This window comes from Lacerta agilis, chromosome 8 (genome assembly GCF_009819535.1).
Source record: "Lacerta agilis isolate rLacAgi1 chromosome 8, rLacAgi1.pri, whole genome shotgun sequence".
Lineage (NCBI taxonomy): Eukaryota > Metazoa > Chordata > Lepidosauria > Squamata > Lacertidae > Lacerta > Lacerta agilis.
Window position 1 is genome coordinate 61,586,223 of NC_046319.1, and position 70,785 is coordinate 61,657,007.

The 70,785-nt window shown below is 44.2% G+C and overlaps 4 protein-coding genes and 1 long non-coding RNA gene across 5 annotated transcripts; all 5 read right to left on the reverse strand.

Moving 5' to 3' along the window:
* Positions 1-22,930: 22,930 nt before the first annotated feature.
* On the reverse strand, positions 22,931-30,058 carry GPN2 (GPN-loop GTPase 2). Its single transcript, XM_033157855.1, has 5 exons — positions 29,603-30,058; positions 27,708-27,864; positions 26,383-26,543; positions 24,841-24,971; positions 22,931-23,396 (listed from the first exon to the last, which is right to left on the reverse strand). The coding sequence occupies exons 1-5, from the start codon at positions 30,017-30,019 to the stop codon at positions 23,324-23,326; spliced, it is 939 nt and encodes a 312-aa protein (XP_033013746.1). The 5' UTR covers positions 30,020-30,058; the 3' UTR covers positions 22,931-23,323.
* A 1,195-nt stretch (positions 30,059-31,253) lies between these two features.
* LOC117052301 lies at positions 31,254-31,861 on the reverse strand. The gene is made up of 2 exons (XR_004427243.1): positions 31,785-31,861; positions 31,254-31,304 (listed from the first exon to the last, which is right to left on the reverse strand). It is a non-coding gene; the product is annotated as an uncharacterized LOC117052301 (long non-coding RNA).
* Positions 31,862-33,914: 2,053 nt separating this feature from the next.
* On the reverse strand, positions 33,915-42,312 carry GPATCH3 (G-patch domain containing 3). The gene is made up of 7 exons (XM_033157856.1): positions 41,936-42,312; positions 41,081-41,508; positions 39,778-39,958; positions 38,776-38,835; positions 36,794-36,915; positions 36,391-36,518; positions 33,915-34,243 (listed from the first exon to the last, which is right to left on the reverse strand). The coding sequence occupies exons 1-7, from the start codon at positions 42,303-42,305 to the stop codon at positions 34,030-34,032; spliced, it is 1,503 nt and encodes a 500-aa protein (XP_033013747.1). The 5' UTR covers positions 42,306-42,312; the 3' UTR covers positions 33,915-34,029.
* A 3,152-nt stretch (positions 42,313-45,464) lies between these two features.
* NR0B2 (nuclear receptor subfamily 0 group B member 2) lies at positions 45,465-51,190 on the reverse strand. The gene is made up of 2 exons (XM_033157857.1): positions 49,972-51,190; positions 45,465-46,776 (listed from the first exon to the last, which is right to left on the reverse strand). Exons 1-2 carry the CDS (start codon positions 50,492-50,494, stop codon positions 46,517-46,519), a joined length of 783 nt encoding a protein of 260 aa, XP_033013748.1. The 5' UTR covers positions 50,495-51,190; the 3' UTR covers positions 45,465-46,516.
* Positions 51,191-52,290: 1,100 nt separating this feature from the next.
* NUDC (nuclear distribution C, dynein complex regulator) lies at positions 52,291-65,825 on the reverse strand. Its single transcript, XM_033157858.1, has 9 exons — positions 65,639-65,825; positions 62,865-62,942; positions 60,100-60,303; positions 59,586-59,672; positions 59,111-59,224; positions 58,557-58,751; positions 57,611-57,694; positions 56,740-56,858; positions 52,291-53,727 (listed from the first exon to the last, which is right to left on the reverse strand). The coding sequence occupies exons 1-9, from the start codon at positions 65,732-65,734 to the stop codon at positions 53,676-53,678; spliced, it is 1,029 nt and encodes a 342-aa protein (XP_033013749.1). The 5' UTR covers positions 65,735-65,825; the 3' UTR covers positions 52,291-53,675.
* Positions 65,826-70,785: the final 4,960 nt, after the last annotated feature.

A 70,785-nucleotide genomic window follows, 5' to 3' on the forward strand; every position in this document is an offset into this window, starting at 1 on the left:
ATGGAGTCAACAATATCTAGAGGGCTACCAAGTTCCCTACTCTTGGTGCAGACAATGCAAAACTAGATGGAGTAATGGCCTGATTCAGTATAAGGCAGGTTTTTATGTTCTCCTGGCATAGCCTGGAGTTTCTCAGTGCAGGAAGGAGTGGTTTTACAGAAGCTCACACACCACCGAGATGAGTAGCAGGCCATGGTATCCCTTTACAGACCAGTTCAGTGTTCCCATTTTTCCTATGTTCTAAAGACTCCAAATTCCACTCCTGCCTTCACCAACACTCCTGAAGGACATGGACTGGAATTGAATTTTGGATGCAGAACACTTGGTGTGCATTTACTGAATTTTCCAGAGTTTGTAAATATGAAAATTATGTTTAGCAAAGAACACCAGCACATTTCTCATACACAGAGAGAACCTGCCAATCCTGAATTTACAAGCTATGCACCCCCCTCCACACACACACATTTTCAGGCTTTCTTTGGCACATGACGCACACAATTCACTAAGAAGATCAGTTGTGCAAGCCTCACTGAAGTGAATGGGAGCTGACTGAGAGCGCTGCTCTGCACCTGCTCGTTTCATAGCACCTCCCATTCATTTCAGTGATGCTTACATAGAAAAACATGCCTGTCTCTTGTGCTCCATTTAATGCAAGAGGGCTCTCAACTCATGGGGAAGGAACATAGAAAGCTGCCTTATAGAAAGCTGGACTATTGGCTAATCTAGCTCAGTATTGTCCCAGTACACTGGCTGGCAATGGCTCTCCAGGCTTTCAGGTGGGAGCCTTCCCCAACCCTGGAGATGACAAGGACTGAGCCTGGGACCTCCTTCTCCAATGCAGGCCATGCAACTTACATAGGAAGCTACCTTATATCATTTAGCTCAGTATCATCCACACTGACTGACATCAACCCTCCGGGGTTTCAGAAAGGGGACATTCCCAGCCATGTTTGGAGATGCAGGGGATTGATCTAGGGACCTTCTGCACACAAAGCAGATGTTCTACCACTGAGCTACAGCCTTTCCCCTTAGAGGCCAGTGTGTTCCAGGCACAACTTACAAGCTTCCTTTCCCTCCTTGCATTAGTTCTCTCACCCCCAAGGTACTGGGACAAGGGAGCAACTTGCAGGAATGTGGGAAACATCCTTTTAGCATGGGAGGGCATCAGTCACCTACAAGACATCTGGGATGAAAGCCAGCAGGGTTCTCCACCCTACTCACCCACATTCAGCTGTTGATGGATTGTGAGCTCTACCCAAAGGATTACACTAACTTCAAACAAGCAGCGCAATCCTATAAATGTCTACTCAGAATGAAGTCCCACTGGCTTCAGTGGGGCTTATTCCCAGGTAAGTGTGCACAGAATAGGGTTGTGGCCTAAGAACAGCACTTGTATGTATTGCCCCTCCTGATGCACAAACTCAAAAACATGTAGGCATGTACCCTCCTCACTGCCCCACACAAACTGTTTCCCCCCACATTTTACATTTGGAGGATAAGGCTATCAGGGCCCACAATGGTTGCTGGGAATCACAAGTGTGTAGAATGCTGTAGCACTCAGGCCCTGCTGGCAGGCTTCCCACAGGCACCTGGTTGGCCACCGTGAGAAACAGGATGGTGGACTAGATGGGCCACTGCCCTGATCCAGCAGGGCTATTCTTGCGTATTCACTGCCTTGCCTACCTTACAGGGTTGTGATAATCACTGGGCCAATTCCCTGAGCTTACATATATACACATTCTGCACTTAGACCAAGCAAAGAACAACAAAAATAAATGGAATGAACACCCATGTTATATCAATGCTACTGTTTCAGCATGGGGACATTATATTCAGTAGAGAATTCTTCCATCCTTCCATTTACTGTGAAGCCAAAGCTTCCTGTGCCTCCGTTAATTATCCACTGTCCATATCATGTTCTCCAAATCACTGCTCGCCCCCCCCCCCCCGGCCAGTCTGGATTTCCAGGGATACTTTGAAAAGGAGAGGGTATGATAAATCCAGATTGAGGGAATGGAAAATTGTGGGAAGGCTGTGATTTGGAGAAGAACATCATATGGACAATGGATAATTATTGGGCAAACATCCAAGGGTCATATATGCCAGTGGATGTGACCTGAGGCAGAAGTCAGCAGAACAAAGAGTACTAATTTGACCTTTCTCTATATGTAGGCTAGTTTCTGTGCGCACTTACACACCCCTCTCCATCCAGGCAAGCGAGAGGTGTTATCAGAGCCCAAGGACACCTTCCAGCCAGGTAAACACACACAAGGGAGGTGCAAAGCAGGTCTGGCGAGAGTGAGTGTGGCTTGGGAAGGGTGTGAGACATGGGAAGAGTCCCAAGAGTCAGGTTGACAGGCTTGGAGGGCTGTATTTGGCCCCTGGGCCTCAGGTTCCCCACCCCTGCTTTAAACTACACATAAAAGCATCTCTGCATTTTCCTCTGGGTGACTTTCTTATTCTCACTAAGTGTTGTAGCCAACTAAGTTTTAATCAGAATAGACCCATTGAAATCAATGGACCCAAGTTAGCCCTGTTCATGAACTGCAACGGGTCGGGGCTGAGTACGACTTGTATTGGATACAGCCCCTTCCCTTCGATCATTTAGCACTGGGAAGCAGGGTGCCTCATAATGATGCAATTCATTGGGAAGTTCTCTTGCACAAGCCCTCTTCAAACGAATCAGAGCTGGGGTACAGTATGCCTAGGGCTGCCATACGTCCAGATTTGCCCTGGCATTACCGGGATTTAACAGGCGGAGTTGACGTCTGGGGGAATTTCCGAGAGGTGGCACTTTGTCCTGGATCTTAGGCAAGTCAATCAATGACTTTCGGGATGTCCTGGTTTTTGCTTTTTGAAATATGGCAATCCTAAGCATGCCCAGGTAAGAGAACCTTCTGAAGGAGGTCTATAGCTCAGACCTCATGCTGCGGCATACTTAATGGTGCCCAATAAGATCCAGCCCCTGAGGCTTTTGCCTCTGAATTTCTGACGTTCACCAGAATATACGTGCTAACATGTCAGCTTCTAGAAACTGCAAGTGTCAAACGTTAGACCAGAACCACTCCCACAGCCTCGTTGGAGGAGGAGGAGGAGCCAGAGTAGCTGATGCAACGTTCCCCCAATCTTCGGGGCTGATTCAAGCGGTGAATGCCCTTGCTCATCAAACACACTTAATTGCCCAGGGAAAATGAGCAGGGAACATTTCACAAGGCTATAGTTGCTGACTCAGTGCATTAATAGAGATGGTACTTAATTTGGCATTAATCGTGGGCCCACAGTTACCAGGTAGGAAGGGTCACGTTTCAGTATAGTTAGCACAAGGTGTGGGATATAGTGTCTTTACCCAAGCAAAATCATTGACCATGCACTTTGAACTGGTAGGAATCATACTGGGGCTGAAGGAAGGATCTCAAAGCAGCTGATGCACAGTTTTGATCTTCACAGCACTCCACAAACCATTTACTCATTCATTTAAATATTGTCTCAAGGCACTGGACGGATCCATAGTAACCCTCCAACCTCACTTAGCCTCCCCTCAGCCCAATGAGGGGCACGGGGGGGGGGATCCTCTATTTCTATCCTTCATGTGTTACAGCTAGGGAAACTAAGGCTGAGAAAAAGCAGCTACTGCTCAGCAAAGATGGGATCTCTGAACTCAAATTTCCCAACCACATTAAAGTGCTAGAGCTTTTTGCTAGCTCTGCCCCTGTCCTGTTGACAGCCCACATGGCGTACAGGAAGTAGAAGCAGATTTTCTCAATGCAGATCCCCATGCCAGGAAAAAGTCTCTTAGCTGCTAAACTGTATTATATGTTCATTTCATTTCATGTTCCCAGGAGCCTTAAAAAAAAAAACTACAGTTCCCAGGATTTTAGGGAGGGAAATGTGCTTTAAATGTATTGTGTGTACACAGCCTAAAAATGAAAAAAGGGTTGCCATAAAGAGAGGGCCAGCCCCAGCATTTAACAAAATGGACTGCCTTAGGCAATTGATGCTGGGGATGAGGGCCAAAACAGCAACCCGCCCGCCCCGCTGTTCTTTCTGAGGCCTCCAGCCATTTCCCTATGTTGTCACATGGCCTTTCCTGAACCCCCTAAGCTGGTCTCCTGCCTGAGCGCCAGTAGTGGCTGCTATCCTGTCACCACTGTTGAAATAAAATTGGATTATTGTTCCAGGTGGCTTCTGCTTGGGGAATGGGGATGGGGGTGCCATCTTGTCCTTCCCTCAGGTATCAACATGTCTTGGGCTGATCCTGGAGTCTGGGGGTGGGGGGTTTGAGAGACACAATATTTGAGAAATAGCGGGCTGCTGTTTGAAAACAATATTTCTCCCTGAGCATGGGGAACTAGAAGCATGAGTTTTTTTGGGATCCCAGTCAATTGCTGGTATCCATCTGTCTCAAAAGACAATGGAGTGCACCTCGAGGGGCAAAGTCAAGCCACTGGAGAACCACAGTGCCTGCTGTGGCTGCAGAGACTGGTGACTTGTAACTGCTGCCTACCAAGTTGTTTTCCCTGCATTAGCAGCACTGAAGTGACCTCTCCGAGGCGTAAGCCTGGGCAGTGTGTATGGAGGCTCTGGGCTGCCTAGATGACAACACCCCCTCTCAACCTCACTGATGTGGTCCAAATGAAAGCAGAGAAATACACTTGGCACCAGCTTGACTGCAGGAGTTGCCGTAAGGTGGTGTACAGGATGCCACCCAACCATCTTACGAACACCCGATTCGTGTAGGGTTTACTCCTTAGCCTTTTATTCTCCCAAAGATGTTCCGCAAAACAGTGGGCATAGATTTTTCCTCAGAGTTCACTCCCAAAGCCTTTCTCACAGATGAGTATAGCTTCAAGGCAGCAGAAGTTTAGGGTCAGAGTTTTCCTTCTCCTAGATGGGCTACATTCCCAGGGTGACCAGCCTCATCTGCCCCTCATTTCCCTCTACAGCACATGCAGAAACCACATTCTTGACCGTTGGACCCACTATTGGTCTTGTCCGCTCAATCTGCTTGAGCATGTTTTGGCATGCAGGCGAAGACCCTAACTCACCAAGAGTTTGAGGCCCATTGGCTACACTCACCTAGTTTAGTCGGCCAGTCAATGCCGTTTCCCTGGGTGTGGCTGCTGTCACAAGCTGACAGCTTCTAGGAGCCACAAGTAAGAGCCGAGTGCAGGGTGGAAGCAAAGGTGGAAAAAATACCCCAGAAGGAGCATGACATGTCCCCCACAAGAGGTATTACCCCTCCCTTAACACCCCAAACATCCCAGTCGATATACAAGTGCAAAATGTGTCAGTTCAGCTCCACCTCTGGAATAGTTTGTGAAACTGCTGCAGGTTATTTGCTCTAGGGCAAATTGGGAGGAGGGCAGGGAGGAAAGAACAGGTCTATAATGCTTTCCGCAAGAAACCAATAGATCCCCAAAAAGCTCCAGCTTGAGTGTCTGGTTATCAGCTTACTCCTCCCTCCTGCTGCTGCACCTTTACCAGCTGCATGCCATGAAGAAATTGAGGAGGCAAAGCTTCCTAACCCACCCTAATCACTTTACCTGGCATATCAGGAGAGGGGGCCCATGTACCCTGTGTCCAGTCCTCTGTTTGAAGGGTTGTCTGGACCAAGTCTTGTTGAAAGATAAGGAACCCTAAGAAGGGAAGGGGGAGAGGAGGGGGAGCTTTCAGGTTGTCCATCAGTTCTGAGCAGCACCTGGACAGGCACATCTGGCCACAATCTTCCCCACTATGGGGAGATGCAGTGGTGGCCCAATACATTTTATCACCAGAGGTAAACCACAAAATGGCGCCATGGAAGAAGGGCCGAGTGAAGGTCTACATCAGGCACAAGCAGTTGCCTCACTTTGCCTCATAGGCGGGCTGGCTCTGGTGAGATGGATCCCATTTCTCTTTTATTTGTATTAAATATTTCTAAATCTGCACCTATACGTGTAAATGAGTATGTGCATATTTTACGCAAACACCCCCCCCACCTACAAACACATTGTACATCACTCAAAATTATTTAGGTTTTTCAAACTCCTTTGGCTTGCCAGCACTTATGCCTTGAATAGCTGCCTAATATGATTAGAAATTCAACAGGCGAAGCCTTCTCCATCGTGGAGCTGTGGTGAGCTAGAAAGCTGAACCTAACCTGGCAGAAATGTTGTGGCGAGGTGCCCCAGGGAATAATTACTTAACACCTGGAGGACAAATAGCAGGTAAACCTAAAACGGCTAAAATACCGGTACTTTAATTGTATCATTTCTTACTAGGCAATTGGTTAGAATGCAACTTGCATACTTAGATTGCCACACCTAAATGGAGTAGATGCGTTTCTTAAAATAAAGTTAAACATTCAGGAACAGAGCCTGAAATAACCCTGAGGTAGTTAAGCCCTCATAATCCTTGTCTCTACCCCAGGCTACACAGCACTGTGCCAGAGGACTTATTTCCAGCCATGCAACTGTTTTGAAGCACAAGCACCTCTGTCGGGAAAGGAGTTGGCAACCCTTTTAACACACCCTACTCTGGTGGACTTGGAAGATACATCATGAAAGCAGTGAGCCGGAGAGCACTGGGTGGGTTGATGCAAAGAGCTGCACCCTTGCTTGGCTCAAGCAAGAAGCAGCTTGGATCAAAGAACTTAGCACATTCCAAAACGCTTCCACACCCACCTCCTCCATTCCTCTGGGAATCGGGGAAGCTACGCAGCTCCTGAACTGGCCCCTGTCCCATTTAATTTCTCCTGGGTGGAGCTCGGCAAGCTCAGCTGTGCTGGGGTTTCTCACTAGTTTCAACTTGAGTGATTAATTGTAGCCAAATCCAGTCATGCCACCTTAGGGCTATGAACTCGTCTAAGCCAGCAGAACAGAGCCTGGGTGCTCCACAACATGGAGGGGAGGCCCAGGCAGCAGCTGCAGCGAAACTGGGTGGGTGACCAGGCCAGTGTTACTCCTCTCTGCAGTATGCTTCCGGCAAATACCAGTTGCTGGAAACCGCAGAAGGGGAGAGTGCTGTTTCATTCATGTCCTGCTTTCGGGCTTCCTACTGCAGCACCTGGTTGTGAGAACAGGATGCTGGACTAGATGGGATATTGGCCTGATCCAGTAGTGCTCCTCTGATGTCCTTGTGGGCTTTCTGTCCAGCTGTTTGTTTCTTCTCTGTCTGTTGGTACTTGGACTCTGATAATGCCTCCTGCTTGCATGTATGGAAGCTAGAGAGCAGTGTGCATAAAAAATAGCCTACTGTACAAAGGTAATTTTTACATTTGTTGCTCTGTTCACTTTTGCCTCTGACCCTACCAACCCTGCTCATGTGGCCAGCCTCTGGCTGGAAAAGGTTCCCCGCTTCTTGTGTTTGCACAACAAGCAGAAATTAAGCAGCAGTGTTAGGGGAAACGTCAACTGCTGAATTTCTGCTTTGCACTGAGGGGTCTGCACAGCTGCTGGCCCACCAAGCTGATCACAGCTGTGTATTTGCACCTGCCAATTGCAGATTTAGAAATATGCTGCTGTTTTTGCAATCCTAGGCAGGGAGCAAAAAATGCAGGTGGTTTGTTAAGCACCCAGAAGGCTACTATTATGATTGCCAGTTAACCAGAGGGGGTGGGGAAGCTGGCTTGTCCTGTTTCTCTGCCTCTAAGAGAAGTTTGGGCCCAGAAATCACCACGAGGAGCTTCCAGTGGCCAGCAGCAAAACATTCAGTTGCTGCAAGCTATGCTGCCATTCAAGAAACAGCAACACGGGCTTGTTCAAAAGTTGGCAGCCCTAGCTACCAAACGTAGCTGCTGGGTTTCATTTGGCCTCATGGGCCACAAATTGTGCAGGTTGTTAGTGATAGATAGATAATACAACTCTACCATGCCTACCCACCCTTAACCGGTCCAGTTCTTGGCATGAAAACAAAGGGATGGGTCAAGTTTTAATTCGAGGATGGGGAGCTGGTGGCCCTCTAGCCCTTGTTGGCCAGAGTGGATGGGAGCTGGAGTCCAACCACATCTGGGGAGCCACAAATCCCCCAGCCCTGATTTCTGTGTGTCATGCTGCTTGAATGCACAGGAGAGCCAGTAAAAGGAAGGGGGGGCATTTACCGGTAGTACTCCTTCCTAGTCAGATATGATGCTTCTGGTCTAATCATTTAGCTGGTGGTGATTCAGTAGCGGAAGACAGAGGCGCAAGCAAGCAAGCATCACTCTGAGGTTTCTAATGGAAAGGGGATCGGAAATTGCTGGTGTTCACTTATTTGAACCATATCCAGAAAGGAAATCAATCCAGTGAATACGATCAGTACTGGCTGATGTGTAGTTGATTACACCCCTCCTCCCTTCATGTTTGCTTTTCATTAAAATGAATGGGGTGGAATAACGCAATGACAATGCCATGCAATGACAACATAATTTAGGTAATTTATGTAATTAATTAATTATGTAAATTTGTCAATTATGTAATTTCACCATAGTGAGCAGTGAGGTAAATAATGCTATTTTTGGTGGAGGGTGAACTGCAGTGAAACAGAAACAGTGCTGTGTTCAATGAATACAGGGCAGAACAACAGAAAAGAATGTGTTCTTGTATTCCTAACAGTGGGATCTTATCAGAAGTGTGTCTGCACAATGGGTGTGCCATTAAGGTCTCCCAGCAAACCTTGCCTACCCTTGGGTGTGTGCTCAGCTATGAGCTTGGCTGCTGTGCCACACCCCAACTGGTACTCTGCTTTGTCAATCTTCACCTTTCTTTCAAAGTGTTTGTGGCTTCAAAGTGTGTGTGTACTCAGAGGCATCTATTGCCAATCTCCTGGTGCAAAGCTGCCTTGTTTGTGCCTTGCTGGAACGGATGATCCCAGCACATTCCATGATCATCATAGCCGGCTATGCCATCCATATTCCAGGTGCATTTGTCTGGAAGGAGCCCAGCCAGGCGGGTGTGGCTGCGAGCAGACTCAGCGTTAAATTTTGAGCTGGGCAGTTGCTGTGTAGGCAGAATGGATGAATGAATGCTAAGCTTAATGAGGCTCTCCTGAGGTCCCCATGTCCCTGCAAGGCCATTATCCCTAGTTAGGGCTGCTGTTGGACCACTTATTTCTTTGTTTTATGGTGTTCATAAGAGCCTGCTGGATCAGCCCAGTGGCCCATCTAGTTCAGCATCCTGTTCTCACAGTGGCCAACCAGATGCTTCAATGGGAAGCCTGAAAGCAGGACTTGAGGCACAACAGTACTTTCAGAATCATTCAGTTGACAGGGATCTCAAAGGTAATCTCATCCAGTGGTCTTCAACTGGTCAGAACTTGAGGTCCACCTGTGACCTCCAGCCTGCAACATGAGCCCCACTTTCACATCTTCACTTGTTTGATACGCAGGAGCACTGATAAGGCACAGAATTAACCAGGCTTTTGGCTGATTACATTCTATGGCTTTTCAAATGTGTTTGTGGAAGGTGAGTTATTGGCTTGTTTTTGTTTTATTACATATTTTGTGTTCTCATTTTGTATTTTTATGTTGTGAACCTCCCTGTTATCATTGGATGAAGCAGTAGTAGTAGTAGTAGTAGTAGTAGTAGTAGTAGTAGTAAAGAAATAATCATAGAATCATAGAGTTGGAAGAGACCACAAGGGCCATCCAGTCCAACCCCCTGCCAAGCAGGATGTAGGGGATTTGCTTCAAAGAAAGCCTGTAATTGGGTTAGAGAATAGTGGAGCTGATGTGATGCAGGTATTCAAAGGGCCCTGGCATCCAATGAATCACCGTGAGTCCCATTGTTCCTTTTGGGCGGGAGTGGCACAGATTAAATGGGTTTGAGCACAGGGTGGGGCAGGTGTGCTTGTGTCAGAGGGTTTCCATGCAGTGTCCCAAATACTTCTGCTAGGAAATCTTTCTGAACACCCTCATGTCCCATGCTGGATTCCAGTGCATGCCTATGACTCAGCAATACCTGGCTGGGATTTCCAAAGGCTATGATGGCTAGACAATGGAGCCCTAGTCAGCAAAATAGTGAAAGGGACGCCTCCAATAAGTATATTCCTGCCTCTACGCCCACTTTGTGGGGGGAATGGGGTCAAGAACTGTGTCACACTGCGAGGGGGAAAGCATTGGAAGAGACGTTGGAATGAGGCCAGGCCAGTGTGGATCAGCACTATGTTTGCATGGAGAATATTTCTATTACATTTATATTCTGCATTTTGTCCAAAGAGCTACCCTAACCATATTTTATCCTCACAATAACCCTGCAAGACAAATTAGGCTGAGAGATGGTTATGGGGGGCTTATCCTCACTTCCACTTGTCCTGTGGCTAGAAAGCAGGGGTCTAAGCGCTGATCTGCTCGTTCAGTGCTTTCTTGACACAGGTCCAAGAGGTTTCCCCTTTGCCTCACCACTCTAACCTAGACACATGGAACCTTTTCAGTCTGAGGGCCACATTCCCTTGTGATCAACCTTCCAGGGGCCATTTGCCAATGGTGGGCAAGGCTAGAGGCAAAGTGGCCAAGGAAATTAATGTGGCACTTTGAAAAGTAGGTCACACACACACCAAGCATGCAAAAAGCCAGGTGCTTCCATCTACTCTCATGCACCTCTTCTTCCAGGCAAGCAAGAGGCATCATCATGCTTCAAGGACATATTTCAGCCAGGCAAAAGCACCCAGGAAGAGGGCAGAGCCAGTGAGGGATGTAGATGGGGAGGGTGGGTGTCCTAAGGAAGGACATTGCTTGGGAAGGGTCCCAAGAGCTAGTTAGAGAAGCCTGGAGTGCCACATTTGGCCCCCATACCTGAAGTTCCCCACCCCTGTTCTACACTCACACATCCTTCTCTATCCTCCATGCGGACAAGCAAGAGGCATTATCAGAGTTCAATGACACATTCCAGCCAGGCTAAAACAATCATGGAAGGTTCAAAGCAGAGCCAGTGTGAGCCATGGCCTAGGGAGGAGCAGGCATGGCCAGGGAGAACTAGAGAGAATCTTGAGGGCCAGATAGAGAGGTCTGGAGGCCTGAGGTTCTCCACCTGTGTGCTAATTACTACACCATACTGGCTTTCTCAAAATAAGGGCCCAGAATATCTAACCTCTCCAGTTCAGAAGGATCTTGGCTAGCAGAACTAGAAAGGCTTCTGCCTCAGACCATGAAAAGCCAGTAAGACAAGAACTGGCTACATAAACCAATAGTATGGCTCTGCATAATGTGGTTATATGAACACTGAGCAGTGGTGCGCTTAGGTACCTGGTAATTTTAGGACACATCCATGCTACACAGTTAAAGCACTATAATGCTACTCTTAACAGTCATGCCTTTCCCCAAAGAATCCTGGGAACTGTGGTTTGTTAGGGGTGCCGAGACAGGTTAAGAGACCCCTATTCTGCTCACAGACGGTACCTTTCTCAAAGTGCCCTGCAAAGAGGGATTGACTGTTAAACCACTATGGGAACTGTAGTGCTGTGAGGCGGACAGGGGTTTTCTAACAAGTCTCGGCACCCTAAACAGACTACAATTTGCATAATTCTTAGGGGGAAGCCCATGGCAGTTTAAAGTAGTGTGGTAGTGCTTTATATGCATGATGATGCAGTTATGGCCTTTGGATTAATATGGGGGGGGGGGTGCTGCTGCTGCTGCTGCTGCTGCATGCATGCATGCACACACGTACGTACAGGTAAGAGAGAGGGAGAGAGAGAGAGAGATCACTCTTTAGATGGTAATGTGTGTAATTTCTGTTCAAAATGTAAGCCAGCCCTGTGTATTTGGGAGCCCTCCTGCTCATGGTTTGGACTGGGGGCTGGACTTTTTATTCAAATCCCTGCTCATTGTTAGCTCCTGCCTGTCTACTGGAGCCATCTGTGAACTGGGCACAAGAACTCTGTTCCTTTCTCCCTTGTTCATGAAGCCTTTATGTGTGACTCTTGTGGGGCCTGAGCAACTTCAAAGGGCCGTTCTGGACATAAATGAGGTACGAAAAAGCACAGTTTGTACACCAGAAAGTACGATTCAGGCAATAAACTCAGAAGCTGCAAATTACCTCAGGGATGACAAATTTCAAAAAACAGTTGTGTTGTGGTACTCTTATTGTTTCTGTAAGTGTGAATAAGTAGTTCCAGCCTGAAGTGCAAAGTGAATTGAATGTCTCACCCATCCCTAGTTATGTTTGACAGCTTGGCCTGTTTCTTGACTCGGGGTGGGGTGGGGTGCGGAGGCCTTTTTATGGCAAAATTTTGGACTCCTCTTGCCCCAATTTGTTCAGCCAAGCAGCATCTTGGTGCTCTTTGCTGCAGCATCACAGGAGGTGCTCGCGATTGGATGATTTGTTCCTTCATTTACTGGCGGTCCTACAGTCAGCCACACCCACATTGGAGGAGTGACCTAAATGCCTCGCTCCAGATTGCTGAGCTGTCTTTTCAGTGATGTAACCGGAGATTCTTTTGGCATTTCATTACAACTTACTTTCATGGGAGCACCTGTCTCTTAAGTCTTTCGTCTGATGTAATGTCGTGGGAGGCAGCTCTGTGTAAACCTGGACCTGTTTGCCCTGTTTGCAACACCCAGGGCACAGCTCAGCCTAGTCCCCTCCCTGGAGTTGTCACTGGAACATTGGAGTCACACTTTAACCCTTGCAATGCTCTAATTTCCTCCCAGTTTAGAAGTCACTATCACAAGTGCTTTTTCACCATCTCCACCTGGCAAGAAAAGTACGATCCTCTCCATGTGCACCCCCTCCCCCCACTCTTCATCACAGTTATCCAGAGTGACCTATGTATGATCTAGGCCAGACAGCTATGACACCAGCTCAGCCAAGGCTGTCTTTTTAGAGAACGGGACGCTCTGAGTTTGTTAAAATTTGTTGGCATCTTTCCTGAGAGCCAGTGAGTCATGGGGAATTAGGGCTGCAGCATTTCCTTAATTAATTAATTAATTAATTAAACACATTTTCATCAGATTAAAAATGTGCCACTTGCATAGCAATTACTGTACTACTCAATGGTAAACAGCTCAAAATCTCACACTGGACACCTGTTACCACTCACTCTGGAATATAGAGAAAATCATGCATAATTTGAGATTTAGACAAGGACTAGAACCTCCAGACATGTTTTATATGATTTGGCATTCCATCATTTTTCAAGACAACCCTTGTTGCAATCCTGGGAAATCTGAAACTATAAAGTTGTGATAAAGTTGATAGTCTTCTGATAAAGTTGATAGTGTTCTGATAAAGTTGATAGTCTTTACTTTGTTATTTACCGTAACTCATGTGCAACTAGTCATTCTATGTGTCTGCTTTATAGTTTTGTACGTCTTAATTTCTGTCTGTTATAATTGTTACCTTTGTTTTATATACATTATAAAATGAAACAATAATAAAACACTTTACAAAAAAAAGTCTCTGATTGGGCAGCAAATCCTTTTAAAGAAGAAGAGTAAGTTATATTTAAACAAGTAATTACAAAACTCCAGATGGCAAACAGCATCTTCAAAGAACCATTCTGTGTTGTCTTTCACACAGGATGGAAAGCCTGCTTATTCTCCCCCCTTGAGCCATTTTGGGACCATTTGGATCCACACTGAAAGAATGAGTCTGCTATTTGCACAGAGAAAGAAAATGAAATAAGGTCAGTCACACCATACCTCTTTTACCCTGGCCATTAAATGCAGAAGTTTTTTACACAAGTATGGCTAAGCTTTGGCCTGCCACATAGTAGTTGTTGGACTCCAGCTCCCATTAAACCTAGCCATCATGGCCAATAGTCAGGGATGATGGAAGTTGTAGTCCAGAGACCTTTACAGTAGTTTCATAACATGTATTTAATTATTATTTATAAAAGCATCCCTATACCTCCCTCTCATAAAATATCAGAGGGGTGTACAGCAATATAAAAACATTTTAAAATATTAAAACCTGTACAAAAAATAATTAAAATGACTGGCTACTTGAGAGAGTACCAGGGGACTAGTGACACTTGATTAACTTTCATTATACAGGTGCTCCACAGTAGCAGAAGAAGAACACCCTTCAGATACGGAAGCTTGCTTTTTGAACTTGGTGCTGGAGTTTAGTCAAAAGCATGCCACTTTTATTCTGAGGAGAAAGCAGCCATGCAAGTTCCCAATCTGGATCATACTCCCAGTCGGAACTAGGCCTCAAGCCTGTTTCCCACTGAAGAGCCATTCATCTATGCTGGCATTTGATTGATTGAGTTTACTTATTTGGTGCTTTTCCACAGTGAGCTGTGCCCAAAGCAGCTCACAGCAAAAATTCAAAAACATCAAAACATTGAAAATACAAATATGCAAAATACATGTTAGTAAATTCAAATGACAAAAATCAACAATTCAACAAACGCAGGATAAATATTACAAAACAACAACAACACCAAATCAATGTTTAAGTACATAAATACAAAGTAAACTAAGAGTTAAGCAACAATAACTTGTAGTCAACAGCAGCTTTGGGAACAAGTATCAGCCATTCACTGGAAAATGGTTCAGGGCTCTGATTTAGTTTGACTCCCTCCCTCTCTCTCTCTCTCTCTCTCTCTCTCTCTCTCTCTCTCTCTCTCACACACACACACACACACACACACACACACGATCTGCTTTTCCTTCAAAACAGAAGTGGTGCTGTGGTAGTGGCCCAAAGGGCCATAATGAATATGATAATGTGAACCTCTATAAATCCTAGAATATGCTTTTAATAGAGAAGTTATGGTAACCTGTTGCTTTATGAAACTGATGATTTGGCAAGTCGCCATCCCCCACTGGGACAGAAGGACAGCTAATACACAAATCACGAAGATACAGCTCATAAGCTATAACATAAATTGATACATGGTGCAAATGGCTACACAACACAGGTTCCCAACATGCATACTAACACAATGTAACAGATCACGGTGAGAATCAAAGTTTAGTTAGCAATGCTTATTGCACATGTGTATTAAACATGAAATGAGGTAATGATGTACATGATTGGTGAAAATTGAAATCCTTTGTTTCAAATGTTATAAATATCCCTGCCCGGACCCTTGGACAGGGTTGCAGTTTTGCGAAAAGATTCGACTGTAACCTATTGCTTTGCAATAAACAACAATGGACTCCTAACCCCTCTTGTCTCTGAGTTTTATTGGCGTAACTCAGAAGATAAGCCATTTTCGGCTTACAACAGTGCAGCTTAAATATGTGTTGTTTAAAGTCTAAATTAACATGCAGTTTGGCCCTACATTGATCTTAAACATTGTGATGGATGAGAGATGAGGTGCACATGTATGTAACATATCTGTATACTGTGTAATATATGGGTGCGTAAAAAGATTTACAAATTTAGAAGGATTGGATGTAAGAAAATGATTGGAAGCCAAAGTTTATAACTCTATTTCTATTGGAATGTTTCTGCCTCATCATCACCACTCAGATCCATCAACTGTCTGCTGCTAAATCCCATGCTGTGGAGGCCACACAGCAATTTTTATGTTAATTATATTAAATTAGGAGTGGTCTTATTTAATTAACCTATGTATAATTGGCCTTGTAAATACACCCACAAAAGTTACTAGATCTGCATAACATTTTACTTGCTGGTTGAGAGACTAGTAGCCCACATTTCCATTCCAGCCATGGAGGAAGGGAAGCCATATATTTTAAGCACATCGAACATACGTTTAATGCACATGGCTTCCCACAAAGATTCCTAGGAACTGTAGTTTCTGCCACAAATAGCTACAATTCCCAGTATGTACCCTTAACAAACTGGTTCCCAGGGCTTTGGGGGGGAAAGTAGTGTGCTTTAAATGTGCATTGGATATGCTTTAAATGTATGCTGTGGAACATCTGCCCTCTCTTCCACAGCCAGCACACAGAATTACAGGCTATGACCTCTTAGCAAGCTGGGTTTTGTTTTTGTTTTTTAAAAAGGTCTTATACAAGGTGACTGGTGGAGCAGGGACAGCGTGTTCTATCCACTATCTCCACCAGGCTGTTGAACATGTCCACTGGTCATGCATTTGGATGTTATTTTTATTAATGCAGTCAAACCTCGGTTGTTGAACGTAATCCGTTCTGGAAGACCGTTCAACTTCCAAAACGTTCGACAAAGGATGTGCAGCTTCCGATTGGTTGCAAGAGCTTCTTGCACTCAAGAGAAAGCTGTGTCAGACATTGAGGTTCCAAAAAACGTTTGAAAACCAGAGCATTTACTTCCGTATTTTCGGCGTTCGGGAGCTGAAACGTGCGAAAATTGAGCCGTTCAAGACCCGAGGTTTGACTGTATATGCATTTGTAGGCACACTTTCCCATAGTATATGCATTTTTGTACACATTCCTTGGCTGGAGAACTGTACTGCAAAAATTGGATAAAGTGTGGTGTGTTTTTTTAAGGATGGCTGTGTTTTAGTTTGTGTGCTGTTTCAGAAAGTGCCAATTACTTTTAAATCTGAACTGAATTATCCTCCATTCCTACAGAGGAGGGACAGCACAATCTCACTTTGAGCAATCCGAGAGTAGCAACAACCCACTCACTCCCCTGAAAATAATTCCGGGTCACCTACCCTGAACCAGGCACTGCTCAGCTCCTGTCAACCTTTCCCCAGCAATCTGTTTAAAAACTACTCTGCCACATTTTTTAAGAACCAGCAATTTTGTTCCATTCTGGTTCAAGTGGACCCTGTCTCTTTTGTACAGGACCAGCTTGTCCCCTTCACAGAGCTGCCAATTCCCAGCATCCTTAACAAACTCTAGTTCTCAGGATTCTTTGGGGCAGGAGGTATATGCTTTCAATGTGTAGTGTGCACACAGACTGAATATTTAAATCAAAATGAGGCCTGCTGCCTTCAGGAGCCTTCCTGATTCTTCTGCTGAGTTGGGCACTGGACCTCTGCCCCCAAATTCTGCCTCTATGGCGCCAATGAGACAAAGGTACAATGCAGCACATAGCCTTTATTTTCACATAATGCAGCGATATCCTTTGAAGCTGTTGTTAAAATGATTACACACCTCAAATATATCTTTAACTATAAACAAGGGAGGTGGTTGGGCTTATTGCTATATGAGAATTGGGGTGTGCGTGCATACAAGCATGGTTCTACTTTCTGTGAAATTAAATGTTGGGAAGGGCCATAGCTCAGCGATAGAGCATCTGCTTTGCATGCAAAAATTCCCATGCTCAAATCCCAGCATCTACAGGTAGGACTGGGAGAGGAGCCCGTCTGAAATCCTAGACTGACTCAGGGTAAGACAGTTTCCTAATCTTTGGGATGGTACATTTAATGCCCACTTACACTACAAAGAACTCATAACCCACCTACCGGTACTTTCAGCATCCAGAAACATCATAACCACACACTGGAGCATAGCTGTCAACCTTTTCCCTTTTTTTGCAGGAAATTCCCTTATTATAGCATTGGGAAACAGCAGGGAGGGTTGACAGCTATGTGACCTGTCAGAAGTAAGCATGGACCAATGGTACCAAATAGTATGGGAAACAGCCTTACTAGAAAAATTAACCAATGAGCTGAAACTGACATGGGAACAAATAGAAGACGCCTTCACCCCGATATGGCTCCCCTTGATCACACACACAGCCTAACAAGACAATGACAAAAATCCACCAACAGCATACAAATCAATATGGCTAACCTGATCCAAAACACCTACCCACCCCACTCACACATGAAAACAAAGACCACTACAGCCAACCACAAATGAACAACCACACCCTAGGTCAACCCCAACCTCTCTCACCACCAAAGGAACACAAGCGAACAGCAGAGAACCTGCACAAGCAACGCTGACATCAAACCCTACATATATTAAGTAAAATAGAAACATTGTCACCCAACTCCACCCATCTTTCCCCCTCTCCACCTCTTTTTCCGCTTTTAATTCGCAATGTCTCAACAAATGAAACTGATTTGTAAAAATGTTACATGGGGGAAAATATGAGAGACATTGCACATTCTTTTGTAAATCAAGAAAATCTTTAATAACAATACATTAAAAAAGCTATGATGCTGAGAGCCTTCAATGAGTTAACAGGGAACAGCTGGAGCAGAGTTGCCCAATTGCAAGATAGACTGTAGCAAGCCAAGGAAACGCTAGAATTGCCATGGGCACCCAGAACCTCAAAGCCGGTCTAACGGCTTCTCTCGAGAGGCCCACAGGGGGATTGGGCTTGCTGAAAAAGCCGTTACTAAGCAGTTTGTGTAGGGTGGAGGAGCGGGGCATCTCATCACACTGGCTACCAAACAGCTGCCGCTTTGCAAACAAAGGTGTTTGCTCCAAGAGTGCCGCTTGGGTGGTAGATATGGCGGAGGAGGAACAGAAGGGTGAACGCTGGGGAACTGAAGCCAAGAGCAGGTGGAAATCAACTGCAAAGCTCCACCTTGGTCTTGATTTAGAGGCTCTTTTCTTTTTACATTGTGATGGCTTTGAAGCATCCTGTCAAGCCTTTTTGGTTTCAAACACTTATCCAGGAGCCTTTAATTACACTATAACAACCCGTGGATAGGCACTAGCATTTCACAGTTAGTTGAACAGCACTAAAGTGCATTGAAGCACATTAGCTACGTATAACTTTAATACATTGGCAAACAAGTGGCAGCATAAGGAACTGCAATATAATGACAACACAGCTAAAAGTGAAGGGAGGTGGAAATAGGAGTCTATCACAGCTCATTAATTCATTTCAGTAATATATTTGTCACTTTTCAGGACCAAGCCCACAAAGCAATCTACAAAGGCAGATTATATACATACATACATATATATATATATATATATATATATATATATATATATATATATATATATATATATATATATATATATAACACCTTAGGCAGAGTATGAAGCACTGTGTGGATAGAGACATACAGACAGCTGATACTGAATTAGATTTCCAGATTCTCCTAAAGACAAGCAACAGCAAAAAGAACAGATGGGCCCAAATGAATGTTAACTCGAAGAGAGTTATAGAGTTGTGGGGACACCACCAAGAAAGGCCCTTTCTCATGTGCTTCCCAGCCTGCTACTGAATTAATATGTTACTGGAATGTTGAACCTTGGAAGCCAATTTCAGGGCTGGGAAGGGCCATAGCTCAGTCCCTCGAACCTCCAGGTAGGGCTGGGAGAGAATCCTGCCTGAAATCCTGGAGAGCCGCTGCCAGTCAGTATAGAATAATACTGAGCTGGATGGATCAATGGTCTGACTCAGTAGAAGGCAGCTTCCTGCCTTTCATGTCTCCCACTCTTTGAGCTCTTTCAGTTTTTATAAGGGGCAGGCCTTGACTTTGCCAGCTACTGTTACTTTACTGCCCACATCATCAGGGGTGGTGTGTCCTGTTGCTGCCACTTGTGCTGCCCACCTCTGCCAACTCTAGAGAAGCAGCACTGGCATCGGTGCCGATTTTGAGCAAGATCTCATCGATTTTGGACAAGATCTTACACACACCGCAATATATGTTGCACAGTATTGGTGTGGTCTTGGCCGAAATTGGCACTGGCACTGGCAGCGGAGGTGAAGGGGCAGGCAGGGTGCTTATACTGTCTGAGGCAGGAGCCTCACCCCACCTAATGGCTGTGCCGGCCCTGCCAGCACATACCCTGCATAGCTCACTAGGAGGCTCAAAGGCTCAGAGCTGCCGAGGCCCAGCCCTGCCCCATCACACCTGTGAACCTGCCGCTGAGGCTGGCAGAGGGAAGAGCCCTGGCCTTCTTGCAGAGATAAAAGGCTCTTGGGGAGTAAATCTAAAGCACCATCTGAAGCAAGGGCTGTGCCTATAGAACAATGTGCAAATCCCATAAATGGGAAATTTGCAGAGGAGGCGTGGCAGCAAATGATGCAAACGCCTTTGGGAGCCTTGGCTGGGAAGAGCTGGAGGGCTGGTCTCTGATGCTCACCCACACCCCATAAGGCTCCCAAGCCAAGAGGTTTCCACGTGCTGTTACACCTGGGCATGGACATGCAACGTAAGGTGGCATGCCACCTGAAGCCTCATAATCATGCGCAGCATTTTCGTGGTGATGATACAGGCTGCCTCTCAGAAAGAGTTGCCACTGGTGTGGAAAGGAAACACCGTGTGTGATACTGGGGAGGCCCAACAAAAGCGGCACAAGATGGTTGCAGTCAGTTTAGAACAGGAACACAATATGGAGTTGCCTCCAACCAAGTCAGACTACTTACTGGTCTGTCCAACCCAGTTATTGTTTACAGCAGGGATAGGAAACCTGGCTCCAGATGTTTCTTTGGACTGAACTCCCATCATCCCTGACAACCGGCCATGCTCGCTGGGCCTAAAGGGAGTTGGAGCTTAAAATCATTTGGACAGCCTTAGGTTTCCCATTCTGTGTCTCTGGACTGGCTGTGGCCTTTTTTTAAAAAAATTAAATTTCTAATTTTTTATTTTATTTGTTAGATTTATATACCACCCTTCGTCATAAGACCTCAGAGCGGTTTACAGACTTTGGCTTGCTATGTCTCCTGACAGGGCCTCCTTCAGCACCCCTCCCCCCTCTCAATGTCCTTTCTTTGTGCCAGTTGCTTTCTTACCACACTTCCCTCTCAGGCCCAATTTCTTATGCAACTTTTTCACACAGTAAAGTAGCTGTGAGTTAACAGAAAAGAGTAATTCCCTCCTGCCATTCTGGGACTGTATTAGTGAGCTGAGGTATCTTAAGCGTAAGGACAAAAGGGAAGCCAAGTGATTTCTAGAAGCTTCTCCTGAGGACAAGCTATTGGGTTTACCTCGGCACCTATGTCCTTAATCCAGTTTCAACTCATTGGTGTCAAGGACAAGAATTCACTGACTGGGCAAATACTTATAAAGAGTTCTAAAAATTGCTTACAGCATTAACAATGATTATATACAGGCTTTAAAAAATATCCACAGTAATACCCAAGATCTACATTGAGACCAGAGGGCTCTTATCAGCAACAAACACTCACAGATTGTAAAAATTGCAGCCTCTGCCATTTTAGAATAGATCTAGGAAGTCAAATGTTTTTTTTTTAACATGCTTAGTGTTTGACTTTCCACTTTGAGGTATGATAAAACAACTGACTAATGATTTCAGCAGGCTGTGTGTTTCTCATGCTGTAATTCAAACACATCAGCAACCGGATTTTTCTTTTTTAAAGTAAGACTCAAGACAGTTCTGTAGGCTTGCTCCCCCTGCCCTTTTTGGTGGGGATCCCCATTCATAATGACACAGACCATGAGAACAAGCCTAAGGCCATCTTTGTCCGCAAAGTTTTGTGCTGGAGACTGGTTTCAGTCCTAGGCACACCCAGCAGAGTCCTCCTACCTGTTCCTTGCAACAGCAACCCCTTGTGGCACCAGTAAAGCTGTACTCAGTTGAGTGGAGGAGATGCTTCTCTGGCAGCAGCACTGTTGCAAGATCCTTGCTGGGGGAAGCCAAAGTCCAACATCCTGTTCTCACAGCAGCCAACCAGATGCCCATGGGAAGCCAGCAAGCAGGACCAGAGTCCTGTGATTTCCAGCAACTGGTATTCAGAGGCATACTGCCTCCAACAGAGAAGGTAGAACATAGCCATTGTTCACTTGCAGGATCACCTTAACCCATATATGCCCATTCAATCACTTTAATATGAAGAACAGGCATCGTAACAGGTGCCACACATTACCCATTAGTGCTACAGGACTGAGATAAGCTGCACCTGCAGGAAATCTCTCTACACCATTTTCAAAGGAAGGCTCCAGCATACAACAACCACATTACAGCTTATCAAGAATTTCAGTTCTTTCACCTGCAGTTTGAATCCTGGTAACAGCTTCCTGGCCCAGTGCGATTTGAATTGTGATAATGGCTTCCTTTCCCACTATAGGTGTTAAGTGATTTAGCAAAGTTTGATAATCAATTATTGCTGTGGTCATGGTGCTTTGTTTTGCTTTCTTTAAAGCTTTACCTAGTAAAATTTACTATAACTGTCATAGGTTTTATTTTTCATTATTCTATTTCCTTTCCATCTGAACTCACTGTTCCCATCCCTCACCCCCGCTATCTGATGAAGTGGGACTCTAGTCCATGAAAGCTTATTTTGTACAACTTAAGCCCCAAATATCTAAAAGAATGCCTGCTTCCCTACAGACCCTTTTGAGTATTAATACCAGCAGAGCCCTCTTAGTAATTCTACCACACACAAATAATTAGTGGTAGGAGTAGTGGCTCAAGAGAGAGCATTCTGTGGCAGCTCCTAGGTTAAAGAATTCCCTCCCAAAAAAGGTGTGTTTGGCTCTTTCATTATATCGTTTTCATTGAATGCTAAATATATACCCTCTTTACCCTGGCATTTGACACTCGGGAAATGTTTACAGGACCCACTCTATTTCTGTGACTGCAACTTGTTATCAATTGCTGTTAATATTACATTTTACATGGCTGTAACTGGCCCTGAGAACTTATGGTAAAGGGTGGGTAGGAAATTGAACGAAATAGGAGTAGTAGCAGTAATGATATATTTAAAGGTGTCTTAAGTGTATATAGTTTCTCTTCCATGCAGTTATTGTGGGTGGGGCAGAAAAGTTGAGCTCATACCAAAAGAAGAATACCAGGCGCAGATATACACACACAAGTCTGGAACAGGGTGTTTTGGGACTACAAACTCTGCCCTCCAGATGTTTTGGGACTACAATTCCCATCATCCCTGACCACTGGTCCTGTTAGCTAGAGATCATGGGAGTTGTAGTCCCAAAACATCTGGAAGGGCCAAGTTTGCCTATGCCTGGTATGGACTGTGCAGTCCCTCCACCAGAAGGAATCTCCTAGAAGGCCAAGGCCAAAACCTGGCATTTACAGAGGGGGGTCACAGCAAGTGGAGTCAGGAGGCTTTGAGGGTGCTCCTCTCCCTAGTGCCCAGCATCACTGCTTGTCATCTCCACACTTTGAAACGCCAAACAGAGGCACAAGCATTGGGAGCCACAGAAGAGAAGTCAGTCCAGCTCCTATGCAGTTGTACAAAGTTAACAGAATTCCATGCTTCTCAATGAAACAACAACAGAGCGGTCACACTGACAATCTTTGGTGCAAACTTCCTTCAGGCAGCAGACATTTATTACTTTTGCCATTTCACCGGTCATCTTCTGTGCCTCGCAGCTGCCCATACCGCAGCTCGCTGCTAACTTTTTTTTTTTGGTGGGGAGGCCCCTCTTTGTCTCAAGCACAGAGGCTCCCAAGTACACCAGAAAGAAAGTTATTGTGTGGGAGGAACCTAAAGGCACAAGCTGCATCTTGGTAGTCCTTATCTTGCAGGGTACCTCTTCAGCTTCAGGTTAATACACATGGGAAGCCAACTTGGATGGGAGGAGCTGTCCACCTGCAGTGGCCTGTTTACAGCAGGCAGCAGACATGCTACACATCCATGGTTTCCTGCTCCACAGTTTTCTCCTGTGGCTGCACATACTTCTCCTGGACTGCTAGTGTGCTGGTTGTATGTGAGTTAAGGGGAAATAAACAGCAAGTGGTGGCTGATGCTTAGAGTGTGTGTGTGTGTGTGTGTGAGAGAGAGAGAGAGAGAGAGAGAGAGAGAGAGAGAGAGAGAGGAGCACTGATCTCTGTTTGACTGCTAGCTGACAGTGCAATTAATGTGAGGACATTCCATCCAAAAGGTACAGTATTGGAAGCAGCAAACAATACAAAAAGGAATTTGAGCTACACGGAACAAGAGTGGGAGAAGCAATTTGTCTCGATCAGAGGTGGCTACCCGGCAGCCCTCAGGCTACATCCAGCCCACAAAACAATTTTATCCAGACCCCAGAGGTGCTCAGATTTTAATCAAAGAGTGGTAAAAAGTTTGCCCACAGCTCATAAGAAATTGTTTTCAAAAGCTACGAGAAAGAGTGTCAGTATTACATCATCTTTGGGCTTTTGCTCTGCTTACTGCCCTAAGGGTTAGAAACTTACTCGTAAAGCCTAATATCTGACCGGACATGCAGAATATGGAGTAATAAACCACAGCTTATGGACTGCATCCATGCTGGCAATCTCACATGCAGGATGCAGGTGGGCGTATCTTGGTGCTCCTGTATATTAGCCTGGTATCACCTACATTGGTTCTACATGTATTAATTCACAAAGCCCTAAAAAAAGTGGGTCCAAAGGGCCCTTAAGGACTGCCTGATTCCTTACTCTCTACTTCAATCATTGAGATCCTTGGATGAGGCACTTCTGGTGGCTCCTCATGCCTCTGGGTTTTGGTTGGCCTCTACTAGGGACTGGGCCTTTAGTGTGACAGGACCTGCCTGTGGAACTCCCTGCCAGTAGAGGTTCATCAGGAATCGTCCGTAACCTTTTTTCAGATGTCTTCAGAATACAGGTACTGCTTTGCTTAGACAGGCCTTTGCAATATGATTTTTTTCTTTTTCACCAACCAGTAGTTACTGATGTTATAGTGAAGTTTTAAATGATGTTGCTTTCACTGATTTTATTATAATCTTGCATACTGTATACTGCCTTGATTAGATTGTATGAAAGTGTGGATTATAAATACTTCAATAAAATAAAAATAAACGCTATTGATATTGACACAAATAACGCTTATTTCCACAATGACAACACACCTTTAAAACTGGGCTGGAATTGTAGAAACAGGCTTATTCATGCACACTGTACAGGTTTGATCCACAGGTTTATACTGTACAGTGCTTCAACAGCTTTATACTATGAGGCGGACTATAAATTTGTTAAATGAATAAAATAAATAAGTAAAACTTCCATCTGATCAGCTACCAGTGCCAGTGATAAACTGACCCTCAAAACTGCAATATAGTTACGGGCATGCAGATTTCCCTTAGATGATTATTTCTTGGGATGCATAAATAAGACTCAGCCTTGCAGCAGGGAAGGGGGGAACACAGTAAAAAGGATACGATGTGAAGTGGAAATCAGCTCCCACTGCTGCAGACATCAGGGCTTGAAGGCTTCTGTGCTCTGCGTCTCCAAAGCAGTAGCCATTGGCTTTGTCCACTGCCTGCATCACACGCTGCATGCTCTCCTTATCCTAGGAAAATGGACACGTCAGGGGCCGAAATTAATTTCATGTTCCATGATGCTAATCACTGGGCAGTTAACACATGGCATGTACTATCACTTGATTTCTCACCACTTGTGATTTCTAATCACTTGGGACTCCACCTGGTTTGGGTCTGATATGATATGGAAGTTCTAGCTGTGGGTTCTAGCTGTTAGTAGCTCATTCACACATGCACATTGCCACTTGATACTGCAATCATCAGGTGATGGAAGAAGCACATGTGAGCTGGCTTGCAGGCAGACTGGTATTCCAAAGATCATCTTTCAATATTCCCTTCCCTTTCAGTACTTTTTTTTGGTTCACTTCCAGTTTAGCTGGATTCCCCATCAAACTCCCATGATTCTTGATGCTTGCTCTACTTACAGGCATGCCTTTCACAGATAAACAATGTCACACGGTGCTTCCTTATATGTATTTAAAATCTTTTGCCTGTTAGTTCCATGCCCTAGCTCCTGTATTAACAGATGTTTTCTTCTCAGAATAACTGAGCATAAATACACATATTCATTTATATAGCATATTAATACAGGTGGGAGTTTTACTTTCCTAGTGACAAATAAAAGCAGTCCAGCTCCTTTCTATATTTTTAATTCTCTTTGATCCTTTCAGCATCACTCTCCAATCTGGCTAGTATATGCAAACGCATTGCCAAATTACCATCTGTTTCTTTACTTTCTGGAACATAATTTAAATAAACTTCCTATTTTAAAGTTAGCGTATAGCAGTACTTAGCATTATTAGCATTATTAAATACTGCTTTAGAGCACAATCAGGTACAAGCTTCACTGAGTGAAAGAGGGCTTTCCTTCCAGTTAACTGGGCATGGGATTGTGGCCTTAAAGTACTTGAAGGCAATTACAAACATTATCTCAATACTTTTTACAGTGGAAGTGGGAAACTCATGTCCCTCTAGATGTGGTGAACAACAACTTCCACCATCCCTGACCATTGGCCATGCTGGCTGAGGTTAATGGGAATTAGAGGCCAACAACATCTGGAAGGCCACAGGTTTCCCACTCCTGCTTTAGAAAAATCCTGAGTCTGAAAGACAGAAGCTTGCTTAGATCTACCAAGTGAGCTCATGGCAAAGGCAGGATTTGAATTGGAGGACTCCTGGCTTCCCAGTCCAGTGTCTTAGCCACTAAACTATATTAGCCATTTATTTCATGTAATTTAATGAAACACATTATTATTTAATGCTACAGCAACAAATTACAGCCAATATCTGAAATGGAAAAGCCTATAAAATCCAGATCCTGAAAGACATTGTTTACATTTTCCAGCAGGAAAAGGAAATAGTCCAAACAGAACCTAAACTGAACGGTTGCCTGCTCTCCAAATGTCAATTATTATTTTCCTGCTGATTTGGCTTGGCTACCTGGACATTGAGAGGAACAAAGGAAACCAAGCTGTAGTCTTCAATCACTTCCACAAGCTTCTTGTTCAAGTGCTGGTAGTTCTTGAAGAAAGGATCTGTAGCCAGGTGATCCACTAGATAGGACAAATCAAGAACCTCCGTGTAATAATCGAGATTGAAGGCTGCAAGACAAAAAAGACAAGTCTCTAGCAAATTCAGGAACAAAAGGTGCAGATAAAGCCGAATCACATCACTCCCTACTCATAGGCTTACAATCTAAAAATAGATATGCTATGCATATATTAAAGGCCATTAAAGAGTTGGCAATTCCACTGGAGATCCCTGTCTCCTGTTTATGCCAAAACTCAAGTTTTGAAAGTGGCTTCCTAAACATATAAAGAGCTACCTTGGGAACCTGGGATCCTCCAGACATTGCTGGCTTCCTAACTCCCATCAGTCCCAGCTTGTATGCCCAATGATCAAGGGTGATGGCAGCTGCAGTAGGCAGCACCTATAAAGTCTCGGGTTTATCTTCTCTAATGTAGTGACTAGAATCTAGCCCAACAGTGGGGAACATTTAGCCCTCCAGACACTGCTGAACTACAGCTCCCATCAGCCTCAGCAAGCATGGCCAATGGCCAGGACTGATGGGAGTTATAATTCAGCAATATCTGGAGGATCAAAGGTTCTGCACTCCTGGGCTAGCCCACAGCTGTCTTCTCTAACTGGCAGCTTCTCTCTAGGGCAGGCAAGGGGAATGTCAGGTACGGGGATCAATTGAGGTCCTCCAGGTCTCCCTATCTAGCCCTTGGGGATCTCCCAGGCCACATTCTCTCCCCAGCCACACCCCTCAATGGCCTTGCTCTGCACTCTCCTTGCGTGTTTTTGCCTGACTAGAATGGGCCCTTGAACTCTGACAATGCTTCTTGCTTGCCTGGTTGGAGGATAGGGGTGTGTATTTAAGTATGTGTAGAAACAATCCTATGGTGCAAAGACAGAATTGACATTCTTTGCTCTGCTCGCTTGTGATTCTTGCCCAACCACCACTAGTATGTGGCTCCTGGAAGCTTGCTTAGAAGGGTATGTGGCTCTCAAGCTGAAAAAGGTTCCCTTCCCTTGCTCTAGGTTAGAGGGCAATTGTCTTTTCCAGAACCTGCTGTCTCCGTTTCTTTTCACTGGAAAGGTAGTAACCAAGCATGTAGGGCAGCGTGCTCTAACACTGAATAATGGTCTCTCTCAGGCTGCAGGATCTGATTATCCACAACTTCTCACTGTCACTTAGTAAAAGGTTACATCCGTCTTCCCCACTGCCATTCATTCAAGGACCTCCTACTGGTGGCTCTCACCCAGTTTCCCATACTGCTCGATTAGGTCCATTTTGGAGAGGACATTGATGTGGGGTAGCTCTACGTGCAACATGGTGGAGAGGGAAGTGCAGAGAATGGAGATGAACTTGCCGGGGTCCGTACAGTAATGAGAATCCACTAAATGGACAGCTGCCAGCTGTGCAAAGAAGAAACAAGAGAAGGAGAATCAGTATTGAGAATCAGTATTGTGTCAAGTCTGGGACATCCTGACAAGTTAATGGAGACAAGTAATCGCTTAGGGCAGGGATGGGGAATGGGTAGTCCTCCAGAAGTTGCTGAACTACAACTCTCAACATCCCTGATTATTGACCATGCTGGCTGAGGCTGATAGGATTTGTAGTCCAACAACATATGGAGGGCCATGGCTTCAAAAGTCTCATTGTCTGATGCAACTGATAAATATTACATAGCGACAGTAGTACCGGTTTAGGAAAACCATTGTAGTGGAAGTTGGGTTGCTTACAGAGTAAGTAAAGAAATGGCCCTCTTTCCCCTCTAAAAGCCCATAAACCAGCTGCACTGAAGCCCCCCAACCCCCACCCCAGAATCTTGCAGGAACATGATCCTACCTGGAGAAGCCAGGGATTGAACCTGCAACCATTGGCATGCAAAGCAGATGCTCTACACTGACCCAAAGCCCTTCCCCATGTAAACCATGCTTCATCCAGTTTACCAAACAGTGGGGTGGGGTGGGGAAGGTTATCCATTAATGGTCTTTAGTCTACAGCTAGACAGAAGCAAAAAAGAGGCAACGGCACCTTAATCAACCAGAGATCATTATTTGATATTTATTATTGTTTTCCATGAGGTGACCAGTCTTTTGAACCTAGTGGTGTTCAGAGAACAGCTAGAATGGGTTATCTCATTCCTGACATAGAGGTTCCATCTTGTGCCTCCACCTATTCAATGCCTATACAGTCTCTGTGTAAGATTATTAAGAGGTTTAAAGCCAAGTGCCATCATTAGGTTAAAATCAGAGAGCTGTATCTTTTCATTTTCATCTGATACAGCAACTTTAGTCCTGATACTTCTCTGGAATCTAAACACTATAGGAGGCTGGATGCAATTAAGCCATCTGAAGCTAAATCCAGTCATGGTGGGTGGTAGATTTTTTTTAAAAAAATCTTCATAAAGTGAAAATGGCCATCAAAACTGAAATAGGGAATACAAGAGCCCAGGACACTTAATCCTAAAGCCCAATTCACACATGAATCTTTACAGCATGGTAGCCAGTCAAAAACACAGCTGCATGGAGGCATCCAAGCTATACAGATGACAACCACCCCTTCCAGCTCAGGCAATTTTAACCAATCAATACAATCCAAAGAAATAAAGGAGTTGCAATTGTGTAGTTTGAACTGCCTGAAACATTTCACTCAAATGGCTTGCCACATGAAAATGAGTTGTAAAAGGCTAATATGCTACATAGAGCTAATGTGCATTGAAGCCAAATCTGGCTTGCAGTTTGGCACCAAAGGATGCTCTCACTCCCAGTACCCATTTTCCATGCAAAATTCTACCACCTAACGTTGTTTTAGTTTTCTGCACCAGGGGCAGGAGAACTTTTTCAGCCTGAAATTCACATTCTCTTCTTGGGGGGGGGGGGGGGTGTCACATGCCGAGGCAAAAGTGGACAGAGCAGCAAGTGTGACTTTTACCTAGGTGCATTAGGCTACTTTCAACACACTCTCACCCACCCTCTCCCTTTTCAGGCATGCAAAATACATTATCAGAATTCAAGTGCACATTGCCACCAAGCAAAAGCTGTAAAAGAAGCTTAGAAGAGGTTTTGAGGGGGTGTGGTAGAGGGAGAGCCCCAAGGGCCAGATACAAATGCTTGGAGGGCTGCCACCCCTGATCTACACCAACCATACCCTGAAATTCCACTTAGCAAGCTGAGCAAAGATGTTTCTCAATGAACTATGATGGGTGCAAAGCTCCACTTGTCCCGGGCAGTCAAATAAGAAGTAATGCCCCTTAAATTGGGCCAGTTTCTCCTGCAGCCAGTCCAAGTTGGCCTCCAGATACTCCATGCAATAGATCAAGCCACCGTTGGGTCCCAGTTTCAAGTTGTCCATTACATCGGTCAAGGTGATAAGTTCTGAGATATCCACAGCGCACTGGTAAGGAATCCCCTCATTGGCTGGGTCCAGGTTCACCACAGCTACTTTGCGCCCAATTGCAGAAAGAAATTCCTGCATGCCAAGACAGTAAGTTGTTTTCCCTGAGCCAGGAGGCCCAATCACTGCCTGACCAAAGGCTACTGTGGACTGCTTCTGGCTGTATGACATGATGCAACTTTTATTCTTTTCCTAAAGGAAAGACAGCAAAATGTCAGAATATATGGACCATTTCACACAGTATTTAAGAGGCAAACATGGGTTTGTTGTCAAGCATATTCTCAAGAAAAAATGGATCCAGTTCTGACCAATTGGTGAGTGTACTTCCATAACATTGCTACATTCACAAATTAAGGGCACTTCTAAAAAAAATAAAAAATAAAACCCAACAACTGAAGTGTACATCTGAAATAAAAACATTTCTAAGGTAATATCAGGTAACTACTGGCTTACAGAGAGACTGGTACAGTGATGAGAGCAAGGGCAGCCAATGTGATGACCTCCAGATGTTGTTGGACTACTACTCCCATTAGCCCCAGCCAGTATGGTCAATGGTCAAGGATGAGGGGAGGTGTAGTACAGCAAGATGTGGAGGGCACCACAATGGCTACCGTGGATTGTAGTGTTAGACCAGGGATGTTCAGATATCTGAATTCAAATATCCAAATGGGCCCCAAAGCCCCAAGCAGCTGATTCTTACTCTGACACTGTTGACACAGTAACTTCCTCCACTACGCCTGAGGCAGCAGACTAGGACAGATCATGCGGTCAGTACACATAGTTAACTCCTCCAACGGAGCAGTATTGTCAGAGGAGCGTAGGAGAAAGAGCTGGTGGAGGGAGAGAGGGACTGCCTATGCTGCCCCTCCAGCATCTGCTGCCTGAGGCAGCCACCTCATTTTGCCTAATGATATAGCTGGCCCTGCCAGTACTGAAATAAGATTCAACTACCAGTCCAGTCAGCTTCTGTACATGAAGAGGGCAGAGCACACCTTGTGCTATTGCCTCAGGCAGCAAAATATCTCAGGCTGGCCCTAGTTATAGTACTGTGCTATTCTGAATGAGAGTACTCCCCTTTACTGGTGCTTTCTGCAGGAGGGTGTGAAGCTCCTCTACTTCTAAGAGGCGCAATTTGAGTAAACTGCCTCGGCCCAGAAGTCGTGCATTTTACGGCTAGGGTGGGCTTGCAGAGTTGTGCATGTGGTTGAGGGGCAAGAACTCAGAGCTGTGCCTGGAAAGGAACAGAGGGCGACATTGTTAAGATAAGAGGGCTCCTTTCCATCATAATCAATCCCTTCTACGCTGCCCCTAAATAAGTTGGAATAGCAATAAACAGAGACACAGGGGGGGCCAGGAGAGAAGTAGAATCAAGAAGCATTCAGAGCAAGCGCAAATGCGTCTCTCACCTCCCGAGCAACTGCAACACGGACTCTTTTCAACAACACACCTTGACTCTCTGTCACAGAGATAGTAAAAAGGTTAGAGTGATGCACTAAACATCCGCTAAAAAACAACAACCCCCATAATCACATAGCCATAATCACTCCACTCATTAAAACAGTATACTGTAACTGACTTCTGGTTCATTCAGGTCTCCTCTGCCCACCACTCCATGGTGGCTGTCAGAGCTGCCAATTGAATTTATTGGGAAAACCTCTGATTGTATGGTGTGACCAGTGTGCCTCTTTGCCACCTCACACAGCAAACTCAGGCCTTGTTGGTGTGGGAACATAAACCCCAATTTAGAAACAATTTCACTCTTTCCTGCTTCCTTTTGTTCCAGGGTTGATTCATTGGGGCTTATGTTTTGGGCACTGCAGGGGTCGGACTAGATGACCGCCTGGATCCCTTCCAACTCTAAGGGTCTATTCTATGATTCTCCGTTGACTTCTATGGGCAGTTCTCAATGGACACACCGGAAAATCCAGAAACAAACCTGGAAGGTTCCTCTGCGGACAACAGGATGAGCTGCTCTACAATTTTCTTCCTTCTATGGTGCAAGTAGCGTCGTTTTGGGGCTTGGCCCCGCCCAGGCAGCTTTGGCCGCTCCGCTGTACGTTCTTATTTCAATCCGGAGGGAAAAAGGAGGCGTAAGAAACGAAGGTTCCGCGCGTATTTTTTCGAACATGGGGACTCCGTCCTTATTAACTAAGCGGCGAGCGCCACTTGGAGGGCAGAAGTTGACATGACTAGTGCTTTTGGCGTGCTGTCTGAAGACGGAGGTGGGGCATGGCAGCCATTATAGAGCGCGTAGTAAAAGCCGTGAAGTTTGGAAGGAGTTGCTATCCTTTGTTTACTGGAAAATGTGAAAATGATGAAACCAAATGGCCATGGGAATATGTTGCATTTCCAAACACTGTGTGGGTAACGAGTCATCCTCACTTCAATCTTTTCAACCCCCTTTCTCCCCTCTCTCCATGACCATTCGGTGGGAGTAATTGTATTCCAATAGGACACCTTTTTGAGACCAGTGGCATATTTGGGAAATGTGACACTCATGGGCACCACCATAGGCATCACATGGAAGTGGGTGCAATTGTGATGCTCAGAACCTGATACACTAAACAGGCAAAATATCTAACTCTCCAAAACCAGTGAAACATAATGAAAAAGCAGGCAACACCTCCAGAAAAAAACCCACTGGGAAGGATAGGTGCCCAGGGGCACATTATTGCAGACCCCTGCAATGGGCACTCTGTCATTATTTATGGCTACATCCTTGGCTCTTAGGCAGGGTTGACTTTTTGCCAGCGCTCACTAGGGCTAAACCTCCAAATTTGCTTTGGAGCTGTGCAGAAACTATGCAAATAAGTGCATCTAAGCATGGGTAGAATGTCTTCCCATCACCCTGGTCATAGTCACGTGCAGAAATGGCTGCCAGGACCAGTGAGTATGAGCTGACTTTTGAGATATATTTGAAACCCAACACTTCTCATTTTAGAAATTAAGCAGCGGGTGAAAGATACAGACATTGCCTTCTACAACAACGTTGGAATTATTGTCTGCAAGCTTTAATCATTGGTCCTGATTTTATCATGCAAGGTAAAAGCCTGGCCTGTTGTTTGAAGCTCTACATATGTCTTGTTATACTACAGTGCAGGGGTTTCTTTATCCTTTGCAAGCTTATTTCCCAATGTTTTCTTTATTCACCAGTTAGCACCACCCCACACACAAAAAAGGAGCAAGTGCAAAATGTTAGTGGGACAGCAATAATAGATGTGGGGAGGTGTGCGTGAGAGAACCTTGAGCTCTGGCATGCAGAGTAATTGGTTCAAGGCTGAACTCAATAAAAACACAAAAATGCACTGATTAGTGGAAGGTGAATTGACATGCATTTGATCCATAGACCATGTTCCATAGTGGTGAGACCTGCTGTAAGGAAGAACTTGACTTTCTTCATAGGGAGTCCAAAGGGTTGTTGGCAAAGACAAAATGAGAGCAGCAGAACACATCACGCAGGCCACTTTGAGGAACTTGAAGCGCAGGATAAACCATAAAAACCCGTTAAAGTTATCCATGGTGGCTTTAGGATGCTAAACACCACCCAGCACAGACCCGGAGCAGGGAGGCCTGGCCTCAAATTACCCCTCAAATATGGATCTCATTTTTTGAGTGATTCTAAGGTCTCATGGGGTTGTTGAGACAATACAATGGCAAAACACTTGTGTATGCTTCCTTGGAAGAAGTTCTAAGAAATATTATAGACCACTTTGTTTATTTTATTACTCCCAGTCCAGCAAGGTTAAAACCACACCACTGATAAAAGTTGTGGATAATTCTGTATTTATTCATCCAGGAGTCCCACTTCTCTCTTCTTTCCACAGCAACAACATACTCTCCTCCCTACAAATATTTCTTTCTTCTCCTATTTCTTGCTAGGAATGGTTCTCTGCATTAGAGCAATGGAGCATGGAGAACATTATTCTTGATAAAGGCCATTGGTAGCTAAGCATGATGTAACGCAGCATGGATCTTGCAGCAACCCAAAAGAAACACAAGCAAGAACCCTTTAATTTAGCTTGCAAACACCAGGATGAGCCCATATTGATAAAAAAACTAAATAATAAATACTAAACATTTTGCCCTTTATTTGGCAACTGTTGTTAATTAAAAAAAAATTATTTGCAAAAGCAAACATTGCTGCAACATAGTCTGAAAGCCATTCCTGGCTAGCAGCCCCTTCATGAGGAACTGGAGCTGTGATGAACACCATGCATGGCATGGCCAAATGCCACATCTTGGCGATGCTTCATACTGATTGGTAGCTGGCGCCGGAGCAGCTGTTCTTCTGCATCCACAGGATACGGGTCATCATAGATGGTGGAGATGAGGATGCTGCTGTCCCCACGAGGCTTCTTGGGCTTGGTGAAAGTCTGGAGCTTCTCACCATGGTACCTACAGAAAAGCAATAAAACAAAGAAAGGTTCCATCAGGCACAGGGGCAGAGACTGGACTGCAAAGCCTCTACATCAGCTTTGCAGGAAGACCACTAGGCTCCTCCCTTAGCTAGCATCTACAGCAGCCATTATTGGCTGTGAAGCTGGAAGACCTGCTCCCTGCCATGCAGGTCTTTTCTCACCTGAACTGGGAGTGTGGGGCCCTCACTGACTCCAGCTACAAAATATGAGGCTGCTGAAGAAGCCAAAGACCACCTTGGCTTTCTCTTAGTACAGAACCAGATCATCAAGCCTGAACTTTTACAGCCATCACCTGCCATGAACCACCACTGGAAGGATTGAAAGCAACAGCAGCAGATTTGCTCTATACTTATATTTTATTTGCTTGCTAATTATGCTATTTTAAACGTGTGTTTTATATTAGACTTCCTTTAGTAATGTTTCCTTTTGAAATGTTTAAAGTTTTTTTTGTTAACTTTGCTGCATTGAATGTGCATTCTGTAGTTGACCTCCTTTGTAATGTTTTACTGTGAAATGTTTTAAGATAATATTTTAGTTTTCTGTTAATTATGTTACTTTGAATGTTTACTTTATAGTTGACTTTCTTCTCTAATGTTTTATTCTGGATGGTTTTATTTGATGTTTTAATGTAGATTATTTTCTTAAAAATATAAAGCAGTATTGAAATGAAATAAAAAATAAAAAAACAGTGGTACGTCGGGTTACAGACGCTTCAGGTTACAGACTCCGCTAACCCAGAAATAGTATCTCGGGTTAAGAACTTTGCTTCAGGATGAGAACAGAAACCGTGTGGCAGAAGTGGGAGGCCCCATTAGCTAAAGTGGTACCTCAGGTTAAGAACAGTTTCATGTTAAGAATGGACCTCCAGAACGAATTAATTTCTTAACCCGAGGTACAACTGTAAAGAAGAGGGATAAACATGGGACTGCAGGGCCTCTACGTTAGCTCTGCTGAAAGACAAGTAACTTTTGACTTCTCCTCTCCTAGAAACACATGTTTACAAGGTGATTACAAGAACTCTAAAAAAGAGTACACCGAGTCCCTTCCCCAGTCCCTTTGTCATTTACAGGGTACATCTGAGGGTAGGGACTGTCCTATCAATCTTTGTAAGTTGCCCTGTGAGCCTTTTCTGGCTGAAGAGTGGGATAAAAATGCTTTAAACGAAGTCTTCAGAGACACAGCAGAGTGAACGGGAATTTAATTTGTCCATATGTTTGTGTAATCCATTATTAGAACTTAAAAGATGAAAACTTTGCTCAGAACAGCTGCAAGATGAGCAAGAGGCTTACTAGCAAAGGTGTATTAAAAAACAAAACACAACAGGCCTGAAGAAATGTTCTTGCTTTCAATAAAGATGTCCATGGGGCAATCATTCTGAAATGCTGCAGACAAGGAATTCCTCACTTGAGTTATGATCTAAGTGTTTGGCTCATGCGAGGGCTGTGAAAACAGACTGGAAAACATGGAGGCAACATTTGCCCAAAATTCCAGTGTTTTGTGTTGAGGAGGGGAAAGGAGTGAGAAAAGTGCAGAGCTCCTGGGTACTAGGTGGCTGCCTGTTTTTACCATCGTTTCTAGTCACTCTCCCTTAGCCAGTGTACTGAAGTTGTTAGTTTTGAACCAAGACTGGAAACACCAGGTGCAAATCCCCCACAACAAGTGTCTCTCAGCCTAACCTATCTCACAAGGCTGCTGTGAGGATAAAAAGGGGGGGGGAGGAAGACCCATGCATGCCACCTAGAGCTCCTTGAACAAAAGGTGGGATATAAATGTACAGTTTACATTTACGATTACGAATGGGATCTGTTCCGGAGCCCCGTTCGTAACCTGAAAGGTCCGCAACTTGAAGTGCCGCATCTGCGCATGTGCGCGATGCGATTCGGCGCTTCTACGCATGATGTCATTTTGCGCATCTGTGCATGCGCGAACCGCCGAACCCGGAAGTAACCCGTTCCAGTACTTCCGGGTTCAGAGCATTCGTAACCCGTGACGAACGCAACATGCAGCGTTCGTAACACGAGGTACGACTGTAATAACAAATAAATATTATTATCTTTAGTTTATATAGGTGGAGAGGCTGAATGTCTTGATTGCATGTATTTTAAAAGAACACTCTTCACTTACCCCAAGCCCCTCTTGCATTTGGGATTCTGGCCTTCGTTATCCAGTGCTTCGGTCATCCCTGAGTTGCTGCTTCCCAGCCCAAGACCCTCAGTCCAGCCTTGCCTCTCCATCACTTTCCTGCCAATACCCTGGGGAGGGAAAAAATACTTTAGAGATTCTTCTATCAATTCCAGAACAAAAAGAGCAATTGCTGAGGACACTTAGCACCAGAACCAGATTAAGAATGATTGGCACTCCAAAAAAAGAGGCCATTATCAGCAGACTCAATACAGCACAACAACGCGCCCTACCCTTTGCATTAAAAGCACTAACACAGTTCAGATCCCCAGGCTCTTACAATAGGGATTTTTCAAATCAAAATAAGTTCAGATGTTTCTATGCTCTTCCATTTTTTTATTCTTACCTTGGTGTATTTTTCAAAGTTTCCAATTTGTTGGCTCAGAACAGACCCATCTTCCAAACCATCCCGGAGTCTCTGCTCAAACCGCATCTGGACCAAATCCCGAGCGTCTTTGTCACCACCATCTGGAATGAATGGAAACAGTGTTTTTACTCTCTCCCCATGAAGCAGAAGGGGAAGACCTAAGCTTAGTGGCAGAGCAAGTGTATGCAGGAGGCCCAGATTCATCTCTGGTTAAAAAGAGAGCAGGCAGAAGGTCTGGGAAAGGACTATAACAGAGACCTTGCAGAGCCACTTCCTGTCAAGCAGATAGTACTGTGCTTAGGTGGACAAAGAGGCTGAGTGTAAAACAGTTTTAGATGTTCATGGGTCCAGAATCTCTTTTTAAAAAAAGAGAGACTGTAAGAGCAACCACCATGAATCCTTCATTGCAGCTTTGCTACCTTAATATAGCCACCACTTTTTTTTAACTGTTTCTGTTACTGTCTGGTCTATGACTGAAATAAAAATTGATTGATTGATTGATTGGATTGATTGAATGAACCATTTCTGTTATACTAAGCACTGCTGATTTTCTGTTAGTTGCCTTGAAAAGTGGCATATAAACACTTTAAACAACAAGAGGCATTGATAGCATAAAGAGAGTCCTTCCCCTCTCAGTCATCTTTAGCCTTAGCAACCACAATGAGAGAAATAATAGATGACTACCTGTTATGCTGGGCTCAAGTAAAAGCTTTGCAAATTTTACTAATCTGGAACAGTTTCACTTGCTTGGGAGGATGTGGGAATCCATTTTGGGGTGAATTTGTTGTCATTCGTTTTTAAAAACCAAAATTATGAGGTAGGCAATTCTAAACAGGGCTTGGAAGGGGTGGTGGTGAAGAAAGGAACTGGTTCCCATTCAGAGGTTGGAGTAGGAAGGTGCCAACCAGGGTAGAGGAGTATGTAGGATGTTGCAAGCCAACCTGCCACCCTTCAGATGCTGTTGCACTACAATACCCAACACCCATAACCTGTGGCCACACTGATTAGGGCTGATGGGAGCAGTAGTCCAACATCTGGAAGGCACCAGACTGGGGAAGGCTATTAAGCCCACATACTGAGGCAGGATAGCAGCTATGAAGATTTGTCATATTACAACTAACACTAGAGCAGGTTCTCTGAAATCTGACCACAGCACAGCAGGATGACTAACACAAACACACACAAGCCCCAGCGGCTTGAATTGTGTCTGGAAGACTGAAGGGTGCCAGTGGAAATGCTGGAGCCTGTGGGAATACGTTTTGGGTTTTCCTGCGCGATAGTCGCTTTGCTAATCCTTCCGCGCTACTGCGCAGAAGGAAAGAAGATCCGGCTGGAGATTGGAGCCTGGATCCCTCCGCGCCTCCCCGAAAGCGCGCCAGGAAGCCTCCTGGTAACGGTCACAAGGCTGGTTTCCCGCCCGGAAACACTCGTTATTGCTGTATTATTATTGGTTGATGCTTGTTTGATGACGCTGTATGATTTGCCAATAAATAGCCCCTGCTCCTGTTGGCTCGGCGACGAGCAGGACGAGACGAGCACAGCGACAGAGAGCTCGCTCGCATTGAGTGTACTGGAAACCACCGACTGCAGTCTCATTTATTTGGCCTCCTTCTGCTTCTTCGGCCACACCTTTTGCTTTGCTTCTTGCTGCCTAACCTATCCTCTTCAGACCTTCTGCAACTCCTAAAACTCCTCACGACCTTCAAGAACCTTCATAACCAGCGAACCTTCATAACCAGCCGGAGCAGGCTCTCAAACGACTGGTTATCCCAGCAACTGGTTATCTCGACAGGAGCCCTAGTGTTAGTAACACCCCACATAGGCCAGGAAGGCATGCCAAGTAGTTGTAGAGGCTAACGCTTCCAAAATGCATTAACAGCAGCCTCAAGTACAGTATGAAACACTAGTTTAGACTCTGTCCATTCCTTGCATAACAGATCAACAGCCCTTAGCTCAAGTACCTTTATCATAGTAGATGCTCATGTCCACATCCCAGTCATCCGCTGTCTGCTCATCAAAATCTGTCAAAAGAAAAGTTAAGACATCAAGCAGGATGTATTGGCTCATTGCAGATGAGTGTTACATTAAGATCATCCTCCCATTTCCCACATTAAGATCATGCCCCCCCTTCTACACCCAAAAACTGCAGGACGAATTCTATGCAGGACATGCTGAACGTAGATCTAGAGTTCAGCATCCTAAAAATCTCAGCCCCATTCCTCCTCATTTTTGGCCTTTGTACAGGAATTTATTCCAGGACAACAAGCTCTCACTAAGGCTGCAATATTTAGAGATGGGGAGAAAGCCCTCTCTTCAGAGAGCTTACTGCAGACATAACTATTAACCCCAAATGGAGCTTTGAAGATTCCACTTATAATCACCATGACCTCATCTATTAGGTCCTCTTGACCACTTTACCAATTTGGCAAACATGCTGAACTGATAATAGAACTGCCCAGGATAACTCTTTGTAGGGCTTACTGTAGCAGCAGCAGCAGCAGCAAGGAAAAGAACCTTATTCCTGCCAGTGCCATCTGAGTTTTCATGCTCCATGTTTAGGACATGGGGAATAAAGGAAGAGCAGAGGCCTCGTGCACCAGGAAGGCAAGTAAAAAAACACACAGTGGTCAATGAAAGGGGGCAGGGAAAGATATCAGTGCCCTTGGACCATTGGAGGATAAACAACAGAACAGCGAGTATTATCAGGAGAAGAAGTGACAGACTCCAGTAGAGAGCGAGACAAGAAGTATGCCAGGAAACAGTATGGATATGTTCTTGATATTTTTGCACAAAAGTGCCTCAGACCAGTCCCGAGACATTTTCATGTCTTATTAATGAGGGGCTTTGCAAGTTGTCTATCTGGAGATGGGCCATGAATTCACAAAGACTACGCTGATGCATACTCTATTCCAGCTCTCAGCAACAAGGTAGAATCAAACCCAGGATGTGTTGTTCAGGGTTACCTCCTTCTTCTTCTTCTTGCCAGTACTGTGCATCTGTGTAGAAGACCAACCCAGAGCCCCCCTTCTCCCACTTCAGTTCAATCTCCTCCTCAAACAAACGTTCTTTTGTGCGCTCCTGGCTGGTGACATCCTCATGCAAAGCCTCGTGCCGCTCCCACTCTTCGCACCTGTCATCGTCATCCTGTAGCAGAAGGTGGGGTGGGGACAAATAAAGCAAAGGTTTAGGCCAGTTTCCGCTCATTGCCCACTTCCTCAGTTTCACTGGGCTTAGTTGAAATAAGCTCACTGCTAAGGGCCTGCTCAGGCAGAACTCATCTTGAACTTCTGGAGACAGAAAAATTAGAAGCACAGAAACATAACAGACTGGTTTTTAGAAGCTTATTGTATGTATGATTATGGACTCACTATAGTTCTGCCAATACCCTTCATTGTGATGGACATTGTTTTTAAACATTTTTATGGTTTAATGAATGCCATAAAGTTATGATTATGCACAAAGGCCAATGGATCCAAAATGTGGAGAGATCTTTAACAGGCAGTAAAAAAAAAATGTTAAGGGATTGGAACCAGGCTGGGTAGTAACAGGATCTTATCTATGTAGGAGAGTTGGCTGAATCAGGTTATGGGAGATGGTCTTCTCATCTCTATCATTAGTATCTTACTTGCATTCTTTTACCATAGTTTCCTCCCGTCACCATGCATGTCTATATACAATTTGCATCTTAAGAGACCACAGGTTCCTTTAGTGCAAAACAGTCACCCTGGGCTGTGAACTAGTATTCATATTAAACCAGTCAACCCACACCCACTTGCCATAGCCTCATTTTGGTTACAAAGTATTTTCCAGTTAAGCACCTAGCCTGCAGTGTGATGGGCTAATGGAGCTATACAGTTAGAATAAAAGCAAGCTTGGAAGGATGAATAAGGAGGACATTACAAAATGTCAGAATTAGCAGTGTAGATTCTCGCAGAAGATCATCAATTCTGAGGTTTTAATGAGTAAAATATTTTTTTTTTCAGCTAGAGTACAAGAATTCCAGCACAACTTTTCTACCTAACATTATCATTATGGGCAGCTGCTACCCTGAAGAATGGGAAAACCTTGATTCAGAATGCAGTCTATAGGCTCATTTGTGTGGGTCACATTAGTTTTCAGATTCATAAAATGACTTATTTTCCAACTTGTAAGGATGAATAAGTATTAGCACATTTCCTTCTTCCTTACAAAATAATATAATTACATCTCTAAAAAAGCTATAAGCACATAACATGACATTTGTGTAATTAGAAAAAAACTACTTACATCATCCAGCTGACCTTCTGCTTCACTCTCTGGATCATTCAAGTCTCTCTCTGCCATGCCATTGCCTTGATTGGCCGTGCTCACTCTTGATAGGTCTCCCCCTTCTGTAATCTCCTCTCCTGAAGCTGTGTAAACTCGTTCCTCTTCTACAATAGTCTCAGTTTCTTCATATGAAAATGGTACATTTCCATACCTGCGAGAAGAGCCAGTTCTGGGAAACTGCAACCTCAGCTTCTTGATAGCACGAGACGGCATCCTGCAGGCTTTAATGAGATCTAAAAAGACACTCAAAGGAGTTCCTACATTCCCACAGGGCATGAAAGATGGTGGGTTTAGTTCAGGAAGCCGTTTTAAATCATCCTCAGTGAAAGTTTCATTTGAGGATGTGCGGAGCTCCTTTTTAGTCTTATAAGAGAGCGTTTCAGCATCTGTAAAAATTATAAACACAAGGGGCAAGAAAAATCACTTAGCAGCAATCCACCAACTTGTATACCACTTACATATCTTTGCTTCAGCCTCATTCTACTCTCCCCAGCCAAAAGGAACAAAGTGTTTCCCAGAATGACAGCAGAGTCCATCTACTACAGCAAACACACATGAAAAGTCTTATGCTATTTACAAGACTAACAGTTCTAACGTGGCCATAAACTGTAAGGGGCTAAAGCCAATTTTTTTTAGATACATAAAGACACCATCTCATTGACTTGTAACTGGAGGAGAAAATGAAATCAATGGGCCCAAAAATGCTATAAAATGCAGTAAGTGCCATCCATAATGCTATTATTCAAAGCTCAAGTGTATCAAAGGTAAATGCAGTGACCACTTCCAGCACCTCTCCTTCTTGCCTCTCAGTACCTTTGTCAAAGGAAACCCGAACCCTTCGTATAAGGCACTGGCCGGGCAACGTCTCTCCCTGCGCGTCTATCCAGCGCTTTCCCGAGTACATACGGACCAAGCGGCGGGACCAGCCGGGCTTCACCGCCACCAGGCAGCAGCAGGTCGGGCCTGGCCGGGAAGGAGCGCTCGGACCCTCTATGCGTTCAGGGCGATGGCGGTAATGGAAGCAGAGGAAGCCACCGGCCTCGATGAACTGGCTGAAGTAGAAACGGAGATCGTTGGAGCGAAGCTGGGCCGGAACGCAACTGATAAGGCAATATCGTCCGCCGGGCTGGAGGGAAGGATGGTCAGTGGTGGGCACCGCCATCTTGCAACACCAGAAGTGCATCACGTGAGACGGAACCGGCGCATGACCGTGTGAGCGGCGCGAGTTAATGGCGTCACTCCAGGCTATTTTGCCGTTGAAGCCAATCATAGACCAGAGAGATGAAAAAGGCTAGGCACTTAGAGTCACGTGCCAAACATAGACGTGCCAATGGATAGAGCGACCCCACTCTGAGGGCGAACGGAATTTGGGTTGTATCTATGATCCTGCCTGCGACCCTAGAGATAATGCTTAGCGCCAGCCTTCTGGTGGCCAGGACGGCCGGACCTCGAGCTTGCTCTTTTCATCGTCTCAATGGTCCTTCTCCAGTTAACCACATGATCTTGAGTCTGAAGTGTGGCAACCGCTGGGCCCTCTTTGCGTCTGGCGTCCACCTTTTAAACTTTCATATTGCAGCTCTAAATGGTGGCTGCTACGCACGATTTTTTTTTTTTTTTGTCCTTTTAGCAGCTGCGGGACAGGCTGAAATTCGACAGGTGCAGCTTCCCTTCACCCTCATCATCATGGGAAATGGTGCAGCTGTTGAATTCCTGCCTATAAATAGGCACAGGGAGTCCTGCCACGATGGCGGGGGGACATCTCTCATAATTCATTTTTAAAATATAAAACTGCCACTGATCATATTCCTGGGTACAGATTTAATTTTGTAGGGAGTGGGGGAAGAAACTACCCAGTCATTCCCTTGCATATGCCAATAAATTAGAACTTGGTACACTTTCTTTTTCATAGTGTTAGTGGAGAAGCAAGAAAAGCATGCCATCTTGCCGCTTCTATTGGCTTGGAGGGAAGTACAGCCTGCTAAATAAGCATAGAAGTTTAGCTTAAACATATGCTGAACACTTAGAAAATACATATTTTTACACTTACAAACTTGAAATTGAGTTTCTCCAGGTCACTACTGTGCAGTCAAACCTTGGCTCCCAAATGGCTCCGTTTTGGAATGTTTCGGCTCCCAGACGCCGAAAACCCGGAAGTAAATGCTCCAGTTTTCAAATGTTTTTCAGAAGCCGAACATCCGACAGGGCTTCTGCTTGAGTTCAGTAAGCTCTTGCAACCAGTCGGAAGCCACACCTTGTTTATCGAACATTTTGGAAGCAGAACAGGCTTCCAGGATGGATTACGTTCAACAACTGAGGTTTCACTGTACATGTATATGGTAAGGTTACCTTCAGTACCAAGGGCAGCGAGCTGGCATTCTACTAGTCAAACAGATACATTGTATCCTTCAGAGACATTCAATATGCATCTGCAATGGAAACACATAATGAAAAAATTGGGTGCCCCCTTGTACAGCTGGAAAGTACACAATATGGGAATGGGAGGAGATAACTAGGCTACTCTACCTGTGCTTGAGTGTAGGGATAGGGTAGTTAATACTCTTTAGTCCTAATCAAAACTGCAGATTAACAAGCTGAAAGGAAAATACCACACTGTTGCATGAGAAGAACAAAAGAACATTTATTGTCTTTGCTGGCCAGACAGACAGGCTCAGTGGATTAACATCCAAAAGGACTGAGCACCCTCCTGAAGAAGGGGGGTTCCTAATATACTTTTCCCTTATCTGTTAAGACTATACATATGCATAGAATACCTTCCAATCATTTGGGATAACGCCCTACAAGTGATTCCATATAAGGACTCTGGTTAATTGCATATAAATTAAGCAAGCAAGCAAAGGACTCTCAGCACCTTCATGCAGCATGTGTGTGGGCCTCTTCTGTATTATGCATACACTTTGGTATGTGGTGAACAAGATAAGGAGTAAGGCCTTTCCTGGTACCTTAAGTACAGAATGTCTCCTGATACAATGGGGCAACTCTTTGGTGAAAGATTAGCTGCAGGTCTCTAATTGCCACACTATGAGCATAAGTTGAAAATTAGGAACTCAACACAAGCATCCTAAATTGGTTTATCACCGCTTGACCAACCCCATGTAATGTTCCAGATTTGGGTTTTGACAAGAAGTGATGGGCTAGGGACCTTTTGGAAGAGAAAGCACAACTGCTAATAAATTGAGAATTCCTTCTAAATTTCTTTTCAGAAATTGCTTTGGACTGGTGTGAACCTGACAACAACAACAATTAAATTATTGCAATGTGCAGGCTAGATTGTTGAATATTGGGACATCAGTTTACCTTAGAAGCAGAGCTCTGGCTATTCAGGATGTCTCCATTGGCTAATGGGAGCAACTAAAGTTGATTAACAGCATCATCCTGTAACTAAGATACTCCTGCTGAGTGGTTAGAGCAGAGATGGGGAACCTCATACACAAGGGCCAAATGTAGTCCTCTAAGCCTCTATGTCTAGGACTCTTTCCAAGCCACATCCCTGCCTGAGACCACACTTCTTACCCTTCTCACCCTTCTTGGATGTTTCTGCTGGTTTGAAATGTGTCTTTGAATTCTGAAAATAGCTTTTGCTTGTCTGCGTAGAGGATTGAGTGGGATGTGTGTGCATGGAAACTAGCTTGCTAGACAATGGTAAAGTTAGTTGCTCCATACACTTTTGCCTCTGGCCCTACCCATCACTGGCATGTATTTCAAAGAAGGTTGCCCAAAAGGGAATGTAGCCTTTGGGATTAAAAAGGTTTCTCATTCCTAGACTATAGGATTTGACAGAAGCCCCACCCTGTTGGTGCAACATAAGATACACCACCATTGTGCAAGAGATGCCACCATCATGAATGTCACCCAAACTGCTTAGATGTATCTGTGCCAATACTGTGCTGTTAGAATAATGGAGTCTCTCTCCTCTCCGCGTGATTCATATAGGATAACTCAGCATATGGTGATATCATCTTTTGTTGGAAATATAAATAATCACTACAGACAGACTTTCAGGAGACATATGGTCTACTTTATAATGCAATCAGGTTCTGTTATGATTTTTGGTAGAAAAGGAGATGGTGAGCTGATTTGCTGTCATGTAGTGTGGACAAGCAACATGCTGTAGTCAACTATGGTGTCTCTACCAATGAACATTTGGTGAAGGATTTGGGCAACCTAAGTGGGACATTTGTGGATGATGTGTGAATTCCAGAACAGACATATATTGCTCTAAAATTTGATGAGAAACAGATTTGGATACAATATCTTTATTATCCCTTGGTGTTAAACTATTGATCAGCCCAAATCCCTCCAGTCTTCAAAATGACACCAGCAATTGTCCAAACTGCAAAAACGTTTTATTCATTGTTGAGGTGTTGTTGTTGTTTTTAAAAAATAATAACTTAGCACATCTTATTTTTATACACAAATTACAAGAAAGCATCCATCTACAAAATACTGACACCCAAAGTTTATGCAAAGATGGTCTCATCCCGTGTACTACAAACTGGAGCAAATGGGCACTACATGTGAGGGTAGGCTGGAGTCTAGCGAAATCAGGGAGGACAGCTTTTATACGGATAGTGCGATGAATAGCAGGCAAGAGGAATTACGGTTTCTGAAAGCTTCTGTTCTGAATGTCATGGCAAGCAAAGGGTGAAGAGAAATAGAGCCACCAGTTGCAGAAACTATGTTCCAACTAAATACTTTGGTTACAGGAACAGCAGCTCCCAAGGCCCGGCTTTAAGTGGTAGTATGATCAGGCCAGGACTTTGCAGGCAGTGGACTAGGACTCCACTCAACAGATTGGGCTCGTGCTCCTCCTCCCAAACATAGCAGAACTGGCTCATCACATTCTGAAGCAAGTGATGCAATACATAATACAATCTAAAGCAGAGAGGGGACGGCCTCCTGTAAAACCATTGGAGCCCAGAGACTAACATTCCTGAACTGCACCACTGACTGTAATCAGGGCCAGATCAACACATTTTCCTGCTGTAGAAGAAGGACAAAATGCTTGCCCACCACCTTTCTGCAGAAAGAATCTCATTGGATTAGCAACTGAATCTTATTTCAGCACTGGTGATGGGACAAGCTAGTTTAGGGGCACAGGATAGCCTGAAGGGCTCACAAAGCACTATATTTCTTCACTGTGTCCCCACCCCCCACTTGTTGCCTGAGATGGCTGCCTCACTCCCTAATGGAAGGCTGTACGTTCCTTTGTATTCTAAGATCTGCCATCCAGTAGACCCCTTTGTCTGAAAAGTCATCACTAGGAGGCAGGCTCTCACTCCCACTGCACAATCCAGATGAACTGCACACCGCCACTTGGAAACTGGAGCAAAGCTGAGCATGTGGTGGGTGACCTGGGAGCCAACCCCACTGGAGTCACTGTGGCCAAGGGAGCTCTCTTGCCAGCATCATTTCCGTCAGTAGCTCCAGAATGTCTGCATTCCCAATGACTGGTTGGAAGAAAAGGGCAGTGAGGAGGGCAGGAGGGATGGATTTCAGGGAGGAGGAGATCAGCAGGACATGGGCAAAACGGCCTTGGTCCTCTGGGTGGAGAACGGTCATGACTTCTTGGAGTGCTCGCTGAGCTTCTCGCTGAAGGCTCTCGATGTATGAGGAAGCCTTAAGACCAGGCACGTCTGGGAGGAGAGAGAGAGGAGAGAGAAGAGGAAACTCAGATTATTCACAGGCTCTGTGAAAAAGTCAAGATTTGAACACTTCAATACTGGACCCCATCTGCACTACACATTTGAAGCAGCATCATACCACCTTTAAACAGTCATGCCTTCTCTCCGTGAATCCTGGGAGCTGTAGTTAAGGGTGATGGGAGTTTGGAAAACACTACTTCCCCCTACAGAGCTAAAATTCCCAGAGTTCCCTGGGAAGAGGGATTGACTATTAAACCACTCTGTAGCTCTGTGAGGGGAATAGGGGTCTCTTAACAAAACTCAGCACCCTTAACTAACTACACTTTGCAGGATTCTTTGGAGGAAGCCATGGCTGATTAAAGTGTTGTGATACAGTGCATTGGGCCCTGGAAGCGGTGGGGGGGTGGGAATGCAGAAGAAACAAAGGGCATTCAAGTGGACTCACTTGGATGATTTCATCAGAACATTGTCGCTGGCTGATGGGGTTCTTGTTTTTGCCACCAAGCCAATCCAGAATTAACATTTTCTAGAATGCTTTCTCTACCTTGAAACTCAGAACCTAATCTCTACCAGCTGTCACTAACTCAGGAGCTTAGAGTGGAGGGTTTCATGAAGGCTGCAAGCCTAGCTATCATTTTTTGGAGGGAAAAAAGTGAATTGCTGTGCTATAGTGGTTAGAGCAGGAATGGGGAATATGTGCCAGCCATTTCAAGAAACAGAATTCAGGCACTCTTAAGAAGCAACAAGTTGTCACCCTTATTTTTTTTAAAAAAACCACACTGGGGCAGGGTAATTTGGTCCAGTAAAACTTCATGGGCACAACCCTGTGTCCCAAGCCAAGCAGCAGTGGTTGAAATGCCAGATTAGAACCTGGGAGACTACGGTTCAAAACGCCACTCATCTCTGAAGCTCACTGGGTGACCTGGGACCAGTCAGTCACTATCCAATCTACCTCACAGGGTTGTTGTGAGAATAAGGTGGGAAGAACCATATATACAACCCTAAACTTTCTAAAGGAAGGACAGGATGTCAATGCAATATCCAGTGTTTGGCATACTTATAGCATTTACTGAAATTAATGGGCATGACAAACTTAGCACCATTAATTTCAGTGCATCTACTCTGGGCAATTTCCCCCCTCTGAGCAAAACTTAGTTGGCTTTAACCCCAGGTTCTTGAAGCAGGTACAGTAAATTGGGTGCAATCTAGTTTCATCTTACATCATACTCAGAGGAGGAGCATTGAAATCAATAAGACACGATTAACTTAAATCCATTTATTCCAACAGGTCGGTGTGCTCTATGGCATAGTTGGATACAAGCCCGCTGTGTGATTTTCTCTCTCCCTCCCCCACGTCCATGACTGCGCAATTGTACATCAGTAAACAACAGGATTTTAAAAACAAGCACTCTGTGTATCCGCTACTCCCCTCTTCAAAGGAAACCCACTCAGCAAAACCAGCCTGCAGCTCTCCACCACTTTGTAGCAGAAAGGTGTGTGATAATCTTTTGCCACTGAGGATTCATCCAGACCCTAGGAAAATGCTCTTGCTTAGACTATGAACTACCTGTTCATTTCTAGCATGAAAACCTAAGGTTGCACTGGTTCCTTGATAAAAAGAAAGTTGGGATCAACTAAAAAGGTGGATCCATTTAGTTAACCAAAAGATTTTGTTTTCAAAAAGCCACCAGAAACAGGCATGTGTGAAGACTGCATTTTGCAAACACCATCTTAAATGAAGCAGTCTCACTTCTCTCAGAGATGGAAGAAGTTCTCCTTTAAGATTATGCTTCTTTTGACGCATGGATATTATCACCTAAAGGAAGAACAAGTGGGACACGCAACCAAATGCTGCAGCATGGGTTCCCACCAGCCACGGGCTCTTAAAAACAACCAACCAACCAACCAAAAAACCCTCAATTCTATTATTCACTTATTTCATTTATATCCCACCTTTTCCTCCAAGGAACTCAAGTTAGCACACATGGTTCTCCCCCTCTTGATTTAATCCCCCACAATAACCCTGTAAGGTAGGTTAGGCTGAGAGGCAGTGACTGGCCCAAGGTCACCCAGTGAGCTTCATGGCCAATTGGGGATTTGACCCCTGGTCTCCCAGGTCCTAGTCTGACACACTTACCACTGCTCCACATCGGTCCTTTCTCCCATGCCCTGTCAGTCAGGGCTCTGTGTTCACTGAGCATAATTACTTCCCACTTGAACGTTTCAGGGGTCCCACTTGAGCCTGTCACCCTCTGGATTTGTTTACTTCTGTAGTTTAGGGTTTTCCAAAGTCTGTTAATTGCTCACCTCTGGTGAGTAGGTGGTTGTGTTTTGACTGCACAAGGGCCCACACTTGCAGAACAGAGTTTGCTACTAGTACATAGGATGCTTCTTGTTTCAGAAATATTTTTAAAATCTATTTTTAATGTATTTTTGATTATGCCAATACTGATCTTATTTGTAAACAATTTTTATATTTACTGCCACTCGTTAATTTCTTAATGATGGGAGGAAGCATCTTGCAACTGTTTGGACTCATGCCTCAAAAAAGTTACCGGTATGTCTATTTCCATCTCTGAAAAACAGACCCGTAAGATACACACCACCAGGGGTGATGCAGAACCCTCAGACTTCACATCTGTTTGGTGGTTGTTTGTGATTTATATGACCAAAGAATCTCATGGTTGGTACATTCTTACCAAATATAATTTTATTTGGTGACACTTTATATGCTTTGTGTAATACGAATCTGTATCCCACCATGGAATATTTTACATAATCCATTATTTCTTTAGCTTTCTTTCCCCACCTTGTATTTTCATTCTCTTTGTACTTATGGCTTTTTTCATGACATATTTTACTTTGTTGTTTTTTGGTATTTGTAACTTTTATTAAAGCTTTAACAAGAATAATTTTTTTAACCCATATCAGATAATTGGCTAAAAATGCATTTGATGAAATGGATTCAAAGTTCTTGACTCAGAATGCAGCCTATGGAAAACACATCTCTAACATGCAGTGTAATAAATAATAATAATAATAATAATAATAATAATAATAATAATAATAATAATAATTAATTTCATTTATACCCCACCCTTCCAGGCCCTTTTATTCTACTGTGAATGAAAAGCAGTGGCCTTTACGAGGGGCTCCTTTGCTATGTGAGGGTCCAGCGGCACTTACCAGGGTTGAACAGAATTGCACCCTTCAGATAGGCGTACTCTTTAGGGCTCAGGTCCAGGCTCCAGAAAGAGGTAAGGCTGCACTGGAGACGCTGAACGCTGGCCAGGGTGGGCTGCGCCCTCTGCAGCTCCTGTCTCTTACATGGGCCGTCGAGGAGGATCCTCTCCAGCATGCTGGGGGCTGGGGTCTCCATCACCTCAAAGGTCACCATCTCCTGGACCAGGCCCAGAAGGAAGAGGGGAGCCCAGCAGCTGTCCAGCAGCAGGAGCTGGTCTTTCCAAGGCAGGAGCTGGAAGGAAGGCAAGTTCTTCATGAAGCTGATGGTCTTCACCAAGACATCAGACGCCGCTTGGCAGGTGGCTTGTGGGGTCTGGAGGCAGACGGTGCGGCGCTTCTGGCACAAGCAACGCTTCTGGGAAGGGCTGTGGCTGCCCCTGTGATGGCTCAGGTTCTGGCTCAGGAGGGTGTAGAGGATGGCGTTCTGGTTCTCTTTGTGGTGGCAGGAACACCTCTCGTACTCCATCTCCACGTCGGAGGGCGGCTTGCAGGATTGCTGCTTGGAAGAGCAAATGCTTTGTGCAGTCCCGTTGCAGAGTTTCCTGTCACTTTTTCTGTGCTATAGGAACCTGGCACCTTCTCTTCGCTTCACACCCTCTTTTTGTCCTTCCAGCAATGGTGGCTGTTGCTTCTCAGCTCTGCTTATAAGGCCCCTGGCAGGGTGAATGAAGCCACCCCCCTTCGGCAGCCTTGACCTTCCTTTGAGAGTAGCAGCAGCAGCTCATTGAAAAACAAGTCCGTCCCAAAGTAATTGGTTGGGCAAGCAGCATCTCTACGTGGCACAGAGAAAAGGTTTTCTCAATGAAGGTGCCAGCCAGAGCCAGGAGACTCAGAGGGCTGCCTTATCTGGATTGCCCTTATCAGTATAAACAAAGTCATTAACCCAGCCTGTACCAAGGCACCAAGGCTTCAGGTGTGTAATCAGGTTTCAGGATATGGCAGGGGTCACTGCCAAGGAGTTCACACAACACATCCTGATCACAGCCCAGTGGCAAAACAGCTCATAAAATTCTAGCCTTGGAACAAGCAACCTGGAAGTCAAGTTATCTGCAGATTATTTGTTTAACTCAGACGGTTGCTCTTTGCTGATAACAAAGGAAGGGGGTAAGGGAGGTGGAGGAGCCAGTAAGTTACTACTAAAAGAAAAAAAAAGGGCAAGTCTGGGTTCCACATGAGGCTGACTCAGGTGATTTTGCTGCTCTTGGCTGAAAATGGTGGTCTCAACTGCATCTACAAGGGTCAGGGGAAGTGAGTGTCCAACTGCAGCCCCATCATTCTATACCAGTGAAAAAGCTTTCAGTTTCTTCTGTAGGATAAAATGTTTGTAGCCTTGTAATGTTTAAGGAAAATACAGTTGAGGAAAGGAGCTGGTAAAGCACAACAGCAACACTACTTCTACAGCATTAGGAGGGGCAGCTATTGAACTGCCTGGTCGTTTTTACTCATTTTGTTTCTCTTGTTTTCATTTTAAATGCACTCTGAGCTCTTGGAAGACCTACAATTAAAATTATATATTGTAAAGCTGCAGACGCCTGCACCTCTCCCCCTTGCACCCCAGGGGTTTTGGTCCTATGTGGCTCGTCACACCTTGCTAAGTCAATGGACAGAAAACAGGGTAATCAGACTTGCAAGGAAGAGAAACACTTTTCTGCAGGCCCCAAACAGGTGAAAGCTTTGTTGTGTGCCAGCCAGCAAGCGTCGGTAGACAACCAAGGCCATTCCAAGGTTCAGAGGATGACAAAAGAGCACAATGGCACAGGGACACTGTATACTGTTGCCTCATGGTGGAAAGTCGAACAGCCATGGGATGGCCACGGGGCGCAAATGAATGGGGTCAATGGCCTGTAGTCAGCTTAGGAAAAAGGGGAAAGGTTGCAGCTTGCACCACAGGGAGCAGGGGTGGAACAACCCACCGTCAAAGCATGTGACAGCCTGGAACTTAAAATGACAGGCTACAATGCTGTGCATCAGTCTATGTCAACCTGGTGCTCTCCAGATGTTCAGAACTACAACTCCCACCAGCACTGCCTTGAATGCCGTATATTCTATGCCCTTGCCGTATTTTATTCCCAGTCACTGCTCTTCCTTCACTGAAAGAATGAGGGTTCATAAACACTCTAATTACAGTTTAGGAAGGTATGGACCATTTTTTCTTTAATATTCCATACCTTCATAAACTCTGTCAGAGCTGCTAGCTACCTCTGGTGGCTCAAAAGTTATTCTGGTAGTTGGATAACTGGAATACAGTCACATGACACCACATGAAAACATCACCTTTTTATTTATACATGCAGAATACAAGCTGTTTTTAAAGCAACCACCACAAAAAAAGAGAACATGCAGACGGCTCTTGCTTGGCATGTCCAACGCCAAAAGGGGAATGTATGTGGAGTCGCTCCAATGAGGCGGACAGCTGGTCTCTAGCAAACTAGAGATCTGTCTGCCATCCAACACGTGTCTGTTGACAGCAGAAAAACCTTGCCTACTGCTAGTTTTAGACACCAGCATTCTTTGTATGGATCAATTCATCTTAGCTACAACAAGAGTAGAGCAAGTAAACCTTTTTGAAGTAACTGATCACTTAACAGACCCTTCCTATTCCTAAATATTGGTTATGTAAGGCCAAATCACCAGCAGTATTGCAACAGGAAGAATAAGGAAGTCATTCTGAAGGGCAAAAACCTTTAATATCTGGGGCAAATATACACGATTGAAGCTCTGAAATGGGTACATCAGGGCCTGGCAGAAACAGCTGAGTGACAGATCCAAGTGGAACAACATGTAGGACTGATATACCAGATTCTGATGTGGCCTAAACAGTTTGATATGCCTACACTCCATCCATAAGCCTAAACACAGATGCAAAAACAATCTATCCCTTTTGCCTCCAAGCTTCTGGATGTAACACTTGAAATACTATGGTAACTTCAGAGGTTATAGAAAGTTCTCACAAGCAGATACATGGGTGCTTTGTGAAGCTGCTTCTCTTGCTTTCATTTTAACGTCTAATGGGAAATTTCTTGAGTGAAGTGCTTATCACTCCAACACAAGCCATTCATTGGCAACAATGGTGCAAGTGCAACAAGCACGAGACACCAGTGGATCAAATTTGTCAGTAGTTTTTCTTGCTATGTTTGAAAATGCTCAGTACTGCTACTCTGAATTAGAAGTTTGCAGGGGTTGCTTTGTTTGTAGAAGGAAGGCTGCAGGAAGACTTCCAGCTCTGATTTCAAGAGCAGGAGCTAGGAGAGTAGAGGATGATGGCTGAGTGTCTCTCTTGCTACTTAAATTATTATATTTTAAATTATACTTCCTAGACACTAAGCAAGAACCAAGGGACAATCTGATTCCATCAAGTACTCCCCTTTTCCTTCACTCCTTCCTCTCCCTGGAATATTCTTCCCTGTGCAAAGGTAAAATGGGCCTTAGGTGATTGATACTGCTGTTGAAAATCCAGAAGCGTAAGAAGGTGCTACATGGATTAAGCAGTGCAGCTCTTTTTACACCAGAAAGTTCACTCTGAGGTGATGTGAGCAGTCCCAGGGCTGGGTGAAACGACTATAGTTTCCTGCTGATTTATTTTCATTTATATTTTATCCTAATGAGTTTAGAGGAGGGGAGGGGAGAAGAAAACGAGGGCAACCATATCAGTTGAATTTTGCTTTTGAGAAATCCATTTCTGGATGTTGTTCCATGAACCTGTAAATATGAGAGAAGCACACATTAGTTGAAAAGGCTAGGAAAGAAGGATCAGCAAGGCAATGTTATGAGTACTTGAAAATCAGTATTGCCCTCCCTAGGAGCATGTACCTACTCTGAGTTTCAGGTGCCAGGTAAAAATGAACTTACTTAGAAAATCAGGATTGTGTTGCTGCTTTCAGCATTTATTTACAGATCTTGTATGCTACTGTACACTCTGGGGTTTCAAGACAATTTTACCAATACAGGCAGAGCAGAAATAGCTTAAATAGTATGCAGAGAAAGAAATACAAATGTGACAGCGCTTTCTTTAGGACAAAGATGGTCAACTGATTGGTTCACAGACGAGATGTGGCTCTTGAAACAATATTATCTACCCCCTCGGTGGCCCTACCAAGAAAGCATCAAGCTGAAAACAGATCCCACACTTTGATGTTACCCATTTTGGTTGTTGCATATAGTGCCATGTTTGAGTACATGTGCAGTGTGAGATATGATGCCCTCACTGCTACATGATGTCAACTTCATTATGCAGTCTAACCAGCTGGCTCAGGGAAAAGTCCCACCTAGTCCAGCATTCCATTCTCACAGTGGCCAACCAGATGCCAATAAGCAGCCCATAAGCAGGACTGCAGCACAACATTCTTTCCCCCACTTGTGATTCTCAGCAACTGGTATATACTTGTGAAAGGGTCCGTTTTGTGAAGGAAAACACACTACTGGCCCCTGGGCCATCATCTGAAAAATAAAGCAGCCTCTTCAATGCAGGCAGCTGTCATACTGGTTATTAAGGTCATTAAGCTACTGTAAGATGACCCTCCATCCTGTCTTGGAACGTCACAGGTGGCCCTGATATCACTGTGACTCTGTACTGACTGTAGCCTATGATGCTGCATCAAGTCTCCTGTTAGCAGTATCAGTAAAATTGCCCCCATAACGACACACTACAGTTGTAAATAAGGAATGACAAATTAATCTAACGTGCCCTTGGGAACTATTAGCTTCAGTTCAGACACGTAGCACCTGGCTTATAGAAATGAGTTTTCAAGTCTATGCAAACATCATTTCTGTTTGTGCAGTAAGAACACCATGGACTGAAGGGGAACATTAGAGAAAAACATGTTTAAAAGTCAGGCTTCAGATCTTTCTGGAAGATTTGCTCTGACTTGGGTCTCTTTACCACCAAAACCATGCAAGGAATACTACACAGAAGTATTCAATCTTTTATGCAGCACTTCGCTTATGACATTGTTTATTTTGGTGACATATCTGTTCTTTATATTATATTTTTGCAATTCTCCAGTTACAAATGAAAGAAAGAATATAAACACATAAACATTCAAAGAAAGAGAAAATGTGGTGGTGGTGAAACAATATATGGAAGGGGACTGAAGGGGAAAGTGGGTCAAGGTGCATCAAGCACATGAAAGATGCAGATGAACGACGATTCTGCAAGTTAGATCTTTATACATTGCCCAATTTATGGGATGAAGTTCAAAGCATTGCCTTAAAGTCACTCTGCTAGACACATGTGTAGTCTGGCAAAACAGGCAGGTAGCTGGGTGGTCTGTGCTAGTGAGCAACAGCAAAGAGATTGTATGCTTCCAAGTTACCAGGTTCTTTACATTTGTCACCTGGCAAGTCATTTTGGACTGTCAATCTTAAAACTATCAGCCTGTATTTGTCCACTATCCACAGGCAGCAAAAGACCGTGCATGGGTGATTGAGCATCCAGCAAAGCAAACAGGTAGGCTGCCAGAGGATAAAAATCATTGCCCAGCATAGAAACGTAGCAGGATGCCCATCTCTCATTTGCCAGCCACCAGCAGGCTAGTAAGTTTTGTGGGCTTATTTACAAGGCTGCTACAAATCCATTCTCTCACAACCTGTTTGCTTATTCTACTATTAAATGTACATCTAATGTGCTATCTTGGGTAAGAAAGAGGACACCTTTACTAGATGAAATACACGGTTTACTAGTGTATTTGAGGGTTGTTTGGCCCAAATGAGCTCAGATGTAACGCAGCTAAACTATTATTTAAATCAGCCTCCTTACCATTACAGCCAGTAGCAGCAGTGAAGGAAAAATAGGATTCATGGTGGAAATCTTGAAAAAGACCCTGTTTTTGACTTGGACATATATTTGAGGAAAGTGCAAATTCTTAGCTCATCAGCAACACTAAAGACTTCTTCTGAAGCACTGAACAAAGCTCTACAGGTAACAGAAGCAGATGCTGCTGCATTTGATGCTTGCCAATATTAAGACAGTGAACAGCACCCAAGTTGTACTCAGAGTAGACCCACTGAAATTTATAGCTCTCAGCTGGTCATACCCATTAATTTCAGTGGAACCATTCTGAGGCTATGGATGCTGCTACTGTGATCAGCCTCTTGGTCTGGCTTTGAAGCACATGGCGATTACAGTCACACAGCACGTAATTGTGCCAAGCAGAGATAGTACTGCCTGGTAGGTAGCTGTGTGCCCTGTAGTTACCCTCTTTCCAACCCAGAGAGCAGGAAGCATCACCCTACATGGCCTTAAGGGGATAATTACTCACAGAAGCATATAGGCAACCTCTGCCAAACAGGGCAATAAAGCTATAAATGAATGTCTAGTGATCCATCTATTGCTGGGGTGAAAGAGATTAGGCAATCTGGTTCTGAGGCACAAGTTACACACCACGTAATTGATAAAAGCCAAGATGGTACTGCCAGGTCATTTGTTCCTGGACAGTGCCCTACCCCCTGGACCTAGAGCTGAACTAGAGCTACAGGTGAGCCATTTCTCACCAACAAGGACTTCTTGCATTCATTGGCCACCAAGATGTGGGTTGGTTTGTGATGCTGTTGACTATATGGATATTTTACTGATTTTGAATTTTAAACTATCAAGGGCTCAGGTAATTTGGTGGTACAGCAATGCACAAATGCACAGATATCTGTGCTCAGAGAGCAACCCTTCATACTTTACCCTCATATTCCCCATGAGACACACAAACTGGTCTTACTCACTTTTTCAGTATGTCCTGCTTCTTCTGCTCATCAGATGTGGGGAGGCCCATCGATTTCTGCCGCTGGTCATACATCATTTTCTCCACCATGCTGCGGGTTTCACTGTCCAGATCTGATAACTGGTTGCAACGGGAACAACGCAATGTGGTTTCACCATGGTGTTGGGAATCATTGAGATTCATGCCGCAGCCCTTTCCTTCTCAGCACTTTCTAGCTGCTGCCTTCCTGGCAGCAGTGCATGCCAAGGATCTCTGAGTCACGGGCTGAACAGCCAGAACCATTGCTGGCAGCAGCATATAAATGGAGAAACCTGTGCCTCTTTAGAGAAGCACACCAACCTCTGAGAACCACAGGATTGTGTGCAATGACTTTGTGTTGTATGAGTTCACCCATTGAAGATGGCACAAAAGTCTTGGCAATTTTTGAAACAAGGAAAGGTATTCATTGTGGGAAATACATCGGGAAAGGACAGTGGTAGGGCATCTGCTCTCTATGCAGAAGTTCAATCCATGGCATTTCTAGGAAGGGCTAGGGAAGACCCCTGTCTGAGACCCTGGGGAGCTGCTGCCAATCAGTACAGACAATACTGAGCTAGATAAACCAATGGTCTGATCTGATAGAAGACAACTTCCTCTGTTCTGACCCAGCGAACACTATCAAATGATGAACTCTCTAGATGAATAGTATATGTGCTTGTTTCAAGCTGTCACTCATCGTTTTAAATAAAAAATTAAGAGCATGAAATGAGCCCTGTTGGATCAGACCAAAGGCTTATCTAGTCCAACATCCTGCTTCTTACAGTAGCCAACCAGATGCCTGTCAAAAGCCCACAAGCAGGGCATGACCACAACTGAGCAGGAAAAGCACTCACTTTTGAGTTCTCTGGGTTAATTTTCTTGGTGTTAATCTCTGGGTCTGTTTGGACTAACTTGTTCCACCATTCCATCTTGTTGATCTAAAAGAAACAAGATTGCAGAATTAATTTTTTTCACAACCAGCGTATTAATTAAAGTTGTTAGTCTAGGGCAGGGGTCAGCAAACTTTTTCAGCAGGGGGCCGGTCCACTGTCCCTCAGACCTTGTGGGGGACTGGATTATATTTTGGGGGGGGGGGAATGAACGAATTCCTATGCCCCACAAATAACCCAGAGGTGCATTTTAAATAAAAGCACACATTCTACTCATGTAAAAACACCAGGCAGGCCCCACAAATAATCCAGAGATGCATTTTAAATAAAAGGACACATTCTACTCATGTAAAAACATGCTGATTCCTGGACCGTCCGCCAGCTGGATTTAGAAGGCGATTGGGCCGGATTTGGCCCCCAGACCATAGTTTGCCTACCCATGGTCTAGGCTAGGGCAACCCAAAGTAATTTACAACCAAAAAGGCAGTAAAGCCAAGAGGAAACAGAAACAGATTTTTAAAAAACCACCCACTTCTAAAAGGCTGCAGATAGTTTAAGACCAAAGGCCTTGTTATAGGGGAAAGTTTTTGCCTAGTGCCTAAATATATATAATGGTGCCAGGCGAATCTCCCTGGTGAGAGCATTCCACAGAAAAGAGTATCTTCTCTGAAAAGCAGGGGGTGAGGGATAGAAAGGGAGGTGACCAAAGATTTTCAGATAATGTCCGGGCCTTGTGGCTCACTGTGGCCCATTTGTTTTGGATGATAAGACAAAACAAAAAGTAGTATTCAGATTGCCAGCTCAGTTTTTGAAGCTTCTCTCTTCAACTGGACGGAACAAGCAGCACATTCAAGAATTTACAACTCTACCAAATTTAGGCATGAACATGGTGTGAATCTTTTGCTGTTACCTTCTCCAAATGCACAGTGACTATTTTCCCATCCTCAATCAGCCATGAACTCTCCTCCACCTTCACCTCGTTATATAAGTCTTCATCAATCACAGGTGGGTGGCCTTTCAGTCCCACCTTCAGGTGCCGTCTCTGTATGTCAACCAACATATCCTTACCCTTCAGCCTGAAGTTGACTTTAAATGGGACGGCCAGCTAGACAGGAGAGGGAGCAAGAGGGAGCATTGAATCCACACATATAAACTTCTGGTACGGACAATTTGTTAACCGTTACTTGCGGCAATCTATTCCGCCACAGATCCTATATCAGATCTCCAGTTTTTTCATTCTGGAACTGATTCTGTGTCCCAAACTAGTATGGTCTGAAACAGTCATTAATTAACAAGACTGAAACCCAGGAAGACCAACTACCAATGTTATTCACCTCCCGTCTGTATTTCCCTCCCTTAACAACCAATGCAGGACAGACTTGTCTTTTTATGACTCACCATTAAGTTTATCACCTAGTTAAAACATCTCATGTTCTTAAAAAACAACAACAACCCCATACTTACATCCAGTTCGGAGAGGGTCTGTGTCCACCTGTAGTTTGGAAGGTCTGCCCCATTCCCAGAGTTTGGTTTAAGCTTGCCTTTGTCCTTCTCATCTTCTTCCTCCTCATCTGTATCCTAGACAAAACACAGCAAAAAGTAAAAAAATACTTCTTAGTATTCAACTTTTAGCAAGCCAAATTCATGTAGTCTTTTTCCTGCCTGTTGTATCAGGTTCTGCATGAACCTTCTTGGAAGATTATCTTGCTCATGAATCTAGTTTTTAATAGTTCTCAGGTCTCAACAACTCCTATGTGGGTTCTTTGAAACAAAGCAATCCAGAGGTTCTCCAGCGTTCACATGTATAAACCCTAGAATTCTACTCTGGTAAGCATATTGTGTGATCATCCACCACCAAAAACCATCTTAAACCAATGTAGGTTTAAGATGGGAACCAATATCTGTTCACAAGTTTCAAAAACTTCTGAGAATACATTACCTGTTTGCTGGACTCAGGAGATTCCACTGGATTCTCAGCAGGCTTCGAAGGGATACCCTGGGCCTCATTTTCTTTCTTCTCTTTTTTCTGTTTTAGAAGATAACAGTTGAGATCTACCAACTTCTGTGAAATGTTATTTACGGTTAATAGCAGTAGCACCCTGCCCCTTTGTTAGTTCAAAGCGGCTTGGGGCGGGAAGGGCTTTTTGCTACTTCAAAGCATTATAAGTAGTTGTGATGATTTTGTCATGTGGAACGTGGGGAATTTCCAGATACAGAATGTATAAAGGTCTGGGAAGTGCTATGGCTTAGAACATAAGCAAAGAGAAAGAACTGATTGGAGATATTCTAAGACAGTATTGAAATAATTCTATAAGAGTTGATGCTTTCATGATTGGTTAAATGCAGTCTTCAATCAAATGGAAAGCCACTGATAACCAATCAAGCCAGACATAAGCAATATACTCGTTCTTCCATTACAGTGAAGATCCGGTTACAACAAATGGGATTCACACCTGGTCAATTTCCAGTTGCAACCTTTCTGCCTCCTCCTCAGTCAGTTCTTTAATCCTTGGCTCACTTTCTTCCTGTTTTTCTTCTTTGGCAAGTTTTGCAGCACGCTCTGCTTTCTCCCGCTTTTCTGCCTCTTGACGGGCCTTCTTCTCTTTCTGTGCTTTCAGAGCCAGCTTGTTGTGGCGACTGAATGTCTCTGTGATTAACTGGGGGGACAGAATAAATCCTGTGAAAAACTAGTTAAGAAGCAGCATCCTGTAGTAGATAAAATGGCTTTATCTTGCTCTGTGGTCTAACAAGGCTGGCTCTTCTATCAAAGGAAGGTACTGCTTAGTATCAATTCCACCCCCCACCCCTCCAATATGATACATTTGGTGATAAAGGGGATCAGGATTACTTTCATATCACTTTCAAGTTCTATCATCAGCCAATATATTATGGGGCCGGACACATGATGTGACCACCATTAGCTATAGAAAGGCTATTAATTAATTAATTAAATTTCTAGATCACCCTTCATCACAAGATCTCAGGGAGGTTCACAGAATAAAATACAAGATAAAATACAAGAAAATAATTAAAACAAAAACAACAAAACAATACCCCCCTCCCCACAGACACATTTAAAAGGCTGTAGAATGTTAATCTGCCAAAGGCCTGACAGAAGAGGAATGTTTTTGTCTGATGCCTAAAAATATATACAGTGGTACCTTGGTTTAAGAACAGCTTAGTTTGTGAACAACTTGGATTAAGAACGCTGCAAACCCGGAAGTAGGTGTTTTGGTTTGTGAACTTTGCCTTGGAAGCAGAACATGTTCCGCTTCCTGTTGAGTGTAAATTGAGTCCCCCGCTGCTATAGGAAAGCACACCTTAGTTTAAGAATGCTTTGGTTTAAGAACAGACTTCTGGAATGGATTACATTCGTAAACCAAGGTACCACTGTACTGAAGGAGCCAGGCGAACCTGCCTGGGGAGAGCACTCCACAAACGGGGAGCCACTACAGAAAAGGAGGCACGTGAATAAGGGCCTCAGATGATGAATGCAGAGTCTGGGACAATTTGTATGGGGAGAGGCTGCGGTCTTGAGATTCGTATCAACTAGGGAGCTTTTCTTCCATCAGGACTTAAACAAGTGTGAGAAGTTTAAAAAAAGTAGCTTATCAGCCCTTTTCCCAAGAGCCCAGAGTTGGAATGACAGGAATACCTTTGCCCACAATTCAGGGGAAAGAGAGAGAGAGAGAGGTGTGGGGAGAGGAGAGAGACTGAAGGTCAGCGCTCTAATATGTTTGCTGCAAGAGGTGATGTAGTCATCTGACTGCATAACAGACTTGAATTTTAAGGATTCCTGCTGCTGGGTGACCTTCACAGCTGCTGCAGCAACTAAAGGCCATGAACAGAAGCACTGAAATTGGAACACATGATCCAGTGTGCCCTTTGGACAGTGACATGTCAAAGACTTGTGCCTACTGAAAAAACAGATTAAAATCTTGTGTCTCACATTAAAAAAAAATAGAAGCAATCTTTAGATAGTGTGTAACTTAGATATGAATTGAGAAATCTCTGGTTCCATCCATAATATGGAATCTGACTTGTTAGCATAGACTCTGGTAGCTGTAAATGAATTGTAGGTTTTTACTGACCCCCCCCCCCATTTTATCAACTTTTTAAAAAGCAGAAAAGCATTCCTCTGAAGCATGAATTCCTGTTTCCATGTCCCTAACACCTATTGCTCCACAATGTCCACTGGCTTCCTGCATTCCTCAAGATTATGCCAGGTAAAGAAAAATCCAAACTCTTAAAACCCCTCAACTTTTTCCACTTTAAATATTAATATTCCCCCTTCCAACATATGCAACACAGAAGAAAACCTTGTTGCAATAACTCCACTTCCACTTCTTATATTGACTTGAGAAACAGGCTAAGGACAAAAGGAATGGCCTGACATGGAAAATATCTCAGAGAATGGAAGGGCCCACCCTTGGCAACCTGTAGCATTAATGATGCATAGAGGGATGCAATATCTCACTTCTTATACAAGGCCTCATTGAAGACCTCAGTGGTTAAAAAAAAAACTTCACATTTCTATGTAGACTGATTTTATTTAATCTAATTCCTAGTTTTTTTTGGGGGGGGGGGAATGCAGATTTCCCTGAAGTTCTTACATCCACTGGAAGATTAAGTAAGAGTTGTCAAATTCATATGCTTCCCCTCCTAAAATTAGCAAAGGAACTAAATAATCACATAACATCTAAGATCACTAGCAGCATTTCTCACACTGTTAAGCAAACTTTTCTATTGGGGGCGGGGGCAAAGCTACCACTGCAGAAGTGGACTTTAGTGCTTTTCTAGGAGTGAACAAACAGAGCAAGCTGGAATTATTGATCCGTTGGTGTCTGTTGGAGTTAACTCAGTACGTCTCAGCATGCTTGCTTTTGAAGCTAGCCTTTGTTCAAACAGCAGCCAAAAAAATCACAACCAAACAACCTCTCCACTCTCCAAAAAGGTTGTTAGTAGTGTCATCTGCAGATGTGTATATATTCCTGGCCTTTGACAACTGAGATGTGTGTTTATTGGGGTGCACCTTATTCCTGTGACAGCTCTGCTGTGGCTGTTTTTAATTCTGAATTTTAAATTGCTGCAACCATCCCTGGGACCTGATGGTAAAGGGCTGGTGAAGGGCGGGTGGGAAACCCAGCCAGATGGGTGAAGTAATAAATTATTATTATATTATTATTATAAATTTAACAACTACTGATAAACAGGATACCTTCTCAGCAGCACCCTCATCTCCTCCTACAAAGAAATCAGTCTTGCGCCTCAAGAAGCTGAAAAAGGTGTTCACAAGCTGTAAGGAAAGGATACAATACGTTAAAAATTCAGTGTCTCTTACAAGTGATCTGATTTGTAACAGAGCTCCCAATATTGTTTCAGTAGCAATGCAATATATGATATTAATGGCTGCTAATAGTATTTCATTATCAAACTTTGCTTTCATGATGTCAAAATGCTAAATGCCTTCTTACATACCTTTCTGTTCCTGTTAGGTTATACATAATGGGAGCTGAAGCTCTCAAAGAGAATGTGCAAAAACAATAAAATGGAAAGGGAGAAGTTGGCTAGTTGGACAATTTTGTTTTTAATTCATCCCCCCCCCCCACAATAAATATATAAGATTGACTGCCACTGCAAGATGATGTGATAGCCACAAACTTAGTCAGCTTTTCAAGAGGATTTGGCAAATTCATGGAGCAAAGGCCTGTCACTATTTGCCATGATGATAGCTAAATGGAAGCTCCATATTTCGTAACAGCAGGAAACCCATTGCCCTCCAACTATTGCTGGATACCAATCCCCATCAACCCCAGAAGCAAATCACGTTACTCAACTGCAGTGTGATTTGCTTTATTACCAAGCCCAACAACCCAGAAGATGGAAAACCACTGTTTGGCTCAAAAATCAATAATTATCTAGAAGCTACCTAGTTTAAAAACATGTAGATAAGTCTATGGTCACAATTCCTAAGGTCTGTGTAACCTAGGAACCAGCATTAAGTATTCCCATACTGGCTCTATAGAGCAGAGATGTGGAGCCAGTATCCCTCTAGATGTTACAGAACTAAAATTGCCACCATCTCTGGCTGCTGGAGTTGATGGAAGCTGGCATTGCAATAGTTGACGGATCATGGGTTCCCCACCCATACTAAATATGGAGCTTCCATTTACCTATCATGGCTAATAGTAACAGGTCTTTGCTCCATGAATTTGCCAAATCTTCCTTAAAGCTATCTAAGCTTGTGACCATCACCCTATAAATTTATTTTGGAAAACAGTTCTTTTTACCAGTCCTGCACCTACTATTAGCCAACTTTATTAGGTGACCATGAGTTTTAATACAGTGGTACCTCTGGTTGTGAACAGGATCCGTTCCAGAGCCCCGTTCGCAACACGTAACATGAAGTGCCGTATCTGCGCATGTGCGTGACGCAATTTGGTGCTTTTGCGCATGTGCAAAGCATGATTTAGCACTTCTGCGCATGTGCAAATTGCCGAACCCGGAAGTAACCTGTTCCGGTACTTCCAGGTTCAGTGCATTAATATCCCGTGACAAACGCAACCTGAAGCAAGCGTAACCAGAGGTACAACTGTATTATAAGGGGAAACTGTTTCTATAGAGGTCAGTATAAATGAAACTGGAAACTTTTGCTTTATGAAACTTAAGTGTATTACAATGATGTCTGTACATGTGATCTTAACACCTTTTGCTGTCTGTTTATGGCACACTTAGATCAACATTTTATGTATCCTTGAATGGCAATAGAAGTTGGACTCTTGTCAAGAAATGGATTTTTAGGGTCTATGCTGTTGTCTTTCATTAAAACACAGGTATTTCCTCCTATGTCATAAATCAGCATAACATAATACTGAAGGGCAGTCTTATGTCAAAGGCCTACTGTGTTGTCTAAACAGGTGCTTTCTACATTGCACAGAAGCACATAAGGCATTCCCACATTTATGTAGGGAATACTTTCCGGACATCTGCACATATAAATGAAATCACGTAAAGTGGGGAGCATCCTCTAAATGCCTATTTCTCCCTACTCTCCAGCAGTCTCTCCAATCCAGACCAAAATATCTAAAGTTGAAGCTCTGGGGCCAGCTGGAGGCTGTGCAGAAAAGCAGCTGTCAGGCAGGGAGGCTGAGCAGCCTAAACAAAGCTCAGCTGTGCCTCCATCTCTGCGGGCCACAGGGAGGGCTCCAGGGAGGGTCTCCTCACAAGCCACGATGACTCTGCAGTGCTCTCCTGCCATTTCCTGGTAGGATTAAAGTTATTTATTTATTTATTTCCTGGCACTGTGCCTATATGCAGTTGCAGATGAGTAGAATGCACTAAGAGGTGTATGCGCGCCTGTATTTTGAAGGTACCATTTCAAACTTTTTCATGGTGCTTCTGAACCTCTCCCAGGATCTAACGCAAGGCATTCACACATTTCCATTATGTCAAGCAACAAAGTGAGTACTATGTTGGCTATCAATGCATCTCCTAGAGACAGGATGCTAGTTAGATGAACCATGAATTTGACCTAGAAAAAAATAATAAAACAGTGTCAGAACACAGTGGGTTAAAGTAATTGGGCAAAAAATTCGACGAGATGTTGCCTCCCTCTCCTGGAGCACCCTGCAGCCCTCACCGCATGTGTCCAAAAGAATTGATCCAGAGGTTCCGCACTCCTCTGGAGCATATTTGGAGGAGGTGTGGGGAGATGCAGGGGAGGGAAAGAGGAAGGTGCTAGTCATCCACTTCGGTGGCCATCAGTTGAATTTCATGGCAGGTGTTTTTAACATACGGGCAGCAGCTGTCGCCTGCTGCTGTTCACCAGCAAACGGTATTCGGAGAGGAGGATAATCATGAGGGGGAGGAAAAAAAGGCGGCTAGGCCAGCGAGGGGGTTCGCGAAAGAGAGACTCCAGGAAGGGAGACCGTTAAACGGCGGAGCGGGAGGCGAACTCGGATGAAGCACCTCCCTTCCTGCCCTCCATCTTACCTCTCGGACCCCGCCTTGGTGCTGCTGGGCCATCGCGAGCAACATGCCGTCGAAGCGCTCCTCGCTATCCGTCCCATCCTCCCCACTGGCCCCCATCGCCCGCTTAGCCGCTTCGCTCTTATTTCAGCTTCGACCGCAGACGCTCCGGCCTCGCTCCTCTCTGTTACCAGCACGCTCCGTCAGAGGCGCCCCCGGAAGCGGAAACAGCGCGCACTCGCTGAACCCGTTCCTCCGCAGGCTTCTGGCCAACCGCAGGCTTCTCTGCGTTAACTGGCAAATGTTTCGTCCAATCAGAGATGAAAGGGATGTTCAGGGGACGACCCGTTGGTGTTGGTGTTGGGCTGCGTTTGGCGTCCGTTTCCGTGGTTACCGGTTTCCGATGTGCGCGAAGGACGACGGGAAGCTCTAGAAAGCTCTCGCTCACTCCGGGACTTGGTACAGTATTTATTTATGGCTTGAAATAACGATTTAAGGCGGGAGCTCTGCACTCGCTTACCTTGGGAGTTCACCTGAGCAGGCATGTGGATTTGCGCTGTAAAACAACCCCAAAGGGGCTAAGCCTTGCTTGCATGCGCTTTATCTGTCTATTAAAGTTGCATTTTGACGTTGCTCCAAGAAACCCAGAGTGCCATCACAACAACCCTGCGATGTATTGTAAGTGGAGATTTAAATGGCCCTGGCCCAAAGTCTTCCACTGGATTACTTGACACTGCACATTTCAATCCAGGGCTGCTCACAGCCTCACACAACAAACGTTAAACGTGCATTGAGTCTGATGTCCTCCAGCTTTTCAGTTTCAGAATTCCTGAATATTGTATCTTTAAAAGCAACAGGGAGGTAGTTATGTAATGTGTCCTTTTCAAAAAGGTGATGGTGGTGGTAGAATTTATCACACCCAAATGTACAACTGAAATGAAAATAAAGTATGCCCATCCTGGCAACCACCAACACCACCTAGTGAGTGTATAGTAAACGAAAGATTAAAACGGGATCCCCCTGGTTTGTAGCTCAATCTCTTAGCCACCATGCTATGCCATAAATAAATGTGTACAATAAATGTACTTCAGCACAATCTTATTCATACATGCTCAGAAATGAGCCCTACAGACAAGGTGTTTAGGGTTGCAGACTATTGCATCTTCATCTCATGAGGTTCTAGGTCAGGACTAGGGCTCCTGTGGCCCTCCAGGTGTTTGTTGAACTACAACTCCTACCCTCAGTGATTATGGGTCATGGTGGCTGGGGCTGATGGGAACTGGAGTCCAACAATATCTGGAGGGCCAGATATTTTCCATTTTTGTTCTAAATGGAAAGACATGGAGTGCTAGGAATCCACATTTTTCCTGGCTCTCTCCAGTCTTGTGATTTTGCTTTATTTCAGCATATTCAGGGGCTCCTTTGATCTTCAAAGCAGGATAAAAACAATCCATCTGGGGAAGTCCACCTAAAGCCCTTCCTATGGAGCAATCAACAATGCAGGAAATTGCACAAGGCAAGGTCATCAGAGAGAAACACCGTCTGTTCCGCAGACTTCAGGGGTTAAAGTCCATAGATTTAGGCCTAAAGCCAACTTTAGTTCACAATCGGTCATTCCCGTTTGTAAAAGTTAGAAGATATGTGCAATTTAAAAAGTTGCTAAGAAATGTACAGCTGAATCTAACATGTTTACATCCAAGTCTGGACATTCACCACAACTGTTTTACCATGAAATTTCTCTGGTTATACCTGTTCCCAGTAAACCATTGTCCCTCTAGAGCTCCTATTTTTTCCTTTTAGATTGTGTCTTTAAAAGTCTTAGTGTACATAAAGGTAAAGGTACCCCTGACCATTAGGTCCAGTCGCGGACGACTCAGGGGTTGCGGCACTCATCTCACTTTATTGGCTGAGGGAGCTGGCATGCAGCTTCCGGGTCATGTGGCCAGCATGACTAAGCCACTTCTGGCAAACCATAGCAGCGCACAGAAACGCAGTTTACCTTCCTACCGGAGCGGTACCTATTTATCTACTTGTACTTCATGCTTTCGAACTGCTAGGTTGGCAGTGGTATAGTGTACATACTATACCACTAAAGCACACTCAAAGCACATTCTTTCACTCAAACAATTCTGGGCACCTTAAAGGCAGAAGGGAATTGTAACTCTGTGAGTGGTAAACTACAGTTCCCAGCCATGTGCTTTAAATGTGTGTTAAAAGTATGGTGCATACACAGTCGATGTGTGTGTGTTGTGTGTTATTTCCACAGCAACTTCAAAGTTTGCAAGTCAAAAATGAGAATGACATTGTATACATCTTGGGTTCACTTGGAAGAGGTTTAAAAACTAGAAGAGACATAGAAACAGCTAACCAAAATGATCAGGGGCCTAGAGAAACTCCCCTGTGAAGAAAAGTTATGGCTTTTTAGCTGGGCGAGGGCAGGAGAACATGATAGAGGTGCATGCCATTGTGTAGAGGCTTTCCCTCTCAAGCCTAGAACTCAGGGTAACCCAATGAAGCTGAATTGTGGGAGACTCTGAATAGACAAAGGGAAATTGTTCTTCATATAGGGCACAGTTTAACTGTGGAATTTACTGCCAGAAGATGTAGTGATTCCCTACGATTAAAGAGGTGTCTTGATACACAGCATAATATATACAGTGTCGGGGTTTGGGTGCTGGAGCTCCTCGTGCACGGCCTTAGACTGGTTATGCACGAGGTACCAGTTGCGGGGAAAGCGGCCAGCGTTCCGCGTGCTTTTGAGCACGGTCGCCGGCCAAGCCTCACAGTCTGAAGGATGATGAGTAAGCCAATTGAAGACTCTGGTGGTGTGTGAGTTCCTAATTGCCTTCTTTAATGAAAAGTTGCCTCGTGAAATAAAATATATACCCTGACTCTGAATAGGCGGACCAAATTAAAGAAATTAAAAATTTTACTTTACTCCCCCTTTAACCCCAAAGGAAGACAGACACCGGTTGTATCTTTAGTGGCTTCGGCAGAACCCGCGTAGGCTCGTCCCCTAAGCTAAGTTCCCCTAAGCTTAAAGACCCTGCGCGCCCAATCTTCCGCGAGGCTAACTAAATAAACTAAAACCGAAATATCTTCCGCGGGCCTAACCCTAGGCTAACCTAAAAGAAAACCTAACTAGAACTAAAACCGAATGATCTTCCGCGATCTAACTCTAACTAAAGAAAAACCCATCCAACCCGTCCAGCCCGCTCCTAGTCCCTTAAACTAAACTTGACTTCAACTAAAACCCAACTAAAAGAACATGAACAAACTCTTCCTGCCTAAGCGGGGTGCCTCTGCCTTTTATTAGGGAACAAACGTGACATCATCATTAATACTTTAACCAATAAAATCACTGTTGCTGCCCTCCAAAAAGGCGGGAAGCAAGTTTAACGCTCATTAACAACTTTGAACATGACCGGATCTACAAAATAAAGGCGGATTAATCTCATAAGTGAACCACACTATTCATTCATGCTTTCACTTTCGCTTTTACGCGCAATTATACTAAAAGTAGACCTTGAAAAACTTATAAAATAACCAAATAAATGTGAATCCATGGCGGATCCGTGAAACGTATTCCGACATATCATCTTTCTTTTTTTGTTTTAAATTAAATTATTTTTGATTTAGTTATATAAAAAAAAATAGAGATATCATAAGCATTTATCTGACACAAACATTACCATTTGTTTTGATATAGAACTCGACATGAAAGGGCAGAGCATCAACAGTGTCAACAGTGTCCACATCAAAACTGTGATATAAACACCAGCAACACCATCAACATCCACCCCCTTCATAAGAGGAAATACTTGTACAATAATGTAGCAATAAAGTCATGAAAATAACAAACCACTAGCCGAACATAAAAAGTGATCGATCCGATACACTGTAAACCTTTAAGGCATAAATACTTCAATATGTAGTGTAACACAACAAATCACCTTATAAGCATGTATACTTTCGCGTGCAGCGTAAAACAACAAATTACTCCCCAAACACAAGAGAGGACCTGATGCAGGTCCAAAATTAAAAATAACGGATAACGACTGCCCAAACATAAGAGAGGTCCCGATCCGGGACCCAAAATTAAAATATAACTAGAGCTGGGGCTATATAGCCTACCCAGACCCCTCCCCCATTTTTTTTTTAATTTTTTATTTGGAAAACTAAGGAAAATGGATAAGGAAACATAAAAGGTGTGTGGCACTGAGGCTACAGAATCGAGGGAACTTTAGATTCTGGACTTAGCACAGCGACCACAGGTAACGGGGAACTAGGGTTCGATTCCAGAAAGGGGATTTAAGGCACCTAAGTACAAGTGGATTGCGCCACAAGAGGGGATTTAAGCTACCTATATAAAGGTGTCCCAGCCAGGATGAGGATTTAAACCATCTACGCAAGGGTTTCCAGCGAAACGAGATGGGAATTAAACCAACTACATAAAGGTCTCCCATGAACAGCAGGAAACAAGGTGAAGGGAAAAGCTGGGAACCTGGTTTACTGCCAAAGGTAGCATATAGAGGGGAATTTTTTCAAAGAAAAAGAGGTACCAAGAGGGTAGGACACCACCAGACTTGACATATATATCTTGAACAAATCCGAGAATGACCAATACTTTGACCAAAGGAAATATTTTCAAATAAAGTATATAAATGTTACCACATTTTGAATTACAACTTTTGCAAGCACAACGAGGAGATTTAGGATCATTGAAATAAAACATATATGCATGAATATGTCTATGACTAGAACTGCACAAAGACAATGTTTTAACCTTACATAAACATTTCCATATCATCAAAATTGTGACGCTCTAAATGGAAACCATTTCAGAAAAGCTTTGCATATATAAACATCCATATCATTAATTATCAAGCTATAAGGAAAACACATGTAACATGCGAGGCGGATATTTCAAGAAGCATACAAAGGTAAATATGCAATTTTTACAAGTACAAGACAGGTTTAGAACTGCAAAATGGTGTTGGAGAGGAGGATGAAGACGATGAATGAGTTGCCGGTCGTCTTCTTCTCCGACTACACACGACCATGTAGAAGAAATAGTTCTGGAACTCAGGAAAAGTTCGTGGGGCTCAGGAAAGTACTGAAACATTGAGTTCTGAAGAACCAACGATACCTGTAGAAGAAAGGAGGTTAAG

Excerpts from the sequence above, each read along its gene's own strand:
- GPN2 (XM_033157855.1), bottom strand. The coding sequence starts at position 30,019 with ATGTCATACAGCCAGAAGCAGTCCACAGTAGCCTTTGGTCAGGCAGTG. Across the intron at positions 27,865-29,602 it reads TTGCTAAGTGGAATTTCAGG|CTGGCAGCTGTCCATTTAGT; the intron begins GTATGGTTGGTG and ends TTCTTTGCACAG. Across the intron at positions 23,397-24,840 it reads GCTGATTTCCACTTCACATC|CACACTAGCAGTCCAGGAGA; the intron begins GTATCCTTTTTA and ends ACATACAACCAG.
- GPATCH3 (XM_033157856.1), bottom strand. The coding sequence starts at position 42,305 with ATGCACTTCTGGTGTTGCAAGATGGCGGTGCCCACCACTGACCATCCT. Across the intron at positions 38,836-39,777 it reads GCAAGAAGAAGAAGAAGGAG|ATTTTGATGAGCAGACAGCG; the intron begins GTAACCCTGAAC and ends TTCTTTTGACAG. Across the intron at positions 36,916-38,775 it reads GAGCATCTACTATGATAAAG|ATGGTGGTGACAAAGACGCT; the intron begins GTACTTGAGCTA and ends CATTCATTCCAG.
- NR0B2 (XM_033157857.1), bottom strand. The coding sequence starts at position 50,494 with ATGGAGTACGAGAGGTGTTCCTGCCACCACAAAGAGAACCAGAACGCC. Across the intron at positions 46,777-49,971 it reads TGCAATTCTGTTCAACCCTG|ACGTGCCTGGTCTTAAGGCT; the intron begins GTAAGTGCCGCT and ends CTCTCCTCCCAG.
- NUDC (XM_033157858.1), bottom strand. The coding sequence starts at position 65,734 with ATGGGGGCCAGTGGGGAGGATGGGACGGATAGCGAGGAGCGCTTCGAC. Across the intron at positions 59,225-59,585 it reads CTCCTGAGTCCAGCAAACAG|GATACAGATGAGGAGGAAGA; the intron begins GTAATGTATTCT and ends TGTTTTGTCTAG. Across the intron at positions 58,752-59,110 it reads AGACCCTCTCCGAACTGGAT|CTGGCCGTCCCATTTAAAGT; the intron begins GTAAGTATGGGG and ends TCTCCTGTCTAG.